Source organism: Delphinus delphis, chromosome 12 (assembly GCF_949987515.2).
Source record: "Delphinus delphis chromosome 12, mDelDel1.2, whole genome shotgun sequence".
Lineage (NCBI taxonomy): Eukaryota > Metazoa > Chordata > Mammalia > Artiodactyla > Delphinidae > Delphinus > Delphinus delphis.
The window spans coordinates 74471608-74543411 of NC_082694.2; the positions used below are offsets into that span (position 1 = coordinate 74471608).

At 46.6% G+C, this 71804-nt stretch overlaps 1 protein-coding gene across 1 annotated transcript; it reads left to right on the plus strand.

The window, feature by feature from the left end:
• The first annotated feature begins 9696 nt into the window (after positions 1-9696).
• On the plus strand, positions 9697-49266 carry APOB (apolipoprotein B). Its single transcript, XM_060027042.1, has 29 exons — positions 9697-9908; positions 10220-10258; positions 11273-11388; positions 12441-12586; positions 14852-15005; positions 15859-16014; positions 16463-16587; positions 17577-17662; positions 19164-19383; positions 20140-20367; positions 20589-20706; positions 20798-20944; positions 21643-21854; positions 22110-22347; positions 22914-23090; positions 24530-24721; positions 26246-26413; positions 26870-27081; positions 29598-29780; positions 30521-30642; positions 33531-33741; positions 34304-34479; positions 34606-34793; positions 35263-35408; positions 37193-37566; positions 38082-45641; positions 46022-46136; positions 46235-46418; positions 47323-49266. The coding sequence occupies exons 1-29, from the start codon at positions 9836-9838 to the stop codon at positions 48961-48963; spliced, it is 13707 nt and encodes a 4568-aa protein (XP_059883025.1). The 5' UTR covers positions 9697-9835; the 3' UTR covers positions 48964-49266.
• The last annotated feature ends 22538 nt before the right edge of the window (positions 49267-71804 follow it).

Here is a 71804-nt window from a genome sequence, read left to right on the forward strand (position 1 = left end):
TGTGCCCAGGGTCACTGAGATGAACCTTATGTTGCTCATTTGATCCTCTTATACGTTCATAGTTACCTCTTCTAGGGATCACAAGGAAGACATTGCATAACTTATGTAGACTTTAGCCCTTGCTTCCTTATTTGTAGGAACGAGGGTTAAAAATACCTATTTTGCAGGTTTTAGCTTTTGAATATTAAATCAGATAATTTATGAAAGTGAACTGTAACAATGATTAGTACATTTTGAGTTCTTGATAAATGTTAATGTTTTTTAACATTTATAATGATAGGACTGTTGTTCTGTTACCACTCAGGAGGAGACATGACTATCCCCCCTCCTCAGCATCTGGTACACTGGTACAGGTCTGCAAGGGCCCTCCGTCTCAGTTTGTTGGTTTATTTGTTTATTTTCCATCCTAACTCCCCATCCCCGCCCTCCAACTCCTGATCTTCTCCCCTTCCTCCCCAAAGCAACCATTCCAATGTGTTTGATGTCACTTTATTCTATTTATTTATTTGTTTGTTTGTTTCTAGTTCTGTATATTTCCTTGTACAACATGTGAGCTGTTTTGGGTGCAGAAAAGCCTCATTTCTTTAACCACTGGATACTTTCTGAAGGAAAAAGGAAGCATGGTTATCAGAGGATCATGGACTTGAAAAGGAGCTTGGGATTTTAGCTTCAGAGACCAAAAACATCATTTTTCTTTCTGAGAAGACAAGGGCTCAGGGCCTGTGCCCTCGCTGACTGTGGCTCTCAGTCACTGGTGACTGGTCACTGCCTGGAAAGCACCAGGGAGGAGCAGCACCCAATAAGGGACGGATCAGTTCACTGAGCAAAGGGGACTGACATCATTGTCAGGAACAGGTCACTCCCTATTAGCAGAGAGGTGGGAGAGGTTACTCAGAGTCAGGTACAGGCTCACAGAACCTAGAAATGTCCAAAAGCAAGGCTTAGAAGGTAACTTCTATGTACAAAATTTAACTCTAAATAGATCAGAGACATAAATATAGCACCTAATACTATACACCTCCTTGAAGAAAATATAGAAGTAAATTTTCTTGACCTTGTTTTAGGCAGTGTCTCTTAGATATGACACCAAAAGAACACGTAACAAAAATAAATAAACAAAGCGGACTTTATCAAAGGAGATGTGGGGATATATGTATATGTATAGCTGATTCACTTTTTAATAAAGCAGAAACTAACACACCATTGTAAAGCAATTATACTCCAATAAAGATGTTAAAAAAATAAATAATGAGGAAAAAAATTAAAAATGTACTTCAAAGGACATCATCAAAAAAGTGAAAAGCCAACCCACAGAATGAGAGAAAATATTTGCAAATCCTATATCTAATAAAAGGCTTGTATCTAGAATATGTGAAGAACTCTTACAACTTAATAATAAAAAGTCCAAATAACTCAATTAAAAACCCAAGGATTTGAATAGACATTTCTCCAAAGGAGATATACAAATTTCCAGTAAGAGCACAAAAATATGCTCGATATCCTAGCCGTCATGGAAGTGCCGATCAAAACCACAGTGAGATACTGCTTCACACCCACTAGGATGGCTGTAATCAAAAAAACATACAATAACAAGTGTTGGCCAGGATACAGGGAGAGTGCACTACTGATGGGAACATAAGATGGTGCAGGCACTTTGGAAAAGTCTAGCTGTTCCCCAAATGATTAAACATAGAATTACCATATGACCCAGCAATTTCACTCTTAGGGCATATACTTAGGAGAAATGAAAACATATGTCCTCACAAGAACTTGTACTCAAATGTTCATAGCAGCATTATGTATAATAGCCACTAAGTGGAAGCAACACAAATGTCCGTCAGTTGATGAACAGATAAAATAAGCTGGTAAATCCAAACAATGGAATATTATTTGGCAATAAAAAAGAATGAAATGCTACAGCCTGGGTGACCCTTGAAAATGTTATGCTAGGTAAAAAAACCTGTCACAAAAGACCACACATTGTATGATCCCGTTATATGAAATGTCTAGAACAGGCAGTTTGTGGCTGCCTAGGGATGAGGGAATGGGGAATTTAGGGCGTGCTGGCTAATCGGCACAGAATTTCTTTTTGAGGTGTTAAAATTTTTCTAAAAATCAGTTGTGGTAATGGTTGTACAAGTCTCTGAATACACGAAAAAACATTGAATTATATACTTGAAATGGGTGTATTTTATGGTATGAATTTTATCTCAGTAAAGCTGATAAAAAAGAAGTCCTTTTCCAAGGTAGGTCTCAAAACAGCTGAACGTGGCCATTATTTTTTAAAATAACTATTAAAAGCTAAGTGCCACTATTAAAAAGAAGACAGAGATACTAAACAGCACGTTTCTACCCACTTTCTGCTTCGAATACCAAGACACCAAACCAGATTGGGTTCTGGGGATGGCCTGACTCCTCCCCCCATGCTAATAGGAAAGAAAGGATGTACAGATGAAAATAACATCAGCCAATCGGGCAGTTATTTGTTCTTGACTTCAAAATACAGATAAAGACAGAATCAGAACCTTCCGTCCCCAAACTGGCACCTTTCTTAGCTTTCACTGTGATGGATGGTCTGACCTGGACAGAGGACAGAAATAGAATAAACCTGAGATACGACCACAAGGCATTGCTGTCCATACACAGGATCCATCTGGTCCTCTGCAGATAAACAGCCTGGAGGAATGTCCCTTTTAGGGACTTTTAATTGCTGTGCTGACTAGAGCATCATGTAATTTCACAAAATTCCACCATTTAGGCAGTTTGCTAATGGATGCCCAGCTATTCTCAGTCTGATGAGATCCCCGTATTAGGAGATGAGTTGGATGCAGTGACTTTAATGGCCCTTTGAAACCCTGAATCTCTGTGATTCTATGTAATTAGTAACATAACAATGTTTATTCTGAATACAAACCCACAAAAAAATCAATTAAGTTTTTCACTTTTAATGAGCAGTAGATTATAAGGAAATACACTGATATCAAAGATTCATTTTCAGTAAAGCAATCTCCAAGCAATTTTATGTAGTCAACATAGATTTAGTGCAATTGGAGTATAATGAATATTCTAAATTATAAACTAGGGGACCCAAGTTCTTGCCCTGCATTTGCCCTTGTTTGGGAAAAACAACAAGAACAAGAAAGAACCTCAGGCTGTCGAGACCTCAGTTTCTCTGTCTATAAAGTAAGAATATTGTCTAGAGTCTGCCTCTAAGACCTTCAATATGGGACTTCCCTGGTAGCACAGTGGTTGAGAATCCACCTGCCAATGCATGGGATATGGGTTCGATCCCTGGTCCGGGAAGATCCCACATGCCGCGGAACAACTAAGCCCGTGAGCCACAACTACTGAGGCTGCACTCTAGAGCTTGTGCTCTGCAACAAGAAAGGCTACCGAGAAAGCCTGCGTGCAGCAACAAAGACCCAATGCAGCCAATTAATTAATTTGTGTGTGTGTGTGTGTGTGTGTGGTACACGGGCCTCTCACTGTTGTGGCCTCTCCCGTTGCGGAGCACAGGCTCCAGACGCGCAGGCTCAGCGGCCATGGCTCACGGGCCCAGCCACTCCGTGGCATGTGGGATCTTCCCGGACCGGGGCACGAACCCGTGTCCCCTGCATTGGCAGGCGGACTCTCAGCCACTGCGCCACCAGGGAAGCCCTAATTAATTATTTTTTAAAAGACCTTCTGTTTGTCTGACACTCTGGGAATCCCTGTTCCTCCATTTCCCTTCACAGCTCTGGACAAGGAGAATCCAGCCCAATAATCATAGCCTTCTCTACTAGCTAGAGTTTCAGTGCCATATGTTCCATATTTAATGCCAAATGTCTAATGTGCAGTTTACACAGTAGCTCACAGTTAAATCAAAGACTGAATTAACCAGCACGCTCTCTGTCCTGAGCACAGCAAGGTGTGCTCCCTGCCGATCCCCATCCTGCTTTTCCCCAGCCTCGTCCACGGACTCAGCTGGCTGGCTAGGTTACAGACTGTCAGGCGTGTCAAACAGTGTCAGCTCCCTGCCGTTGCCCTTTCAGTGGTGCCACCCAGTCCAGTTACCCAAATCCTGCCCATCACCCACCCAAGATCCACTCAAGTCCCACCTCCTCCAGGACCTCTGAGACCCACATCAGATCACTGAAGTCTGGCTGTGCAGACCCCACTCTGGACGCTTTATCTTTTCATTTTTTTATTAGCTGTGATGTGTATTCAGGCCCTTCTCCTCCCCTGTAAGTTCTCAGGAGACAAAATGCTCAGAGGCTTCCTAAATACCTGAAGAGAATCAGTAGTCACGTGGGGATGGCGAGGCTCATCTAGCCAGCCAGCCGTCTGTGTATCATCAGCGCCAGTCAGCCCTTCGAGGCTAGCGCATTCTGAGCCTCAGTCCATGAGAAGACAAAGGAAACTTAGAAAAACAAAAATCAGCAAAGAGCAGCCGACCAAAACCAGCAAAAAGTCTTTCAAAGGAAAAGCTAAGGTATACCTAAGGAAGGCAAGGCAAGGATGACGCCTGAAGTTAGACATGAGGAAGAACTTCCCGAGAGTCCCCAGTATCCCCAGGAGGGCATGGCCTCTCTTTATTTGGAAATCTGTTTAAAATGGGTGAAGGGTTATATTCCTTGCACAGTACTATGAGTGCAGGTCTATGAGCTAGGTGGCCTTCTAGAAATCCATCCCGCTCAGTGATTCCAAATCCTTAGCCACAGCTCCTCATCACATTGAGGTCCCAGCACAGGATAATTTATGTACTGTTTTATTTAAGCTCCAAAGTCTTCACAGAATCAAAGTAGTCAGAGCTGCAATGGGTTTAAAAGGTCACGTAGGGCTTCCCTGGTGGCGCAGTGGTTGGGAGTCCGCCTGCCGATGCAGGGGACACGGGTTCATGCCCCGGTCCGGGAAGATCCCACGTGCCGCGGAGTGGCTGGGCCCGTGAGCCATGGCCGCTGAGCCTGCGCGTCCGGAGCCTGTGCTCCGCAACGGGAGAGGCCACAACAGTGAGAGGCCCGCGTACCGCAAAAAAAAAAAAAAAAAGGTCACCTAGTCCTGTCCACTCATCACACAGGTGAGGGACCATACTCAGAGTCTGAGACTGTCCCGTGATCCCGGCTCCGAGATCCTGCCTCTCTCGTGCTGATTCAGATTCACCATGCAGTCTAAATTAAGATATAAGCATACACAGCGGCACCTGAGAGTAAAACTGAGCTGCAGGTATGAAAAACACCTGTCTCACAAGGACCATCTCACATTATAATCACAGCGTTTACTCCTTTGCTACCATCTGCCTTGCCTAGTGCGAGGTGCTGGTGAGGGAGAGGGAAGGCGAATACAAAGGTGAAAACGACGCTCAGTTCTCATCCTCCAAGCTTATCTCTCTGGTTGGCAAGTTAACATGTAAACACATGAAAAGTTAGATAATATCACCCGAGACAAATGTAAGTTCAGGGCGACAGCAGGTCTGTATGAAGGCCCTTCACTTGCCCTGTGAAGAAACTGCCTGATAAGAGACCAGGGTCAGACGCCATGAGGTCTTACTGGACTGGAGCCAGAGGAAGGCTCCTGGAAGGAGGTGGGGCTGGAGCAGGCCCCGGCAGGGTGGAGGGATGAGACCTTCATGGTCAAGGAAGCGATAGCTGCACACACATAGAACCTGACTGCACGCTAAACGGTGCTGACTTCGGACTTTTCTCGCCAGTAAGAACCGCTGCTCAACATTCTGAGCTTATCTCTTGGACAGCAGAACAACAAAGTAAGAAAGTTTCTTTCTGCTTCCTCACCGGAGGTTAATCATCCATCAGTAATGTCTTCATCTGGTCGACACTGGGCCCATCCCACCATCTTTCACTTGTACCACTCACCTCAATGCACTTTTTTTCCCTGACGTTTATCATTTGTGTCTGTGTTTGTATATGTGTGTGTGTGCACTTGTTATTAGCATGCCCAGACCACGCTGGGCATGGCTCCATCTACGATTCTTGAAGTTTACTTTCCAGCTTCTGGGCATCATGTGCAATTATAATGCTGTCAGAGGCAGAAAAGAGATAGGCTAATTAGTCATTGTCAGCACTGGTCCCTATTTGCCAGATGAGTTATTTGAACAGTACAGCTGGGAATAATTTGCATCAGATTGTATCTCCTTGTTTTATGTCACTGTAAAGATTTATTTAGCGTCATGGTCACTGTACATAAATATCCTGGAAGCCGTGGGGTGTAACTGAATGGCGTAGATTCGTTTGTATTCGGCAAATATATACTGAACACCTATTTCAGTATATGAACTACACTAACTCAGGTTATTGGGCTGCTGAGGGGCTTTTAATAGTCTCCATAGGTCCCTGAACTTGACCAGGGCCCTTCTGGTCACCTGCACATAAACAATGCGTAGTTTCGCTTCTAGAGGCTGTTAACTGGAATCCTTGGCATTATCTAATTCCTTGAAGTTCCATTAATCAGGTGACTTTCTGATGGGTACGCAGAGCTTTGTGATTACTCAGACTGATGGTTCACCTTATGGAACTTTGCATTCACAGACTGTCAGGTCATAGCCACTAGCTGAGATTAATCTTTGTGATATCAGAACGTGTCTCTGCTAGAGTCACTAGTCTGCTTGCTGTAGGAAGGCCTCCATTCACCCCCAGAAAGGACAGTGATTTCACATCCCCAGAAAAGTTAGGAATCATCAGAGACAAATGGATGTTCTGTCTCCCCTACGCGCAGCCCTCAAGGATGCCCTGTCTTGTTTCTGCTCTCTTTCCCTAATGCGATTTCCTGTTTTTGTTCTGTCAATCTCTGTCTCTATATCCATTGTGGTTAGCTAGCTCAATAGCTACCCTCTAAATATACTTCCACGCCAACACACACACATAATAAATGATAATTTATCATTCATTGTCTTTTTTGCCAGGCATCGTGCTATCAATGCAATTATTTACATAATTGTTTCACTTAATTCTCACAAAAATTCCTATGAGGAAGGTTGCTATTTTTAATCCGGTTTTAGGGATGGCTAAACAGAGGTTTAGGAAAGTGAAGTCACCCAAGGTTACAAGCCACACAAGAAACCCAGCTAGGACACAATCCCAGGTCTTCTTGAGTCTAACACTCATACTGCTTTCCTTTACATCAGCTGACCTCGCTCGACCTGGGTTTTCTCTGTTCAATGAATACCTTATACTAGTAGATTTCCTGACTCCTGACACCATTTGATGTCTCTGTGAAGACAGGTCACTGTCCTTTGAAACTTTGAATGTGTTTAGTAGAGGGAACTGAGAAATGTTCTTCTTAAAGGCAAAGAGATGAAGGGTGATATCTGTGTTCACAAATAATGCTATATTTTAAAATAGCTTTTGACCAAAGATCTAAGTGGATTTAGTAATGTAAGAATAGTCTACGCACTAATCCTTACAGTATTTCTGTAAGTGTACCCAAGTCAACTCAACGATCCAACACTTCCTCTGTGGTGCTTCTGTACCTGACCTTGTCAGAGGATGAGTACTGCTGGCTGCTACCCAGCACTAGGGTGACCTTTCAGAGGAAATCAGGGGAAGAAAGAGAAGCTGAGCCCAATGCTTCCAAGTCTCCATTTAGAGATGGTGACAGTCACCTCAGGGGCATCTAAGCAACCCACAAGTTTTCCCTGCATCCAAGTTAGCAGATTCATTTTCTGATTCCCAAATCATAAAAATGATGTCCTCTACTTTTTTACATCATCATAATTCAGTATTTGTGTATGTTGTGAAATGATCACAATGCCAACATCTGACACTATACATGCCCCCGCACAATTTTTTCTTTTCTTGTGATAAAGACTTCTACGATCTACTCTCTTAGCAACTTGCAAATACACAAAATAGTGCTATGAACTATGTTCATCATGCTGTACATTACATCCCCAAGTCTTATGTAATGTTCTCTGCTGACAGACTATAGGACAGTGGCTTCATTTGTCATCCAACAGAGAAATCCTGGCCTTGTGCTTATAAATTGAAGTTAACCATCTCATTTCAGTTTCTTTATACCTAAATATTTTTACCCACGTGCATGGGAGCATGACCGTTTCCTGATCTACTAACAGCAGCTCCTCCTGTGGAAAGACAATCCACGGAAAATAGTTCAAATAAAGTGTTCAGAGAAATGGGGTTCGGGGGCAGTTACTTCTTCCAGAACTTTCTGAATTCAGTGGTGTGGGTGTGAGCAGCCTTGGGTTGAAACCTCTGTAATATCCACTTTTAACAATATTAATATACCCTGGATGCAAAGCAGCTCATCACTGAAGGGAGTTTAGCTGCCCACAGGGAGCTCCTGGCTAAGGAAAATACATGAATTGAGGAGAATTGTGGCAACCCAAGTGCCAGTAACAAGACAAACATCCTCCTGCAAGTCTCGGCTAAGGTAATGGGGGGTTTATACACTGTTACTATCTCAGAACTGACCCTTCTGACCATCATGTTTGGCACCAGAAGATTTAAATGACTTCACAGTTAGTTTGTTACATCTGGATACATCTCATAAATAACAAATCGTAACAACAAATACTGACTTCTGCCTCCGGTGCTTCATGTCCCCGTCAGTCCACAGCCCCTCTTCATTGCTCCAGGACCCCCGTCTCCCACGCCTCCCTTTGCTCTCCTCCAGCAGTTATACCCCACACAGTTCAGCATTGCTTTCAGCCTGCCTTCACTGCTCACCAGCAGTTTCCCGTCTACACACTTTGTCTCCCCAACCGGATTGGAGGTGCCTTGTGGACATGGCCAGTCCCAGACATTTGTCCATCCCATCACAGCACCATCCCATCATTCACCCTTTATCATCGCTTCTGGGTCAGTAAGTCAGTGTTGCTGAAATATCTATACTGTGCCTTGGCACAAGTTTCCTGTGCGGAATGGACAGTACCTAGAAAAGGAGGGAAGGATTCATGGAGACGTTTCCGGGATGTTTAGGAGGAACATTATGCATCCACCCGCTACTCTACTTCTCCTCGCTGGCCTCCCCCATCTGTGAGGAAACCCAGAAGCAGTTCATGTAGGGAAAAGCCTCCTCTCCTCAATTTCTGAAGAAGAAATTGGGCTGCTGGGGGGAAGACGGGGGAGGCTGGTCTTTTCCAAAGGCCCCACCTTACTGGGGTTTCTAGAAGATTTAGGCTGCTGGATTTCTGCTTTGACTGAGACGTGGTCCCTCAGGTCGAGTGGGGGTCAGTCCCTCACCAGACCTCCCTCCTTCCCCTTGCTGTTTGCTCCCTCCAGATGGGCTGAATCCAGGGCATGTGACCCAGAGCCACGGGTACTGACCTGGGTTACAGGCCCCCATGCAAACTCAGAGTCCACTAAAGGGGGAGGAAGGGGTAGGAAAATGTCTCCACCAAGACGCTGTGAAGGACTGGCTCCCCAGTGGTTACAAAGCTCAGGGAGCAGGGGCGAGATTGGCTCCTGTGCTTGCATCTCCCGGAGGCACCCCTAGCTCAGGGCAGGCGCTTCGGGTGCTGAGCCCACTGGCCCGGGGCCCTGAGACCCCGGGGACAGGAGAGGCGAGAGGCAAGGCCCCAGTGGCCCTGGCTGAGTCCAGACTGAGCCCCCTCCTCGGGTCTCAGAGCAGGGCCTGGGGCGGAAAAGCAAACAGGCCCGGGACGCTGACCTTTGGACCTTTTGCAATTTGCCCAGCGCTCTTTCAGCTGCAGCCCTGCGCGGGCGGCCTCGTATAAATCGGGCACGGGCGTCGGCCCCGCATTCCCAAGGCGGGTGCGGGTGCGGAGCTGCTGCCTGTGGGCGCCGGTCCCTAAGGAGCCAGCGAGCAGCGCGGAGGCCAGGCCCAGCCAGCGGACGGGAGGGAGCCGCCGGTCAGGTCGGCCATGGGCCCCCCGAGGCCTGCGCTGCTGCCGCCGCTGCTGCTGCTGCTGCTGCTTGCCGCCAGCGCCCCGGCCCGTGAGTGAGGCCCCCCGGCCGCTGGGGCGCCAGGCCGGGGGTGGGGGGCGGAAGCCAGGGCACGGGCGGGGGCTGGGGCAGCTTGGGCCTGGGTCAGAGGGAGGACGGCCACAGGTCGGGGGGCAGGGGCACAGGACCATCTGGATGGCTCCTCCAGACTCAGGTAATGGGTGGGGCTGGGGACTGGGTTCCTCAAAACCTGCTTCCCTCCAAGACACTGAAAGTCCTCTGCAGTTGTCGTCCCCGTCAGACGCTAGGACCCATCTGGAAGGACGGGAACACCCACAGTTGTCGTTCTCCCTTTCTTACAGGAGACACCGTGCTGGAAAATGTCAGCCCGAGCTGCCCAAGTAAGGCATTTCCCGCAGGGGCAAGGAAGGGCCCCCCCACCCCTCCCCCACCCATCCCCCTGCACCTCAGGCCACTCAAGTGCTGTGATGCTGTGATTGGCGTACCCTGCTCTGAGCCCAAGAAGCCAGTTCCTTGAGCCTCTGGCCCCCTCCAAGGGGTCTCCGCTCTCTTCTACCCACCCTCCCCATCGGTCCTAAAAGTTCAGCCTGGGAGTAGGGTGGGGAAGGGACCGCCAACTGTTGGTCCATAGACAATTTAAAGAGACATCTGTCCTGTTTGTCAGGGGCTAATCATTAATTTGAAGCGCAGGAAGGTGAGGAAGTGCTGACTTTAACCTTTGTGCAGAAATCCAGATGCCCACCCCTTTGTATTTACCTGACCCCTAGGGGTCAAAGGAGCTGGCCTTGCAGTGGTAACCTGTGTTCTCCCAAGAGCCGGAGGCTGCCCTCTGATGGAGCAGCACTGCCATCTCGTGGACCTCTGGCATCACTGCATCTGGGCTCAGAACCCAAATGTTCTTTTTCTCAAATTGTTCAGAAAATGCCTCTCACGCCCTGTGGAAACCTCCGGAAATTCCTTCTTGGGGGTTTCTTAAATCAGCCGGATACCCTTAACGCTTAGTGAACTTAGCCTCAGATGTTTGGTAGAATCAAAAAAGAGCCACAGAATTACGGTATTTTCAAGCTGAAAAGGCAATGAGAGAGATTTGCTTTTATGCTATCAACTCTTAATTTTCCAGGGAGTCTTTCCTATGGACTTTCTGAGCCTCATTACTTGACACTCCCTGCCTTGTGTCTCAGATTATATATTCAAGGATTACCCGCTAATTTAAATATTAGCCTCAGCAAAATCATAATGCAGAAGCTAAATCTATAAAGGAAAATTAATAAAAAATAATTTGAGTTTAGTTACCATTTTTTATTATCTTTGCCACTATTCCTCTTTGCCCAGGATTGACTGTCCTCGGGCGAGTTATTTCTGCTATGTAGCTGACTGACTTCTCCTCATTGCAGAAGATGCAACGCGATTCAAGCACCTCAGGAAATATGTGTACAACTATGAGGCTGAGAGTTCCAGTGGAGTCCCCGGGACTGCTGATTCAAGGAGTTCCACCAAGATCAACTGCAAGGTATGAGGGGAGATGCAGGGCCACTGGAGGGCCCTGGAGCCCGGGGCTGAGCAAACCAGCTTGTGCCAGGACTGTCGTAATCTCCAAGTGCTGGACTGGCCCTCAGTTTGAAAGTCAGCCACTTTGCTGAGAAGTTGTCTGCCACAGAAAAAATAATTTTACCCACCAGGTTTATTTTCCCATTAGCTTCCAAGATGTAATTAGAATATGTGATCTAGAATATCAGGATTGCAGACCAGAAGATTTAATATGTTGAGAGATGTCCAGAGGGTGAGCCAAGGGAGGTGAGCATCCCAGGAAGGCATTCTGGAGAGCGGTTTTTATCATCTAAATCAAATAGTATCTGCTACTACTTATTGTTGAGAATGACTGTACTCCTATCCATGTTCCTGTGGAACAGATCTAAGGGCCACTATTGGGGTTCGTGTGGGAAAGAGAAGTCAGGCTGGGCCACCCTCTTCTTTCTAGGGTCCCAGCGTCTGTGCTGTTAGATAAGGTAGCCATTAGCCACGTGTGGCTATTTAAATTGAATGAAAGTAAAAATTCAGATTCTTAGTCACACTAGCCACATTTCACATACCCAATAGGCACCTATACCAAGCAGCCCCCATGTTGGATAGTGAGAATATAGAACATTTCCAGCACTGCAGAAAGTTCTTTAAACAGTGCTGGATAACAACTAGGGATCTGTTTAAACTACAGCTGCATGCAAAGCTCTGAATAGGCCCTGATAGGTACAGTGGTCTTGGATTTTTGGTTTTTCTATTTATGTTAAGGAAACATTTGCTGTTGAAAGCAATGATAGCCCTCCTCCTGCCTCCTGGTTTTCTTCCAAACCCTCACTCCTAGGCTGCCTTTCTTCTAGCCAGTTGTACATCTTTAAAGGGCGTACATTTAGAACCAATAAAAAGATATCATCCTTTGCATGCATAGGGGAAAACTTCAGAAGCATGGTACCCTAGGACATGGAAAAGGCCAGAAAGCCCTGGGCTGAGGGGGGATCTGGTGTTCTTGGTGGAGAGTCTTAATGTGCTGTTCCCCTCTGTTGTCAGGTTGAGCTGGAGGTCCCCCAACTCTGCAACTTCATCCTGAAGACGAGCCTCTGCACCCTGAAAGAGGTGTATGGCTTCAACCCTGAGGGCAAGGCCTTGCTGAAGAAGGCCAAGAACTCTGAGGAGTTTACTGCCGCCATGTCCAAGTAAGACGTGGGCCTGTGCAGTTACACTTCTGAGCTGAGTGCCGCTGCGCGGGTCGCACATGAGCGTGTGGGTGTGTGTCCACTGAGGCATGAATGTGTGTGCTTATGTTGGGCACGTATGTGAGTGTAAGTATTGGTATTCTCTGTTCACCATGGATCAGGGAATTGCTGAGCTTTCACAACAATTCAAAAGAGGGAAGCAGTATTTACCCTCCCCTACTGAAGTTCCCCTAATTATCATTTAAATGTGGTTCTAAAAGATCTCACGTTTTAAAACTCCTTGAGACAGTAAAGCTGAGATGGTTTGTTTAAACAAGTGAACTCACGGTTAAAGAATGAAACAAGACTACGCCTCGTAGTCTTCAGACAGGGTCCCGGCAGGACTTGCTGTGGCCAAACATGGCAGTGCAGGGCCTGCTCAGCAGAGGACACCAGCTTCAAGGGGTCCAGGGAGAGCTGAGGCCTGAGCTGATCTCCCTCCAGGGCTGGCATTTTGCCAGTGCACACTGACCAGGCCGTTCCTCTTGTTTATGACTGGCATCACTTCTGACTGATCCGTGTTCACGTTGTACTGGTTGTTAGATTTTTTTGTGTGTGTGTGGTACGCGGGCCTCTCACTGTTGTAGCCTCTCCCGTTGCGGAGCACAGGCTCCGGACGCGCAGGCTCAGTGGCCATGGCTCTCGGGCCCAGCCGCTCCGCGGCATGTGGGATCTTCCCGGACCGGGGCACGAACCCGTGTCCCCTGCATCGGCAGGCGGACTCTCAACCACTGCGCCACCGGGGAAGCCCTGTTAGATTTTCTGATCATCCCTGCCTCATCTCCAGATCACAGTTTGTAGTGTCCTGAGTGTGTGCAAATACAGACAGTCATGGATTTGTTGATTTGGTAACATCGGAAACTCCCCCCCCCGCCCCGCTCCGTGCCCTTCTTTCAGTTTGTTAAACATCACACTCGGAAGCCAGAGTGGGCCTTGATACTTCTGTCTCTTACCAATACATCTTATTTTATCCAAAACTAAGATGTATCTGAGGGAGTGGGGTGCAGTGACAGAAGGGAGTCACAGTTCCTTTTTGGTCCTTACCCTCCTGCAAAAAAGGACTCCTGCTTTTGGCCACCTCAGGGCTTTCCTGTGAGCCTGCATCAGTGTCTGCAATTTTCTGAGAGGATGGACAGCTGTGGGAAACATGCCTGGTCTTCTTTTCTTTACTCTGACTTAACTAGAGCAGGTGCTGCCAGGCCATGTGAAACCCCCTAAGGAAGTCCCCAAAGAAAGGTCCCTTAGATCAGAGTTGACCCAGGCTTTAGACATAGCCTGAGATCATATAAAAGAGTGAATGAATGTCCAACAAATGTATGGAAAGAAGCTCCAGTTGCCCAGTGGTCGGGAAATGCAATTAATGTAACAATGAGATATTTATCACCTTATACCCATTAAGACTACAGAAATTGAAAACAGCTATAGCACTTGTTGCTAACAAGCCTATGAGGAAAAGTGTACCCTCGTGCACTGATGGTGAGAATGAGTGCCATTAGTCAATATCTACTATAATTAAAAATACTTGTAGCATTTGACACAGGAATTTCAAATGCTGGAACTCTAGCCCATGAAAAGAAAAGTAGTAATGTGTGACAATAGATGCATAAAAATGTTTATTTCAGTGTCGTTCATGTGGGAAAAAACTAAAAAATCTAGGAAGAGAAAGTGAATGCCCTCAAACAGGGGACTGTGAATAAAGTATATATAACCACAGAATGGAATGTTATACAGCTTTTTAAAAAGAATCTGTTAGAGCGCTACCAAATGACTCAGAAGGCTTTTCATGGAGTATAATTAAATGAGAAAAGCAAGATAAAGACAAGCATGCATAATACCATCCCATTTGGATAAAACAAGGAACGACAAACTCTTTCTATGCAGGTGTTTTCACTCCCACGCTTCTATACGGGATTGTCTGAGTGTGGAGATACAAATGGGGGATGCCCAGTAGGTTGTTCTGTGGGGGAGTGTGACCACAGAGACCCGATGTGGGTAGAAAAGAGAGAGAGGATGAGTGAGCCAATCAAAGAAGGAAAAGAAATGAAAGAATACCAAAAGCATACACATATTTGTATGCTCTTGAAAAAAAATATATGTGTTGATATGTATGAAGAAAAAATGTAAAAAGAAAATAAGTAAAAAGGAGGCTACAAAGCCACCCAGCTTATGCCCATCAGGTTCATGGTGGAGAAAGGACACTGAGTGACCACACTCTCTCTGGGACAGGTACGATCTCAGGCTGGCTGTTCCTGAAGGGAAGCAAGTTTTACTTTACCCAGAGAAAGAAGAGCCTAAACACATCCTGAACATCAAGAGGGGCATCATCTCTGCCCTCCTGCTTCCCCCGGATACAGAAGAGGCTAAACAAGTGTTGTTTCTGGTGAGAATTTAGAAAGCTGATAACAGTGGCCCTTTGAACGCATCTTCACATATTGGAGCCGGGTCCCACTTATACATCAGGTGGATCATTGACTCAGCTGCATGGCTAGTTACATGGGAGGCCCGATATTGGTGTGAAGCACAGTGCCCAGGGCTTGCCCCAGCCTCTGGGCTCACTGAGGGCTCAGCCCACGCAGCCTGAGCAGGTTGGGTCTAATTTTATAGCAGTTTCTGGGGAGTCCCAACCACCCTACTCCTTTGTTTGATTTTGTTCTGTTTCCACAAGGTATAGCCTCTGTGTGTTTTAAACACAGAAAATAATTGAATCTACTTGCCAGCCTCTTTTAAGAATTTCAGGTTTTGATCGGAGAGAGAATTCAATTTACTTCAGTCCCACTAACACTTTTGAGCCCTTACTATGTTCTGAGTTCCATCCTGTGCTACTCGCAGAGAACTCACTGCTGCATCCTGCAGAGGCCTCTCCTCAGGGAGTTCTCAGGACCTGGGATGAGAACCAAGACACATATAACACAAGGCAGATTGGAATACGAGCCATAAATGAACAGCAGAGAAAATGCTCTGCGAGCACAGAATATAAAACCAGCACTGGCTAGGTCCTAGGAGGGCAGGCAGGTATGCCTCAGAACCAGGATCACCTGTAAGTGGTTTTCTCACTCCAGCTCTGGCCGCCCTTGGAACCAGCAATGCCCACGCTCTGTCAAAGAGGATGAAGCTTTCTCCCAAAGCCACGTTGCATCCGCCTTTTTTCCCTGGCTCCTTTCCCAGCCCCACCCCAAGAACCTAAAGATGTTTCCCCATGTTGAATACACCAATTGTATCTTTTGCTCCCATAGGACACCGTGTATGGAAACTGCTCCAGTGACGTCACCGTTAAAACAAGGAAGGGAAATGTGGCAACAGAAATATCCATTGAAAGGAACCTGGAGAATTGTGATCACTTCCAGCCCATTAGCACAGCAGTTAGCCCCCTTGCTTTGATCAAAGGCTTGGTGAGTTTCACACCAGCATTGCTATTCACACTGGCAGCAGCCTCTTTATTACTAAAATGATGGAATGTTAGCGCTATAAGGGATCTCAAAGAAAAACTTCTAGGCAAAGAAAACATAAGGAGCAGTAGCAGCTGTGAAGTGTTTATGTTTGGTGGGATGGACAGGCGTGTGTAGGATACCAGGTTATATGTACTTTGTGCAGGATCGTAGGTCCCCTGGGGTAGAATAAGAAGAGTCTGTAGCTTGACTCAGCTTTGGATCTGCCAGGTTGTTGCATCCCCTTGTCAAAATGTCAAGTACCAAGCTCTCTTCTCTAACTGAATTTATCTAGTGGTACAGAACCCCCATTCCCCCACCTTCTTCCCTGAAGGTAAATACCTATGGCAGGAGACTCAGGTTCAAGCCCCAGGGACTGATGAAAATGCTTCTCCCCTGATCTCATTCACAGACCCGCCCCTTGTCAACGCTGATTGGCAGCAGCCAGTCCTGCCACTACACCCTGGACCCTAAGAGGAAGCACGTGTCAGAAGCCATCTGCAAGGAGCAACACCTGTTCCTGCCTTTCTCCTATAAGTAGGTCACCCTCTGCAGCCTTGATTCATTACTTATGGAGCCAGTAGGAGCTGAATGCTTCTCAGGTGCCCTCTTGCAAGCTAGGCTGTGCCTGGGAGGGGGTTGTGAAGAGGTACAAAGCAGAGCCCATCCCTGTCCTCCTGTCTCAAGCTAACAGGCAATTTGGTAGGAAAGTCTTAGGCATGCAAAATAATTTGGAACCAACAAAAGATAGCTGAGACCCAGACTTTAAGGGCTATAGCTCAGGAAAAACTGGGGATCATTACAGCCTGCCCTGGTTATAAAGGCTTTGCAGAAGATTTGGTAATTGGCATAGAGACTTGTGTATCCAAATCCATTCTGAAAACTGATCAGTCAACTAATGTATATTGAGTAACTGCTATAGTCTTGGCACTGTGCTGTGGGAGGTGCAAAGGAATTTCAAAGCACAATGTTAGTCCATTCCCTCTGGGCGCTCCAGAATGGTGGAGGGTGTAAGGTACATATGTCCTTCTGGTGGAAGGACAGCCAACATGACCAGAAGGAGGTGGTACTGTTCACCAGGGGGATCAAGGACAGTTGGCTTTTTTTTTTTTAACTGGAGTATAGTTGCTTTACAATGTTGTGTTAGTTTCTGCCGTACAGCAAAGTCAATCAGCTATGCATATACATATATCCCCTCTTTTTCGGATTTCCTTTCCATTTAGGTCACCACAGGGCACTGAGTAGAGTTCCCTGTGCTATACAGTAGGTTCTCATTAGTTATCTATTTTATACATAGTAGTGTATATATGTCAATCCCAATGCCCCCGTTCATCCCACCCCCCTCCCCCCTTGGTATCTATCTGTTTGTTCTCTACACCTGTGAAGGACAGTTGGCTATAACTATGGGTTGAAAGGTGAGCAGAATTTGGGTAGAAGCAGAGGTGGGGGAAACATTCAACGTGAAAAGAACAGAATGGTCTGGGGAGCCGGCCATTGACGACATGATGTGCCTCCTTTGTTACCAGGAATAAGTATGGGATGACGGCACAGGTTACACAGACTTTGAAGCTTGAAGACACACCTAAGATCAACAGCCGCTTCTTTGATGAAGGTAAGACTTTATGTGCACCTGATTGCCAGGGCTGGGAAATCTGCCCACGATGTACCAGCCATGGCTTAGCTCCTTGCTGGGCCCAGTGAAATGTCTGCTGGTGATGAGGTCATGGGCTCCAGTGTTCTGGCTGTGGGCCGTTCTGCTGAGAAAGCATATTCGCCTCAGAATGTCAGGTGGCAATGGGATAAAGGAAAGGGAGTTCCCCAAAGCTACCTGGGTTTTTGTAAGTAGGAAACTGGTTTCCTAAGTCAACCTTTGGTAGATCTGACAACCTCATACACCCCATGATAAGGCCTGGGGCCTGGACAGGGTGGGGCAAGTGAGAGAGACCCTCAGGGTCAGGGATCAGTCTTTAGAGCTGACAGGAACTATAGAGACCTGTAGTCCAACCCCAGCCCTGCATGTCTTGTACGTGAAGCTGTCGTATGTCTTACCTCGTTGTTCTCAGCAACCTGTGATGTCAGGTGGTAGCAACGTGTGCTTTTATACCCATCAGAGGGGAGAGGGACCCAGAGAGAGGCTTAGTGATGTGTTCACAGTCACAGACTATTAGAGGTGGTGAAAAATAGGCCTCCAGGTCTACTCTAACCTAAGTGGACTCCTTCCACTGCACCGTATTTCCGTGCTGATTCACCTGCCTCCCTGGCACAGGTGAGAGCAGGGTGATGGAGGGGACACAAAAGCGTCTTCCCCTTCCCCACAAACTGCCATTAGATCCCCCTGGAAGAAAGGGTGGGCGAGCAGCAGTGAGTCAGCTTCAGCTGTTGCCACATCAGCAGCAGCGCCTCCTCACCAGGTCTTTTAGGCAGAAGGGTTATCCAATACCAGAGTCACAAAAGCCTGGATTCAGTTCCAGCTCTGCCTCTCACACCCAGAAAGGTCTTGGGCAAGGTGAGTGGCTCGCTTCTGGGTCTTAGTTCCCTTATCTTTATTTTTTTATTTTTTATAAGTTTATTTATTCTATTTATTTATTTTTGGCTGCACTGGGTCTTCGTTGTGGTGCGCGGGCTTCTCACTGAGGTGGCTGCTTCTCTTGTTGTGGAGCTCGGGCTGTAGGCGCACGGGCTTCAGTGGTTGCAGCACGCAGGCTCAGTAGTTGTGGCTCGCGGGCTCTAGGTGCGCGGGCTTCAGTAGTTGTGGCGCACGGGCTTAGTTGCTCTGCGGCACGTGGGATCTTCCCGGACCAGGGCTCGAACCCCTGCCCCCTGCACTGGCGGGTGGATTCTTAACCACTGCGCCACCAGGGAAGTCCCCCCTTATCTTTAAATTGAGGAATACTAATACCCTCAGGGAGAGTGTGATGAGTCAATGAAAACACTGAAGTCAGACCCCTAGCACAGAGCCAGATAGATACGTAATGGGCATCAAGTACAGTACTGGATAGTTTTCTTTTCTTTTCCCCTTTGCTGACCCCTCCTTGATCTCCAGTTTCCAGTACAAAGATGAGGGTGAGAAGCAGAGGTACGCAAGAATTCCTCTGACACATTCCTCCTTCCAGGTGCCGAGGCGGTGGGTCTTGCCTTTGAGAGCACCAAGTCCACATCACCTCCAAAGCAGGCCGAGGCCATCGTGAAGACCCTCCAGGAGCTGCAGAAACTGGATGTCTCCGAGCAGAACGCCCAGAGAGCTAACCTCTTCCATAAACTGGTGACTGAGCTGCGAGCCCTCAGCAACGAGGCAGTCACATCCCTCTTGCCAAAGCTGATCGAGGTGTCCAGGTATTTCTTGAATGGTCGCAGCTCAATCTTTCATAGATTATACACCTGTGGTAGCTGGCTGAGACCTCGGCCAAACAGAGAATCTCGGGGACCACTGAAATTTCAACCCAGTTAATCAATTAGTCAGTCAGTTAACGTTTACTGGATAGAGAAGTATCGGCTAAGGTGTCTAGAGTTCCATGGGCAAAACACACATACACACATTGCATCCAAGGTAGATACATATTTGTGTATTAAGACAGGAGGAAAATATTTCCCACATTTTGATGTGTATCTTCTAATTCCTAGTTCTATAATGGGTACCCTGGAGTGTTTGAGAGAAAAAGAAGTCTGTGCTCTCTGGAAGCCTATAGGCTAGAGGAGAGAGAACTCAGGCAAACCAAATAATACCGTGCCTTCTCTTTACTCCAATGCACTCACTGTTAGTGCCATGAAGACCAGAGAAGGGACTGAAGGCGGGATGAGTGTTTGCCTGGCATGTTCTGTGTTCTGACCAAAGGATGACAGACCTTTCTGGATGTTGAATCCAGGGGGTCCTTCTTCAGGCTTTGCTCCGTGGTGCTTCTCCGGTGGATAATGCTTATAGGGAAGCCTTTCTGGTTCTAGGGATCTGAGTTAGATTTTGGAAGATGGTTGGATTTGGATTGTGAATAAGGGGAATAAGGGCATTCCTGACAGAGGGAACACCACGGGCCAAGGATATTTTAGCTGCCTAGAAGGTGATGTTTATAACTCTCTCTGCCCTTTTCTTCTCAGCCCCATCACTTTACAAGCCTTGATTCAATGCGGACAGCCCCAGTGTTACACTCACATCCTCCAGTGGCTGAAAAGTGAGAAAGCCAACCCCCTTCTGATAGATGTTGTGACCTACCTGGTGGCCTTGATCCCAAAGCCCTCTGCCGAGAGGCTGCAAACAATCTTTAACATGGCAAAGGAGCAGCAGAGCCGGGCCACATTTTATGCTCTGAGTCACGTGATCAACAAGTGAGTTCTACACTGGTTCTCCTCGTAGGAGCTAAGGAAGACCCTGCTTCTCTGTATTAAGTTTGTACCCTCCCTCCACTTTCAAATTATGATGCTTACTCTTTTGTTTTTCTACTGCTCATTTTGAGAGTAATGATTTGAAATAAGAAATCAGCAAATATAAGTGTATATTTTAAGATAAATCTGGCTATGCTCGCTGAATCCTACCTCTTATTCTGTAGCTATCATAAGACAAACCCTACGGGGACACAGGACCTGCTGGAAATTGCTGATTACCTGTCGGAACAGATTCGCAATGACTGCACTGGGAACGAAGATCACATCTACTTGATTCTGAGGGTATTTTCAGTTTTTTGTATGAAATGCAGTTTTCCTGTACACCCCTCACTTCTTCTGTGCCCTGATTCCCTCTTGTTTCTTTTCAATGCAGGTCATTGGAAATATTGGTAGAACCATGGAGCAACTAACCCCAAAACTCCAATCTTCAGTCCTGAAATGCATCAAAAGTAGACAGCCATCACTGCTGATTCAGAAGGCTGCCATCCAGGCCCTGCGGAAAATGGAGCTTAGAGACGAGGTAAAGTCCACAGAAGAGGACTGAAAGTGAAAAGTTTATTCAGACTGACAAGGATTTGGAATGAGATTCTAAATCTCATCATTCTAGTGACTTTATTCTACTGCTTTTTAATTGCAACTTTCAACACACCTGGTGACTGCCTAGCAGTAAGGTGGACGTGAGAGAAATGTTTGAGCTTGTTGCTACTCCAGCAGGCGGAGTGTGAGCTATTCACTATATGCTGTCCTCCCACCAGATTGACCATCGTTCCCATCTTGGGAAAACATGTCTGATTTTTCCCCAGTTTCCCTAGACTAGGATAGTCAAACTGGCCCCAGAAAGTGGCAGTGGCTCCAGAGCTTTGCAGACAACCTGACTTATTAGTACCAAATTCTCACTGTCCCTTCCCGCCTTTATCCTCATATTAATTTATGTTAAAACAACTTTATCTTCAGTTAGTGGCAGATCTCCGACAAGTTGTAACTTGGCCATAACTTGTGTATTTTAATGCCGTTGAATTCAACATGCATCTGATAGGTGTCTTCTGAGAACACTTCCTTCAGCTGGTTGCTCTGGGGGGAACACAGGCAAGAAGGTTCAGTACCAGCGTTTGAAGGATTCTTAGAGAGAAATTCAACTTGCGCATAATAAGACCAGGCACGTCTGCCAGGCATGTTCTGTGTTCTGACAGTGATAACAGTCTCCTCTTTTGGCTGCAGGTCCGGGAAGTCCTACTTCAGACTTTCCTCGATGACACCTCTCCGGGGGATAAGCGACTGGCTGCCTATCTCATGCTGATGGGCGGCCCTTCCCAGTCAGATATTAACAAAATCACCCAACTCCTCACACGGGAAAAGAATGAGCAAGTGAAGAACTTTGTGGCTTCCCACATCGCCAACATCTTAAACTCAGAAGAGCTGTATGTCCAGGAGTGAGTGAAGTTGTCCCCATCTGCCACAGGGGCCTGAAGTTCCAAACCTCAATTCTGATTTAGCCGCTGCCCGCCCTTCATACATTGTTCTTTCTTCTGGAACAAACATCTGGGTGAAAGGGTGGCAGATCTGAGCCAAGCTCTTGGGGCAAATGAAACCCAAATAGCTTGGTAGCGATTGGAAATCCATATTTACTTGGGGGTGGAAGAGTAACGTGATGTGTGTCGCCTCACAATATCCTCCTCTTCATCTAGGTTGAAAAAGTTAGTGGAAGAAGCTCTGAAAACATCTCAACTTCCGACTGTCATGGACTTCAAAAAGTTTTCCCGGAACTATCACCTTTCCAAATCGATTTCTCTTCCATCACTTGACCCAGTCTCAGGCAGAATCGAAGGGAATCTTATATTTGATCCAAGTAATTACCTTCCTAAAGAAAGCATGCTGAAAATGACCCTCTCAGTCTTTGGATTTGCTCCAGCTGACCTCTTTGAGGTATGTGTGAGATTGAAGCAGAGTCTTATGTTTTCTAGGCCATTCTGTTCTACATAATAAACATAAAGTCAAATCAAGGGAGCCGTGAGCCAGCTACAGAGGAACAGGAATCATCAGGCAGTGGTACCATCACTTCTTTCCCTCCTCCCTTGCCTTCCTGCCTCCCCACTAGGGACCATGTGAAGCATGACTCCTTATATGAATGGAAATGCAGATGTCTCAGAGAAGCCCTTAGACCCCAAATCCAAGGAAGTGCATGGGCTGCACAGTCAGACGGCTCTGGTTCAAACCCCAAGTCCACTCCCAACTCTGAATCTTTGGTTTAACTATTTATGCTCTCTGAACCTTAGCTGCCTCTTCCAGAAAACAGGCAAGTGATAAGTTCTGCCTGTCAAGATTCTGCTGAGATTTAAATAAGACAACTCACGTGGAGTGCTAAGCTCAGCTCCTGCCCTGTAGTTGTCACCGAATACTTGTTTAATGAATTGGGCATAAAGAGGGGAATGGAAGGCTGACAGACAACAGAGAAACATGATGGCATTTTCTTGCCTGATTTTCTTTCTCAGATTGGTCTGCAAGGAAAAGGCTTTGAGCCAACACTGGAAGCTCTTTTTGGGAAGCAAGGATTTTTCCCAGACAGTGTCAACAAGGCTTTGTACTGGGTTGATGGTCAAGTTCCTGATCATGTCTCCAAGGTCTTGGTGGATCACTTTGGCTACAACAAAGAGGATAAACGTGAGCAGGTATGTTTCTGTTAAGTATCCTCTCAATGAAAGCTTTGGGTTTCAATGCGAAAACATTCTTGTCTAAGCCTGGAAGTCACCAAGGTACTATCTAACTGAAGTGACAACTATGGCTATTATTAACCAGTCAAGTGAGGATAAGAGCCAGTATCCTCTGTAGGTGTGGCCTCCTGGAGATTCAGTCTACCCACATCCAGACTCATTAGAGGCCTAACATAATTAGAGGCTCTCTAACATTAGAGGCTCTCTAACATAGAGTTCATAATAGTATGAACTCTGGGGCATGCCTTTGAAATCTAACCTCACTCTCTTCAAGCTCTGCATACCTGGACAAGTTGCTTGATGTTATGTCTGTTTCCACATCCCCAGATTGCTAATAATAATCCGTACCCTTCATGAGGATATTTAAAGACTAAATGAACTGAAGTATGTAAAAAGCGAAGCCAAGTGCCTGACTCTTAACTAGGTTACTCAAGAAGCAGACAGTATCATACTCGTTACTTTCATATTTTCATTATTACTAACTACTTTCTTTGGCTCTCACCCACACCAGTGCACTAGCTTATGGGAGCACGATCCTCTTTGAAGGTAGCATGAGCCTCCACTTAAGGAGTAGAAAATAGATTGTATGATCTGGAGCTTCTCATGCTTTAGCTTTTTGCTACCCGAAGTGTGGTCATCCTTGGCATCACATCAGAGCTTGTTAGAAATGCAGGTTCTCAGGCCCTACTGGGCTCTGCTGAATCAGAACCTGCACTCTAACGAGACCCCCAAGGAACTGGTGTGCACATTTCAGTTTGAGAAGCAGGGCCATAAGTTACTCCTCCATGCTCGCAAATGGTCCCACCTCTGTCTTCTAATTTACTTACCTCCGCTTGAGGCTGAGGGTCTTTGATCTGTTTGGAGCCTTTCAGTCAATCACTCTTTTCTTCCTCAATGCCCAAGCATCAGTCTATGGAATCCTTATCTCTAAGAACTTACCTAGATAAGAACTTACCTAGACCAGGTGTTTTTCAAGCTTTTGGCCAATGTATGTAGCAGCTATGCTTTCCCAAGAAACCCCTAGTGTTTTTGCCTCGTCAAAGGAGAGAGGGAGTAAGCAGGGGAGGGGTTGGCAGACAGAGGGTCTTCTAATCTTGGGGAGCCGTTGGGATCCTGGCATCCTGGAAAGCATCCCTTACCATGGCTACATCATTCAAGTTAAGAACAGAGTGGAAGCACCGTTGTCCCTGAGCGTCTTCGTCTCAGTCTGGAGGAGCTAGTATCTACCTTCTGATAAAAGGTGGGAGCCTGATTTCAGTGTCTGCCCTGTGCCCCCGCCTTGAGCATTTGTGTTTAGGCCCATCCCGGCTGCAGCAGGTAGGTCCCACATCTAAATCTACGGGTGTTTGTTTGACATCACTCACACCTCACTAGACGTTTTGTTGTTAAAATCCCAGGACATGGTCAACGGAATTATGCTCAACGCTGAAAAGCTGATCAAAGATTTGAAATCCAAAGACTTCCCAGAAGCCAGAGCCTACCTCCACATCTTGGGCGAAGAGCTTGGCTTTGTCAAGCTCCAGGACCTCCAGCTCCTGGGAAGGCTGCTGCTGAGCGGTGCCCGTACCCTGCAGGGGGTCCCTCAGATGGTAAGTGGGTGATGGGATTAGCCTGGGCTCCTTTTAGGTCTCCCAGGCTCCCTTAAGACCCCAGCCACACAAACCAGAGAAAGTGCTTGTACTTCCTTCAGAGAGGCAGGTTTGTCTTGAATTTCAGTGAAGAAGATTCTTGGATCCTAAGGAATTGATAACATTTAGAAATTAAGCTATTCATCATGTTAGATGTATCTTTCAACAGCGTTCATTTGTTCATCTGGAAAACAATGTTAAGTGTGTCTCCCTCTACCTATGCTACAGGTTCCTTTTAATATTGAAATGATGCAGTGATTATGAAACAACATATGTGGAAAACTGTAATCCACTATCTAAATATGAACTATAGGTTTTTGTTTTTTTTTAAGGTTTTTTTTTTTTTTTGGCTACGTCAGGTCTTAGTTGTGGCACGCGGGCTCTTCGTTGCTGTGCGGGCTTCTCTCTTCATTGTGGCACATGGGCTTCTCTCTAGTTGTGGCGTGTAGGCTCCAGAGCACGTGGGCTCTGTAGTTGTGGCGTGTGGGTCCCAGAGCGCATGGGCTCTGTAGTTTGCGGCACGCAGGCTCTCTAGTTGAGGTGCGTGAGCTCAGTAGTTGTGGTGCGCGAGCTCAGTAGTTGTGGTGCGTGGGTTTAGTTGCCCCGCAGCATATGGGATCTTAGTTCCCTGACCAGGGATTGAACCCACATCCCCTGCATTGTAAGGTAGATTCTCTACCACTGGACCACCAGGGAAGTCCCTATAGTGTTTTATAATTATTAATTTATTAAAAAGGGAGAAAATATCCAAGTATACTCCCTAGGATATAATGAATAATAATGTGGCTTTAATAAAAGAGATCTCAAGTTATTTTGCAGGTGTGTTATAAAGAACAAATAACAATACATACTTATATGTACATCATCTAAATAGCTCATCAGTTTTGTTTGTTTTTATTATTTTTTAAAATATTTATTTATTTATTTGGCTGTGCTGGGTCTTAGTTGCGGCCTGTGGGATCTGCATTGTGGTGTGCAGGATCTTTTAGTTGCAGCATGTGGATCTAGTTCCCTGACCAGGGATCGAACCCAGGCCCCCTGCATTGGGAGCACGGAGTCTTAGCCACTGGACCACCAGGGAAGTCCCAGCTCATCAGTTTTTAAAAATCGGTTTTACCATAATATATTGTGCTGCAAGTTAAACCCTCATTTACATTTAGACTCCAGAAAATCAGAATTAAGCCATGCTATGCAGTGATATTTAAAGTTCATAAATCTCAGAGGCCCAGAAATATTCTGAAATGCCTTCTAAATCACCAGCTGAAAACAACGTGATATTTACACAGGGCAATTTTTTGTATCCCAATTTGTTGAAATCAATCATCATTCATCTTTGCTTATTAAACTATTCAGTTAATTAAAATATGCTGGTCCCTTCCTTTCTGGATAAAGAAGAATAACCATTGTCTAATGGGGGGGGAGGTCGCATTTCACAAAGCCCACTTTGATGAGGCGTACTTTTCGTCTCCCCTGTCGGATCTACAGATTAAAGAGCTCGTAAGGAAAGGCTCAAAGGGTGACTTGTTTCTTCACTACATCTTCATGGACAATGCCTTTGAACTCCCCACTGGACTTGGATTACAACTGCAGGTGTCCTCCTCTGGAGTCATCACTCCTGGGATCAAGGCTGGAGTGAAACTGGAAGTATCCAGTGTAAGACTCTGTCCACTTTTTCCTTCCGTAGGTTGTTCTTTTCCTCCAGGGTGGGTGTCTTGTGCAAGTTAAAAAATGTGTTTCCAGTTCAAGACGAAGTGCGTCACCATTGGAATCACCTCGTTAACTGTTACGACAAACGTCAGGCTTCCACTAGGATGCCCCACCTTGCTAGTCCTGCTGGGGCACGGCAGTAGCATGAGAACTCAGCTGTTTCTGTCGTCCTTGTGTCTTGTTATGCTTCAAGTTAACTTGGGCACTTGCTATTCCTGGGTATCAGTCTGGCCCTGGACGACTGAGAACTTGGCTTTTCCTCCTACAAACAAATCTCAGTAACATTTCCTCTGGTGTGAGCCATCCAGAGATATTTGCCCAGGGGTGGGAAGGATGGTTCATCTGACTGCAGGGGACTGAGGTAATTTAACAAAGCTGAATAGGTTGTTTTGTGACTTACAGATACAGGCAGAACTGGTGACAAAGCCGTCTGTGTCTGTGGAGTTTGTGACAAGTATGGGCATCATCATGCCGGACTTTGCTAGGAGTGGGGTCCAGATGAACACCAACTTCTTCCATGAGACAGGCCTGGAGGCGAGAGTAGCCCTGAAAGCTGGGCAGCTGGAGTTCATCGTTCCTTCTCCTAAGAGGCCAGTCAGGCTGTTCAGTGGCAGGTAATTCTTTCAGTTAGATCTGATGAGCCAGTCTGAAAGAAGGAATTATGACTACAGGGTTTGGCCAGGCTAGACAGCTGATTGAGATAATTCAGGCCCCAGTGGATCTGGGGGCGGTGGTGGCTGGAGAGAGAGAAGGTACTGGATTACCTATTTTTAACCTGGCCTAGACTCAGTATGTAATTACAGTTTCCTCGACTTTTCACATTTTACTAAGATGAGACTTAAGACCTACTGATTAATTAGTTGCTGTTAGGTTGTGTTTTCTTGTTTCTTGTTTTGAGAATGAAGAAGCACTAGCTATAGAGAAGTCATCTTTGGGAAATGGGTATTTTTCCCAGGAAAACCACCAAAGGACATACTGATTTGCAGTGGCTAGTTCAGTGCATAAGGCATGGAAGTCCTACTCTCCTGATTATGGGATGCTGCCTCCTATCGAGAGCTCCATTTTCAATGAAATCTTCAAACATTGATTTACCTTAGTTTCCATATTTTGGACACGTTAATTTGTCCATTCAAATATAGTGAGGCAGCAGTGACTATCAAGTGAGGGCTCGGTTAGAGGAAGCAGGAGAGGACCATGAAATGACATATCACGGAGCCTGTGGCAGTTAGGGAAAACCTTCTGAAGAAAGCCGCACTTGAGCTGATCCCTGGAAGCTGTGTCGGAGTTATGCAGACAGAAGAGAAAGGAATGACTGTTCCCAGGCAAAGAGAAAAGCACATGAAATGGCCTGAAGGAAAAATGATACAGTTTGGGAACTACAAGAAATTCCATGAGGTCACGTACACGGGGAGCATGGTGAGAGAGGAAGTGAGAGGCTGGCAAGGGCCAGCCTGTGAGCCGTCTTAGGGAGATTGTGCTCTTCTGAAGGCAAAAGGGTTTCAAGTGGGAGCATAAGTAAAATAAGGTCGGTGCTTTAGAAAACTCTGACTCCAGAGCGGGAAATGGGTGGAAAGGAGGCGTGACTGGCAACAGGGAGACCAGTCAGGAGCCTGTTCCAATCACATACAGGAGGGAGACGATAGTGGCCACACCCGACAAGGGCCAGGTTGACAGATGAGTGAGCCAACCCCAGAAATCCTTAGGAGGTAGAAACACAAGTACTTGGTGATTGACTGACTGAATATGGTGGCCGTGGGGCGGGGCGGAGAAAGAGGCAAGAGGAGTCAGGGGTGCCCTTCTTTGAAATAGGGACTAAAGAGGAAGAGCAGCTGGTGGGGGGGACAATGACGAAGTCTATTTTCAACACGCTGCACTGGAAGTCCTGTGAGCCAGCCGACGAGAACACCCAGGTGTCAGCGGACCAGTGGGTCTGAGCTCAGTGAAAAGGTCTGAGCTCTGAATACAGATCTGGGCATCACTGGCACATAGCGGCGGTTGAAGTCCAACAGTGATTAGTATAGAGTAAGGCATGAGGGACTAGGGCAGAAACAGGCAGAACAGACACACGAGAAGGGGAGAGGAATAAGCAGCAACGAGTGAGAAGGGGTGACCAAAGCCGTAAAGGGGCCCAGAAGCCCAGGAGTGGCCACGGGGTGGATCACCCCATACACAGGCCAACGCTGGCACGTAGGGTCCCAGCCCACCAGCAAACGTTGGTCTTAGGGCACCCCCTAAGATGAGGAAACAATACTGAGAAAAGAACACGATATATCAAAGATCCTTTCATCCTTGGATGAAATCAGGACATTGTTGAACTTTCTGGCACTTACTAATTTTTTAAGTACGTACTTGGGAGGAGGATACTATAATCTTTTCAGGGGGTTCGGACTCAAAAGTCTTAATCTGGCCATAAGTGAGCAACTCTACTGAATGCTTCCAAGAGATCAAGGAAGACAAAGCCTCAAAATGTCCTTTGGAGCTGATTGGAGCTGCTGATGAAAGCAATTCCAGAGGCACCATGGGGGTGAAAGTCAGATCCCTGTTCAGTGAGATGGGTGTTGAAAGAAAGTGGAGACTGCAAAGGCAGACAAATTTCTTGACTGTGAGGGAGACAATAGGGGGCTAGAAGGCAAGGAAAGGGGTGTGTGTGTGTGTGTACACACACAGTGGGAGAAGAAACTTGAGCATGTTTAATGCTGGTGGAAAGAAGCTAGTAGAGAGAGATTTCAGAGGAAAGAGAAGCAGGACACCTCTTATCCACACTTCAGGGAGGAAGGGGCAGCCCTGAGGTCAGATCCCAGCGATGATTACTGACCCCTCTGAGCCTCTTTCCTCTGTAAAAGGAGACTCTTAATGCCCACTGTTGTGGAAATTACAGATAACAAATGTGATGAACTTAGTGCAATATCTTAGTGCAAGTTGTTTCAGGAAACATAAGAGTCACCGTGATTGTTAGCCTTGTTAATGTTCTTACTTTCCTTTGTTTCTGAGTAAATCAAAGAATCTGAGGTGGGTGTGGACAGAGGGAAGACAGAGGGCAGGATAAGGGGGCGTTTGTGCTGCGAGAATCAGTGATGTTCATTTTGGTCCGTGACTTGAAGATAACTCAGATTTTTTCTTCCTTCACCAGTAACACATTGCATCTGGTGTCTACCACCAAAACGGAAGTGATCCCACCTCTCGTTGAGAACAGGCAGTCCTGGTCAACTTGCAAGCCTTTCTTTATTGGCCTGAACTACTGCACCACGGTTGCTTATTCCAACGCCAGCTCCACCGACTCTTCTTCCTACTACCCGCTGACTGGGGACAGCAGGTCAGAGATGTCTCAGTGTCCCCACCTAGCACATGCTTACCTCCTACCTTATGGCAACCGAGCAGGGCCAAGAAAAAACGCTGTGTGTTGTAGATGTCATGTCACCAGCCTCAGGAATTTGCACCGTCCTTTGATTATTTAGAACAGTTGTCCTTTGCCCAACACACCTGAAGGGTACCTACCTAACCTTTGAGTCTAGGGTGGGCGTCTTCATAGGTGGGTAGGAGTGGGGCGGTGCTGGAAGGTGAGGCGTCATGACCCCTAAGGGAGGTCTTTGCTCAAAAAATAAACAACAAGGGCCTTCCCTGGTGGTCCAGTGGTTAAGACTCCACGCTTCCACTGCAGGGGTCACAGGTTCGATCCCTGTGTTCGATCCCTAAGTTCCTCGACTTAGTTCCTTAGTCGAGGAACTAAGATCCCACATGCAGCACAGTGCAGCCAAAATATAAAATAAAATAAAATAAGAGTTACAGGACAAGTCTTATCCTTGTTCTCAGCTTTGCTGACACAACCAACCAACTCCTGCTTGTCCAAAACCCCAGGCACCCTGGGATCTGCCCTTGCCTTGGGCTTTCAGAGGGACTGAAAGGGATCGTAAAGATCATCATTAGTTAAGGACAAGAGACAATGTTAAATAAGGACCAGATTTTTGTTGCAGTTGAGGCTGACTTGTTTTGGGGACGTTGTCACCATCATGAAAGCTCTAACATTATGCATCACACGCATTGTAACATCTATAGATTTGAACTGGAACTGAAGCCAACAGGAGAAGTAGAGCAGTATTCTGCCAGGGCGTTCTACGAACTCCAGAGAGACGGTGAAGCTTTGGTGGACATGCTGAAGTTTGTAACTCAGGCAAAAGGCAAGTGCCCAGAAAAGGGTCCCTCTATCTCTCTGCCCTCGATCTCAGGTCCAGGACTCACAAGCAGAATATATTTAATTTAATGTATTTAACAAATATTTACTGAGTGCCAGATAAGCGTCAGGCCTGTTCTGAGAGCTGAGGCTAGAATAGTAAACAATGGAGATAAAGTCCCCATCCTTGTGGAGTTATAGTAAACAACCAAACAAGTAAATATTTAGAAAGTCAGATTAGTGCTGGGGAGAAGAATAGAGCACAGAGGGGTCTAGGGAATGTCAGGAGTGGCAGCAAGGAGGAAGGATGGGGGAAGCCAGTGCCATTTGGAATGATAAGGGAAACCCTCACTGGTAAAGGGAGCATAAAAAAAAGACGTGAAGGAGGGAAGGGGATAAGCCATGTGGAAAGAGCGTTACAGGCTGAGGGGCGAGCTGGTGCAGAGGCCCTGAGGCAGGTGCATGGCTACTGTGTTTGAGGAAAAGGAAGGAAGCCAGTGTGGCTGAAGCAGGGAGATCAGGGAGGAAAATGGTAGATGAAGTCAGAGAGGTAGGGGGTTGTGAGGGAAGGATAGTCTTCTAGGCTGTGTACGGATGTTAGTTTTTACGATGAGTGAAGTAAGAAGCTACTATTTTTTTTTAATTGAAGTATGCTTATTTAAAATGGTGTGTTACTTTCAGGTATACAGCAAAGTGATTCAGTTGTACATATATTCTTTTTCAGATTCTTTTCCATTATAGATTATTACAAGATACTGACTATAGTTTCCTGTGCTATACAGTAGATCCTTGTTTATCTCTTTTATATATAGTACTGTGTATCTGTCCATCTCAAACTTCTAGTATACCCATCCACCCCCTTTCCCCTTTAGTAACCATAAGTTTGTTTTCTATGTCTGTGAGTCTGTCTTGTAAATAAGTTCATTTGTATCATTTTTTTTTTAGATTCCACATGTAAGTGATAGCATATGATATTTGTCTTTCTCTGACTTACTTCACTTAGTACAATAATCTCTAGGTCCATCCATGTTGCTACAAATAGCAGTGTTTCATTCTTTTTTTATGGCTGAGTAGTATTTCGTTGTATGTATATACCAGGTCTTCTTTACCCATTCATCTGTTGATGGACACTTAACGTTTCTTCCATGTCTTGACTATTACAGATAGTGTTGCTGTGAACATTAGGGTTCATGTATCTTTTCAAATTAGAGTTTTTGTCTAATTTGGATATGTGCCCAGGAGTGGGATTGCTACATCGTATGGTAATTCTCTTTTTAGTTTTTTAGGAAACCTCCATACTGTTCTCCATAGTGGCTGCACCAATTTACATTCCCACCAACAGTGCAGGAGGGTTCCCTTTTCTCCACACCCTCTCCAGCATTTGTTACTTTTAGACTTTTTGAGCACAGCCATTCTGACTGGTGTGAGGTGACACCTCATTGTAGTTTTGATTCGTGTTTCTCTAATAATTAGCGATGCTGAGCATCTTTTCACGTGCTTGTTTGCCATCTGTATGTCTGTTTAGTTTTTCTGCCCATTTTTTGATTGGGTTGTTTTTTTTGATATTGAGCCGTATAAAGCTGTTTGTATGTTTGGAAATTAATTAAGCCATCGTTGGCCGCATCGTTTGCAAATATTTTCTCCCAGTCTGTAGGTTTTCTTTCCATTTTGTTCATGGTTTCCTTTGCTGTGGTTATAAGTTTGATTATGTCCTATTTGTTTATTTTTGAAGAAGCTACTGTTTGATTTATGTTTATGTTGAAGAAAGACTTGAGGGGGACAAGAGCAGAGAAACTAGTATGTAGGCCGTCAGAGTAATCCAGGCCAGAGACAGTGGTGCTTTGGGTTGGAGTGGTGATGGCAAAGGCGGTTGGACTCGGCCATGTTTTAAAGACTGGGCAGACAACAATCTGCTGATACAGTAGGTGTTCAGGGTGAGAGAAAAAAGGCAATCAGGACGACTCGAAGTTTTTGGCCTGAACAGCTGAAGAACAGGGCTGCCACATCCTGAGATGGGGGCACAGGTTTTAAATGTTCACTTTGGAAGATTTTTTATGTAGGAATAATATGTCACAAAATTCAACAAGGAAAACAAAACCCGCAGGAAAGGGGTGGGGCACGCAGGGGGCACGTACTGAAAAAAAGTGTCAAGTAACGATTTTACAAGAGATGTAAAATGGGTATTGACCTGTGAATTCAAGGAAGCCTGGAAATCTTGTGGCAAAGAAAGGAGGAGCCGGGGAGAGGGGAAGGCAGGGCAGGGTGGCAGCGAACCAGGAAGGGTGTCGTAGGCAGACGATCATACAGAGATGTCACGTGTGCCTGACACAGAAGGACCCCGAGCCCTTACTGGTCCCTGAACACGCTGAGTTTTTCTCATGTCCGAACGTTTGCCTTTCTGATTCCCTCTGCCTGGAAGGCTCTCCCTGCAGAATGCAGCACAGCCCAGCCTCTCTCTTCATTCAGGTCTCTGCCCACATATCCTCTTGTCAGAACTTCTCTGACCACCACACGTGAAATAGCACCTGTTCTATCCCTTTCTCTCCTGTATCACCTTATCCGGTTTTACTTTTCTTCTGAACAAACACGTATTGCCACCTGACATAAATAATGCACTTGCTTATTGTCTGTACCCCTCCCATTAGAATGTCAGTTCCATGAGGGCAGGGGCTTCCAGTGCCAAGAGCAGTGCCTAGCACGTGATAAGCAATCAGTAAATACTTACAGATTGAACAAATGTGCAAGTACCGCTGAGTTAAAAATTTAAGGTAAAATCCTGAACTGTGTCCTCATTTGAGCACATTAAGTACTTGAGGTTTCTCTGCCTTTTTCTCTCTTTCCTTCCTAAACATATCTTCTGAATAGACATCTTGATTCTCTTGTACACTCTTCCAGGTGTGAAGCAGACCGAGGCTACTATGATGTTCACATATAACCGGCAGAGTAAGACTTTGTCCAGTGAAATCCAGATTCCAGATTTTGATGTTGACCTTGGGACAGTCCTCAGAGTTCGTGATGAATCTGCTGAGGAAGAAAAGTCTTACAAGCTCACCCTTGACATTCAGAATAAGAAAATCACTGAGGTCACCCTCACCGGCCATATGAGGTAAGGAAGGCTCCAGGCGGGGTCTGACCTGAGCTGTGGGCCTTCGTGGCTCTTTCCTTTCTTCCTTTTCAGCTTGAAAGCTGACCAAGGGGTCTGAACTTTAAGGGGCAGACAGAGCCCTCAACACTGTGACCCTCTGCACGTGTCCAGTTGGATCTGCCTACCGTTCATTGGGTACTATTCATCAGGCACTATACTGGGTACTTTAAAGAAATTATCTCAGCCCTCATAATAAACTGCAGATAGGTATGAGTTTCCCTGTTTTATAGATAAGGAAATGGTAGCTCGGAGGGGTTAAATAATTCGGCCAAGGCAGTAGAGCTAGTAAATGGTAGAGCAGGATTCAAACAGTTTTCGAAAACCTTCTCTCTCCCATACCTCCCTGGAGTGTCCTGAATTTGTAGTGAGTTAGCTTTAGAAGTTAAGGAGTTCAATCTCTGGTCATTTCTCTGAGCCATTCATGTATCTTGTTTTCATCGCCACAAGTGGAACTTGCATTGAACCCTGCCTATCTCTTTGGAATGAATGGAGTCACTGATGTCAACTTTTTCTTTTTCAATAGTTATGACAGGAAGGAAGAAGGCAAAATCAAAGGTGTTATCTCCATACCCCGTTTGCAAGCAGAAGCCAGAAGTGAGATCCTCACCCAGTGGTCTCCCTCAAAACTGCTCCTGCAGATGGACTCATCTGCTACAGCTTACGGCTCAACAGTTTCCAAGAAGGTGGCATGGCGTTATGGTAAGCACGTCTTCCCCACGTGAGCACTTCCAAGAGCACGGTGTACTCGACGGCAGTGCGTGTTGACAGCCACAGGTGGGAGCTGACCTGGCACTACTGACAACTATTTCACGTGTGTGTTTTCAGATGAAGAGAAGATTGAATTTGAATGGAACACAGGCACCAACGTGGATACCAAAAAAGCAGCTTCCAGTTTCCCTGTGGATCTCTCTGATTATCCTAAAAGTTTGCAAATGTATGCCAGTAGTCTCCTGGATCACAGAGTTCCTCAAACAAACATGACTTTCCGGCACATGGGTTCCAAATTAGCAGTTGTAAGTACACATCAGCCAGTCAATAAATACACGGTTATAAGTGCTAATTACATAGTCAGCTCTGAGTTAGGTGAAAGAGTATCCAGAGATGGATAAGGCATGCTTCCTACCCCCAGGGAATTCCTGGGGAGAAAAAGAAGCACTCACGTATGCATAGTTACCCAGTTACACAAGGCTATGTTTTTAAACACCAGATGAATACTACTAAGCAGAAGAGTTACCTAAGATATCACAGGGAGCTTCAGGACACTGACTAGGGGTTTGACTATGCTACGTATTCCTTTTATAAAATACAGGAAGAGATTAATTACTGACAACCAAAATTCATAATTTTTATGATTTATTTTTTAACTTTGAGTATACCGTCCTGCTTAGTGATCGAGCTGCCAAATACGGATTCTCACCTGATGTTAACTGTGTTTGATGCCCACCCATGCCCATTGCTTTCAAAACTTCTATTATTTTGTAGGCAACAAGTACATGGCTTCAGGAGGCATCGAGGAATCTTCCTTATGCCCAGAATTTACAAGATCATCTCAGTGGCCTACAAGAGTTGTACCTCCAGAAAATGGAATTGCCAGACTTCCACATCCCAGAAAACCTCTTCTTAAAAAGGTAAAAAGAGGAACCAGAAAAATTTCTTGAACCATGAAAAGTAAATGGAAGATTTTACTTAGCATGATCTAGACTTCTTTTAAATTTACATTTTTAAGGGAAACAAGGTAAGCATTTTAAGGAGATTAGTAACTGTCACATAAACATTGTGGCATTTTCGCATTTTTAAATATGAGGTCAGAATGTGAATGCCAACCCAGTCGGAAAAAAGAGAAAAAAAACCTAAGAAAGTAATTAGGAGATGCTGGTACTTCCACCCTAAGATGTTTTATTCACTTAGTTTTAAAACTGAATTTGAAAGCCATTCACTTTTCCTCTACTGTAAGTGAACTCGCCTTATGCTCAGGATCAGGATATACTCATAATCGTGAAGAATTCAGGAGTGGCTGGCAGACTTGTTGGCTACAGGCTTGCTGTTGAGCTCACAGGGTCAGAACAGCCATTGGGCATGGAATGAAGGCACATTCTGAGAGCATATGTCACTTTAGCAAAATAGCATCATCCTTATGGGGAATCAGATTGGAAAATGCTCGGTCCCCTTCTGTACTTACAGAAATACATGTGATGCTTTGATTTCTGTCATGAAAATTTAAAACTCAGAGCATGAGCTGAAAAGACTACAGTCTGTTCTGGATTGGCTGTTCTCTGTGTTATCCTCAGGGTTTAGAAAACAAGTGGCCTGTGTCACATGGGCCTTTCCATAGTCTGTGTCTGGGCAGCAAAGTGTAATAGGCCAGATAAGTGTGTGAAAGGGCTGAAATCCACCAAAACAGTCATATGGACAAAATATGAAGATAAGAGAAAAAAAGTGGCAGCTTCAGAGGACCCAGGAACCTCTTCCTTCACTCCTAGTGTTTCCAACCAACAGTCTTGTCTGTGCTGTGCTGAAAAGGCAGGACCACAGGACCTTAGAAGTGGATGGGGCCTTATCAAGCATGGGATCTCATCATGAATGTTGGGATCTGGATAGGCAGCATCCAGTCCTTGACGGAGTAATGCAATGAATAGTTGTTTGTTTACTACACTTACACTCTGCCATCCTACTTTCCTCTTGTGAGTTGTCAAAATAGTCCATTGTATGTGCATAGTACGGAAAAGATTGGTATTTTAGGTATTTTTTTCTCATTTCATATCCAAGACCAGCTCTGTGAGATCAGCAGAAACAGTACTGTCATCCTCACCACACAGATAACATCACTGAGACTCAGAAAGGCGAATTCACTAGCACAGCTCCCACTGATTGCTGATACTAACGTTATAACTCAAGATTACTGATGCCCATGCCTGTGCTCTTTCCACATGTCAAGATGCCTCAATTCAGTTGAGCAGATACGTATCAAGTATCCTGTGTGCAGTACTAGATTAGACTAGGTGCAGTGAGAAAATAAAAACTGGATAAGGTGTAATCCTTCCCCCCACAGGAAGACACTGTGTAGACACTGACAACTGAACAAATAAGTCCTAGTTATATAAGCAGATTATGAAAAGATCTTTGAGATAGGTGGAAGCGACCGTGTCACTATAAGAACAAGAGAAATTGACTGTGACTTAGATGGGATGGTAGAAATAAGGACACAGCTCTTGGGAGGGATTTGAACGAATGTGAGTGTTTGTAGGTAGAGGTTAAAGCCAAGGGACGCCAGGCCCGGGGAGCAGCAGGAGGAACAGTGCAGTGCAGGATTGGAAATGAGACACATGCACTATCGCTCAGAAGCTCAGGTGGCAGAGAACTTCGAGGGCTTGCTGTCTTACTGTGGGGACATTGTCTTTGCTCTTCATTTCAGTGACGGTCGGATCAAATACACCCTGAACAAGAACAGTGTGAACATTGAGATCCCTTTGCCTTTTGGTGGCAAATCCTCCAGAGATCTAAAGATGTTAGAGACTATTCGGACACCAGCCCTCAACTTCCAGCCTGTGGGATTCCACCTGCCATCTCAAGAGTTCCAAGTCCCCACTTTTACAATCCCCAAGTTGTATCAACTGCGGGTGCCTCTCTTGGGTGTTCTAGACCTCTCCACAAATACCTACAGTAACTTGTATAACTGGTCCGCCTCCTATACTGGCGGCAACACCAGCACAGACTCCTTGAGCCTCCAGGCTCAGTGCCATGTGAAGGCAGACGCCGTGGTCGACCTGCTCTCCTACCATGTGCAAGGTGAGCCCTGCCCAAGGGGAGGTTCACAGAGCGAATTTGCTGCAGGTTCCAATGGGCTAGCCTCCTCTGGGAAGGGAAAAACTTGGGCTTTCTTGCAGACATTGTTCTTGCTACTTGGAACCCTATTCTTTTTCCTTCCTCCCTTCCTTCCTCCCTCCCTTCCTTCCTTCGGAAATATGTATTAAACACCTATGTATCAAGCATTCTACTAGGCAGTAACAGAGAAAACAGATAAACTGGCAATTAGAATTCAGTGTGAGAGGTGCTGTGATAGGGTATAGTATGTAAGGTACAGTGGAGGACAAGGGAACCCAGCAAGGTCTGTGGTGGTCAGGGAAGGCCTCCAGGAGGAATGCCTTTTGCTATCAGATTTTGTGCTCATGTTATAAATGGAGGAGACTGTTGCACAACTGACCAAGACCAATGGGACTTCCTTATTGAAAGACTTTCAACATAGAAATTGTTGTGGAAGTGCATGACTTCATTTAACCAATGTGTTTTGATTTTTATGCTAGGATCTGCAAAAACAACGTATGACCACAGGAATACACTCACGTTTTCGGGTGATGGGTCTCTACACCACAAATTCCTGGATTCACACGTCAAATTCAGTCACGTGGAGAAAACTGGAAACAATCCAGCCTCAAAAGGTTTTCTGACATTTGATGCATCGAGTGCCTGGGGACCACAGATATCTGCTTCAGTCCATTTAGACTCAAAAAAGAAACAGCATTTGTATGTCAAAGAGGTCACGATTGATGGGCAGCTCAGAGCCTCTTCGTTCTACGCTAAAGGTGTATATGGCCTGTCTTATCAGAGGGATCCTACCACTGGCCAGCTAAGTGGAGAATCCAACATGAGGTTTAACTCCTCCTACCTCCAGGGCACCAACCAGATAACAGGAAGATATGAAGATGGAACAGTCTCTGTTACCTCCACCTTGGATCTGCAAGGTGGCCTCATGAAAAATACCGCTTCCCTGAAGTACGAGAACTACGAGCTGACTCTGAAATCTGACACCAATGGGAAGTATGAGGACTTTGCCACTTCGAACAAGATGGATCTGACCTTCTCTAAGCAAAGTGCATTGCTACGTTCTGAGTATCAGGCTGATTACAAGTCACTGAAGTTCTTCACCCTGCTTTCCGGATCACTAAACTCCCGTGGTCTTGAGTTAAATGCTGACATCTTGGGCACTGACAGAATTAATAGTGGTGCTCACAAGGCAACACTAAGGATTGCCCAAGATGGAATGTCTACCAGTGCAACGACCAACTTGAAGTATAGTCCCCTAATGCTGGAGAATGAACTCAATGCCGCGCTTGGCCTCTCTGGGGCATCCCTGAAATTAACAACAAATGGCCGCTTCCGGGAACACCATGCAAAATTCAGTCTAGATGGAAGAGCTACCCTCACAGAGGTGTCACTGGGAAGTGCTTATCAGGCCATGATTCTGGGGGTCGACAGCAAAAACATTTTCAACTTCAGAATCAACCAGGAAGGACTCAAGCTTTCAAATGACATGATGGGCTCATACGCTGAAATGAAACTTGACTACACAAACAATCTGAACATTGCAGGGTTATCACTGGACTTCTCTTCCAAACTTGACAACATTTATAGCTCTGACAAGTTTTATAAGCAAAATTTTAATCTACAGTTACAGCCCTATTCCCTGGTAACTACTTTAAACAACGACTTGAAATTCAGTGCTCTGGATATGACCAACAATGGAAAATTACGGCTTGAACCTCTGAAGCTGAATGTGGGTGGGACCATAAAAGGAGCCTACCAAAATAATGAACTAAAACACATCTACACTCTTTCTTATGCTGACTTATCAGCAAGTTATAAAGCAGACACTGTAGCTAAGGTGCAGGGGGTAGAGTTTAGCCATCGGCTCAACACTAACATCGCTGGGCTCGCTTCAACCGTTGACATCAGTACAAACTACAATTCAGACTCCCTGCATTTCAACAATGTTTTCCACTCTGCAGTGGCCCCATTTACAATGACCGTCGACACGCATACAAATGGCAATGGGAAACTGGTTCTCTGGGGACAACACACTGGGCAGCTGTATAGCAAATTCCTGTTGAAAGCAGAACCTCTGGCCTTTACTTTTTCTCATGATTACAGAGGATCCACAAGTCACCATCTCGTGTCCAGGAGGAGCATCAGGACTGCTCTTGATCACAAAATCAGTGCCCTGCTCACTCTGGCCGAGCAGACAGGCACCTGGAAACTCAAGACCCAATTGAACCAAAATGAATACAGCCAGGACTTCAGTGCTTACAACACTAAAGAAAAAGTTGGTGTTGAGCTCAGTGGACGAGCCCTGGCTGACCTCACTGTGCTGGACTCCCCTATTACAGTGCCACTTTTACTCAGTGAGCCCATCAGTGTAATTGACGCTTTAGAGCTGAGGGATGCTGTTGACCAGCCCCAAGAATTCACTCTTGTTGCTTCTGTAAAATATGATAAGAACCAAGAGGTTCACACCATCAACCTCCCATTCTTTAAAATCCTGCCAGAATATTTTGAGAAGACTCGAGAGGTAGTTATAGGTGCACTGGAAGCTACACAGAAAGAATTGAAACACATCAATATTGATGAACGCATGAGGAAATACACAGCAGCCTTGGACAAACTCCCACAGCAAGTTAATGATTATCTGAATGCATTCAACTGGGAGAAACAAGTTTTGAGTGCCAAGGAGAAACTAACTGCTTTCACAGAAAATTATAGAATTACAGAAAATGATCTGCAGATCGTATTAGACAATGCCAAAATCAACCTTAATGGAAAACTATCTCAGCTACAAACATATGTGATACAATTTGATCAGTATATTAAAGATAATTATGATTTACATGATTTTAAGGCAGCTATTGCTAAGATTATTGATCGAATCATTGAAAAATTGAAAACTCTTGATGAACGTTATCATATCCGTGTAACTGTACTAAAAGAAATCCGTGATCTGTGTTTTTTGATTGAAAATATTGATTTTAACAAAATTGGAAGTAGTACTGCATCTTGGATTCAAAATATGGATACTAAGTATCAAATCAGAATCCAGATACAAGAAAAATTGCAGCAGCTCCATGCGCAGATTCAGAATGTAGACATCCAGCACCTTGCGGACAAGGTCAGACAACAGGTTGAAGCTGTTGATGTCAGAGTGCTCTTAGATCAGTTGAGAACTACAATCTCATTTCAAAGAATAAAGGAAATTATTGAGCATGTCAAATACTGTGTTACACATCTTTTTGAAGATTTTGAAGTAATTGAGGAAATCAATGCTTTCAGAGTCATGGTCCATGAGTTCATTGAGACATATAAAATAGACCACCACATCCAGGTTTTAATGGATAAGTCAGTGCAGTTGGCCCACCAATACAAGCTGCAGGAGACTGTTCAGAAACTAAGCAGTGTCCTACAGCAAGTCAAGATGGCAGATCTTGTTGAGGAATTGATTGGGTTTACCGACCATGCTCTCAGGCAGCTTGAAGCATTGTCTTTTAAACAATTCATTGAGGAAATAAACAGATTCCTTGACATGCTGGTAAAGAAGTTAAGGTCATTTGATTACCACCAGTTTGTAGGTGAAACCAATAATAAAATTCGTGAGGTGACTCAGAGAATCAATGGTGAAATTCGGGCTCTGGGACTTCCACAGAAAGCTAAAGCACTACAGCTGTTCACAGAGGACGTCAAGGCCACAGTCTCAGTCCATCTGGAAAACCTAAAGGCCACCAAAGTAACCTGGTTCCTTGATTGGTTACGGGTTTCTGTAGTTCACATGAAAGCCAAATTCCAAGACACCCTAGAAGATATACGAGACCGAGTGTATCAAATGGATATGCAGCAGGAAGTCCAGCGATACCTGTTCCTAGTTGGCCAGGTTTACAGCACACTTGTCACCTACATTTCCGATTGGTGGAATCTTGCTGCTAAGAACCTTACTGACTTTGCAGAACAGTATTCTCTCCAAGACTGGGCCAAAAACCTGAAAACATTAGTAGAACAAGGGTTCACTGTTCCCAAAATCCAGACCACCTTTGGGACCATACCTGCCTTTGAAGTCAGTCTCCGTGCCCTTCAGGAGGCTACATATCAGACTCCTGACTTCATTGTCCCCCTGACAGATCTGAAGATTCCATCCGTTCAGATCAACTTCAAAAAGTTGAAAGATATAAAAATCCCATCCAGGTTTTCCACGCCAGAATTTACTGTCCTCAATACCTTCCACATCCCTTCCTTTACAGTTGACTTGGTAGAAATAAAAACAAAGATCATCAGAACCATTGACCAAATGCTGAACAGTGAGCTGCAGTGGCCAGTCCCAGAAGTGTACCTGAGGGATCTGAGCGGGGTGGACACGGTTCTTGCTAGAATCCCTGTGCCAGACTTCCATTTACCAGAAATCACAATTCCAGAATTTGTCATACCACATCTCAATGTTACAGATTTTCAAGTTTCTGACCTTCACATACCAGAATTCCAGCTTCCCCACATCTCACACACAACTGAAGTACCTACTTTTGGCAAGCTGTATGGCATTTTGAAAATCCAATCTCCCCTTCTCATATTAGATGCAAATGCTGACATTCAGAATGTAACTGCTTCTGCAAACCAGGCAGAGATTGAGGCTTCTGTCACTGCCAAAGGAGAATCCAAATTAGAAGTTCTCAATTTTGATTTTCAAGCAAACGCACAACTCTCAGACCCTAAGATTAATCCACTGGTTCTGAAGGAATCTATGAGGTTCTCCAGCAAGTACCTGAAAATGGAGCATGAGAGTGAAGTGCTATTTGTTGGAAATGCTATTGAGGGAAAATCAAACACAGTGGCAGGTTTACACACAGAAAAAAATACACTGGAGCTTAGCAACGGTGTGCTTGTCAAGATAAATCATCAGCTTACCCTGGACAGCAACACAAAGTACTTCCACAAATTGAACATCCCCAAACTGGACTTCTCCAGCCAGGCTGACCTGCGCAGTGAAATCAAGACCCTGTTGGAAGCTGGACACCTAGCGTGGACTTCTTCTGGAACAGGGTCCTGGAAATTGGCCTGCCACAAATTCTCAGATGAGGGAACACAGGAATCCCAAAGTAACTTTACTGTGGAAGGACCCATCACGTCCTTTGGATTATCTAATAAGATCAATAGCAAACACCTAAGAGTAAACCAAAATATAGTTTATGAATCTCGCTTCCTCAACTTTTCTAAATTTGAAATCCAGTCACAAGCTGAATGCCAGTACTTGGGCCGCAGTGTTCTAACTGCTAAAGGTATGGCGCTGCTTAGAGAAGGGAAGGCAGAGATAACTGGCAACCATGATGCGCATTTAAATGGAAAGGTTATTGGAACTCTGAAAAATTCTCTTTTCTTTTCAGCACAGCCACATGCGCTTACCGCATCCACAAACAATGAAGGGAACTTGAGAGTTAGTTTTCCATTAAAATTGACAGGGAAGATAGACTTTTTGAATAATTATGCACTGTTTCTGAGTCCTGGTGCCCAGCAAGCAAGTTGGCAATCAAGTGCCAGGTTCAATCAGTATAAGTACAATCAGAATTTCTCTGCTGGAAACAATGAGAAAAGCATCGAGGCCCACATAGGGATAAATGGAGAAGCCAACCTGGATTTTTTAAACATTCCTTTAACAATCCCTGAAATGACTCTACCTTATACAAACCTCACAACACCCCAGGTGAAAGATATCTCCTTATGGGAAAAGACAGGCTTGAAGGAATTCTTGAAAACAACAAAGCAATCATTCGATTTAAGTGTAAAGGCTCAGTATAAGAAAAACAAAGACAAGCATTCCATCCCAGTTCCTCTGGCTGGATTTTATGCATTTATCAATCGTAACATCAATTCCTTCAACAGGCATTTCGAGACAGTCAGAAACAAGGCATTAGATTTTTTTATCAAATCCTACAATGAAGCAAAAATTACATTTGATAAGTACAAGGTTGAAAAATCCCTCAACCAGCAACCCAGGTTCTATAAAATTCCTGGATACACTATTCCAGTTACCAACATTGAAGTGTCTCCATTCACAGTGAAGATGTTGACATTCGGGTATGTGATCCCCAAAGAGATCAGTACCCCCAGCATCACCATCCCGGGTTCTGGCGCCTACGTGCCCTCATACACATTAGTCCTGCCATTCCTAGAGCTGCCAACCCTTCATGTCCCTAGGAATCTTCTTGAGCTTTCTCTTCCAGAGTTCAAGGTATTGAGTACCACAAACAAAATTTTAATTCCAGCCATGGGCAATATTACCTATGATTTTTCCTTTAAATCAAGTGTCATCACACTGAATACCAATGTTGGTCTTTATAACCAATCAGATATTGTGGCTCATTTTCTTACTTCCTCTTCTTCTGTCATTGATGCACTGCAGTACAAATTAGAGGGCACCTCAAGTTTGACAAGGAAAAGAGGGTTGAAGCTAGCCACAGCTTTGTCTCTGAGTAACAAACTCGTGGAGGGCAATCATGACAATACTATTAGCTTCACCAAGAAAAACATGGATGCATCCATGACAACAACTGCAAGAGTCCAAATTCCACTTTTGAGAATGAATTTCAAGCAAGAACTTAATGGAAATACCAAGTCAAAACCTACTGTCTCTTCATCCATTGAATTGAAGTATGATTTCAGTTGGCCCCATGTGTACACTACTGCTACAGGGGCGTTTGACCACAAGCTCAGCTTAGAATGTCTCACCTCTTACTTTTCCATTGAGTCATCTACCAAAGGAGGTGTCAAGGCTTTTATCCTTTCAAGGGAATATTCAGGAACTCTTGCCAGTGAGGCCAGCACTTACTTGAATTCCAAGGGTACTCGATCTTCTGTGAAGCTGCTAGGAGCTTCCAAAGTAGATGGTATCTGGAACCTTGAAGTAAAAGAAAATTTTGCTGGAGAAACCACTCTCCAACGCATATATGCCATCTGGGAACAAAATACGAAAAACCATTTACAGCTAGGGGGCCTCTTTTTAACATCTGGAGAGCATACAAGCAAAGCCACCCTGGAACTTTCCCTGTGGGAAATATCAGCCCTTGTTCAGGTCCGTGCACGTCAGCCCAATTCCCTCCTTAATATCAATTACCTTGGCCAGGAAGTGTCCCTGAATGCTAACACTGAGAACCAGAAAATGAGCTGGAAAAGTCAGGTCCAGGTTCATTCTGGGTCTCTCCAGAACAACATACAGCTTTCCAATGGCCAAGAAGAGGCACGCCTTGACATGGCAGGCTCCTTAGAAGGGTACCTATGGTTCCTCAAAGATGCTGTCTTACCAGTTTATGACAAGAGCATGTGGGACCTCCTAAAGCTGGATGTAACCACCACCAACGATAGGAAACAGTATCTCCGTGCTTCAACTGCCCTTGTATATACCAAAAACCCCAATGGCTATCCTGTTTCTATCCCCGTGCAAGAATTGGCTGATAAATTCATTATTCCTGGACTGAAACTAAATAACCTAAATTCCGTTCATGTCACACCTACATTCCACGTCCCCTTTACAGATCTTCAGGTTCCATCCTACATACTTGACTTCAGTGAAATAAAAATCTACAAGAAGCTAAGTACTGTGCCATTTGCCCTCAACATACCAACACTACCCAAAGTGAAATTCCCCAAAGTTGATGTGTTAGCACAATATTCTGAACCAGAAGTCTCCTCAGTTCCCTTTTTTGAGATAACTGTGCCTGCATCCCAGTTGACTGTGTCCCACTTCACCCTTCCAAAAAGTATTTCAGTTGGCAGTGCTGTTTCGGATCTAAATGTGGTGGCCAGCAACACTGCAGACTCCGAGTTGCCAACAGTCACCATGCCTGAGCAGACTATTGAGATTCCTTCCATGAAGTTCTCTGTACCTGCTGGAATTTTCATTCCTTCCTTTGGAACACTGACTGCACGTTTCGAGGTGGCCTCTCCCTTGTATAATGCCACTTGGAGTGCTGGTTTGAAAAATAAAGGGGATCACGTTGAAACATTCCTGGATTCCACATGCAGCTCCACCATTCAGTTCCTGGAATATGACCTAAACGGTAAGGAAATTTCCTGCCTCCCCTACACGCTTTATTTCTTCAGTGCGAGTTGTGAATAAATAATTATGTATTTAGATATAACTCCAAGCAAAATTGCTCTCTATAGCAAAATTGAAAAGAGGCGGGAAGGAGACACATGTATACCCCACATGTGAAAACCATCCTGTTGAAAACCTACTGACACTGCTGAAGGATAGGTTCAGAGAAAATAGATTTTTCTGTAATCATTTTAGGACTAAAAAGGTCTCCTGTTTTTTTAAGTGAGGACCGCATGTTTCAAACATATAAGACAGTTAAGATAGAATTCTCTGCTTTCACAATGAAAATGCTTATATCCTGCAGTTACTAATCTAATGAAATATAAAATCTTTCCCATACAGTCGTGGGAACACACAAAATTGAAGGTGGCATGTTAGTTTGTAAAACTAACGGATCATTTGCACACCGTGACTTCAGTGCAGAGTATGAAGAAGTTGGCAGATATCAAGGACTTGGGTATGGAACTTCTATTTTCATCTCTTTTCCAGTCATTGTGATGTTTGCCATCTCCACATCCCTTTCGTGACAGCCCATGTGCTTTCTTTTGCTTTCAGGTACTGGAATGGAAAGGTCGACCTTAACATCACCAGCCCGACATTAACTGATGTCCGTCTGCGCTACCAGGAAAGCGAGAACCACTCCTTCTCAGTAGCCTCCCCAGCCATAGGCACTGTGGTCATCGACCTGAAGAACAGTAACGATACCTTATTGAGATGGAACCTCTACTACCGCCCTCAGGTGAGTCCCATCTAGTGGGTTACACACCCCAAGAGCAAACAGAGAATATGGGCAGGTAATACAAAGTATTACCTAGGGGCTTTCCCAAAGTAGGTGCAACACAAGCAATGAGCAGGTTGAACGTCTCTTCTGAGCTATTCTCCAGAACGTATTAGGAGTCTTTTATTGATTGTATTACATGCACACGTGACCTCGTATGACCACTATTATTTTATTACATTTGGGCAGTTCTAGAAAGATGAGAGTTTTGCCTCATCACCTAAATCATGGAAAAACCCTGCCATATGCTGAGTACATTTTTCAGACTGGGGCTTCTTGGAGTATTTGAGGCTTCAAAATTCTTCCCCACAGTAGGATTGTTAGATGTGCCAGGTTTCTCTCATGTACTTTACAAGCTCTGCCAGGGCCCAGTCAAAGATGCCATCAGTAGAGGAGAGAAAATAATCGGGTTCTGTCACTAAAGTTTATCACAGGCTTAGAGGATGGATGGCCCCTGATATTGGGCTTCTAGGTCTCTGCTCGGTGGGCCCTGGACTTTTTTCTTTTTTGTTACTTCTCCTTTCTCTGAATTAGTCTCTCCCTGTGTTTTTCTCCCCGTTCTTTTCCTCCTCGTCCTCTTCTGATCTTCAGGCCTAGAAAGGCCTGAATGTTAAATGTTACTGTGTAAATGCCTTACATAATTTTGTCCTTTCTGGGGCATGTGTTAAAGAGGAATTAACAAGAGTGTATTTGTTTAACCGTAAGACAAACACATGAACTGACATATGAAAGATAAATCCCCATCAGAATATGAAAGATCCTCTGATCTTTACTTTTAACTGCTAATGAAGTTTTAGTGTAGTATATTATGTGAAATCAAGATAATTGAAAACATGTTCTTTTCATCCTTTTTTGCTGGTTTTAGTCCTCTCCAGATAAAACACTCAACATAGTCAAAATTGAGATGAGGGCCCCGGAATCGGATGATGAAGTTCAGATTAAAGCTAACTGGGAAGAAGAAGCAGTGTCTGAATTGCTAAGCTCTCTCAAAGACAATATGCCCAAGGCCATGGGGGCCTCTTATGACTATGTCAACAAGTACCACCAGGAGTACACGGGACTCGATCTGAGAGATGCTTCTTTAAAACTGAGAAGAGGTTTGCAGAACAGCGCTGAGCAGGTGTATCAAGGGGCCGTGAGGCAGATTGATGAGGTGGACGTGGGGCTCCGAAGGATAGCCAGAGGCACCACTAATACCTACCAGCAGTGGAAGGACACGGCCAAGAGTCTGTACCAGGAACTGTTGGCTCAGGAGGACCACAGTGGTTTCCAGAGACTCCAGAAGAAGGTGTTTGACAGCTTAATAGGAGTTACTCAGGAATACAATGTGACAGTCAACCGTGTGATTGACTCGTTCATTGATTTCCTAAAGTCCACCAGATTCCAGCTCCCAGGAAGAGCCGGGAACTACACTGAAGACGAACTCTACACTATGGTCCTGAAGAAAGTAGGTAAGCTACTGTCCCAGGTACATTCAAAGATCCATAGTGGGTTAGAAATACTGTTTTCCTATTTCCAAGACCTGATGGAGAAATCTGAATTAATCAAGGACCTAAAGAATAAATTTCCCTTTGATTCAGTGTACTATCAACTAATAGGTATAGGCTCAGAGTATGGAAAACTGTTGAAATCTTTATCACAAGAGATCCAAAAGGCACTTAGTGACCTCCAGTCTGTCAAGACTACAGAGATGCTAAGTAATCTTAAGAGGTTTCTACAAAGCATTTTCCAGGAGATAGAAGAAGACCTTAAACGCTTGAAGGAGAAGAAATTTACTGATCTCATTAATGATGTCCAACACGACATCAGCATAACCTTCGACACATTCATTTCATTTGTTTTTAGACTCCTGAAAGAAAACCTAGGTCCTAAATTTGGTGAGTTTAATGAACTTGTTCAAAACAAACTTCAGGAAGCCTCTCAAGAGTTACAGCAGCTCCATCAGTATGTGCAGGCTCTTCGCAAAGAATATTTTGATCCAAGTATGGTTGGCTGGACAGTGAAATATTATGAACTTGAAGAAAAGTTCATCAACCTGATCAAGAAGCTAGTAGATGTCCTTAAGGACTTCCATTCCAAATACACTGTCAGTGCTGCTGGCTTTGCTTCCCAACTCTCAAGTCAGGTTGAGCAACTGGTGCAGAAAGATTTCCAGGAATATCTGAGCATCCTTGCCGATGCAGATGGAAAAGGGAAAGAGAAGATTGCAGAGCTTTCTACCAGTGCTCAGGAAATAATTAAAAGCTGGGCTGTTGCAGTGAAGGAAATCATCTCTGATTACCGCCAGCAGTTCACATATAAACTACAGGATTTTGCAGACCAACTCTCTGATTACTATGAAAAATTCATTGCTGAGTCCAAAAGATTGATTAACCTGTCCATTCAAAACTACCACATGTTTCTGAGATACATCATGGAGTTACTGAAAGAGCTACAATTGGCCACAGTCAATGGCATGAGCCCCTACATAAAGGTTGCTCCAGGAGAGTTTACTATCACCTTCTAATTTTTTATAGCAATTCTCATTTATTCTTCTGCTCCAATTAAACTTCCACATAGTAGGGAAAAAATTCAAACTGTATGTATTAATATAATCATCCACCAGCCAGCCCTGTAGCAGGGAGCTGACTACAAGCAGAAACACATATGAACTGGACCTGCATCGAAGCAGGCATCAGATCTCTGAGGGTCTCTGAACTCTGGGAAATGACATTTTTTGCAAGTTAAAGAAAACCAGGATCTGAGTTATTTTGCTAAACTTTGGGAGAGCGAGAACAAATAAATAAATTCTTTACTGTGTCTCATACCACTCAATGTGACTCATTCATATTGAAAGATAGAGAAATGAGGTAATTTATTCAAATGTCTGGCATTTCAAAACCTCTAGAACACACACTGTTTTGAGTGATAGGGGAAAAGGAGAATTTAGGGAGGGAAACACTTTGCCACCTTGAAGAAAGTAACTGATCTCAGAGACTGTATTTGCCAAGTGAGAATGAACAACTTTTTGCAAAGGCTTTCACATAATTTGACCCACAGGAGCATCTCAGTATGTGCCACACAACCTTCCTCACCAACCCGTCTGCTTTTGCCAGGTAAGGCTCTCTGCTAGGCTCTGAAATGAACCATCAGGCCCTTTATTTGACTCACCTGCCAGCAGTGGACAAGGAGTGGCTAAGAAAGAAGTCCTAACGGCAAGGGCTTCATGGCAGTAGGGATCCCAGAAGGCTCCCTGCGGCTCGGCCAGGATCCATTCGTGGCAGAGGAAGTAAGGGTGGGAGAGGAGACTTGGGACATGGGTTCCTAACATTTCTGGGGCCAAGCATACATTAATGCTCTTGAATTTCTTTATTTCTCCAAGCTTAATATCCAGTAATCCTAAGTGTAATCAAAACCCAAGCGTTTCCCCTACTACATCCACTCACCTCAAACTCTGATTTTAAACACTGGCAACATCCAGTCAGAGCATCCAGGATGAGCTCTGGTGAGGGAAGGCTGCAGAGAAGCCGTGCAGCCCAGCTGTCCCTAATGTCATCGGGAAGGTCAGCGGTAACTTGCATTTCAGCGGCACTGGAGGACAAAGGAAGGGTGTGACCTTTGGGGAATAGGAAATTGGAGACCACCCCAAGTCCTACATGAGACCTGTTTGGAAAAGGCCCTTTTTATCCCCAGATACCTTCAAGCTGCAGTATTCTTTCATAAAGCCTTCAAATTCCCTTGGTAAAGGCCACTCTTACAACGCACAAGCGTTACCTGGAAAAGAAAACACATTAGCCTCTTGGTACCTTAGCAGGATTCTTCTGTCTAGAACCGAGGAGCCAGAAAGAGTCATAGGGAGGTGGGATATGTATGGATCTGGTGCTCAAAGAAAGTCTTTTGGCTAATGAATCAATAGATGGATGGATGGATGGATGAGTGGATGGGTAGATGGATGGACAGATAGTTGAGTGAATGAATGAGAGGGTAGATAAGGGGTCAGTTCCAAGCGCGAGATAAGGGGAGAAATTAGGCCCAGGTCCCACAGCAGCACGTGAGCGGTTCCAGACATAACCCTGAGACTTTCCCTGACGAGCTGTGAGCAGCAAGGATCTACTGAGTGTTCAAACTGAAAGGAGGCCTGGGATTATGGCTTAATTTGGAGGGAAAGGAGGAGTCCAAGCTTTCTGGTGCTCACGTGGCCATATCTGTGTCTGGGGCATGAGAGGAGGAAAAAATAGACACAAATTCAAAATGATCATAGAATCACACAGTGCCACCTGTTCAGTTCCCTGACTGGCATCCCTTATACGAGGTGCCCCTGGCTGGCTTAGAGTATCTTTATCATGCTCAGTAAAGTTGGAAGAAGGGATCTTTGGCAGGGCTTGGACTTTGCTTGTCCTCTACCTTGGTCTTCCACTACATATCAGGATACTTCTCTGGGTTCAGTTAGTGGCTACATTCCTTACTTGTTTGGAGCTTTGAGCATCTTATTTCCCCTCTGTGAGCTTCAGTTTTCTTATCTACAAAATGAGGATAATATCTATCCTACCTGCCTTGAAAGGCTGTCCCATGAAAATCAGTTGAAATAATAATGTGAAAGCGTTTTGTAACCTTTAATGTTGTGTAGAAACGAAGTGTTATTATTATTAGATGATTATTTAAACAAGTTTATGGCAAGGAGAGAGAATGGAGACAAGGAGAACTGGCCAGTTTAGTGAACATTTATTAAATGCTTCTATGTCCTAAGCACAAAAGCTCTACAGAGGAGACAAAAATCAGCAAGACACAGTTCCTGGATGTCTGTCTGTCCATCTGTTTATCAAAGGTGGAATGTGTTGTCGCGTGATGGGTATAAACAAAGTACTATGAAGGCTTTATAACAGGAAAGGATAAGAATCAAGAAGTTTTCATGGAGACCATTGAAATGGATCTTGAAGTTACATAGACTTTAATAAGAGATAAGGGAGAAATGACATTCTAGAAGAAGAAAATAGCAAATAAAGATAGATGGGTGTGTTTGAAGGTGGCCAAAGCACAGAAAAGTCAAGGGGAGACAGGACTGGAAAGGCAGCAGAGGTCTTGAAAGCTGGAGTGAAAGGTGGTACTCTGTTGGCTGGAGAGGACATCCAATGAAAGTATTTGAACAGGAGGGTGTTATGGGTTGTGACTTAAGAAAACTGATAATGGCAGCTCTTGCAGGATGAATTGTAATGAGATGAATCTGGGTATAAGGCTGTTCCAAGGTCCAAGTAAAAGATGCTGAGCATCTGAGCCACGTCATAGGTGCTGCAGATGGTGAGGACCGGTTGGATACAAGAAGCATCATGAGGACATAAGACAGAGCCAGGGGGCTGACTGTTTAGGACAGAAGGGATGGGTACAAAAGCTATTAGAACTGAGCTGCCTTGAAAACTCACTGGAACCAAAAATTGGAGGGGTTGCTGGAGTGACCTGAAAACAAGGAAGAACGACTAAAGCAGACTTCAGAGTTACGAAATTTTGAACCTGCGTAACTTGAAGACCTATGGGGCATCACTAGAAATAGGAGAAACGTGTTGAGGGTAGACTATTAATGTAAGGCATGGACTCACAGATGATCAGTGACAGCTGGAAAGGGAGTGTGGGATCGCATGGTGAGTTTCAAGTTGCAGTGGTATGTCCAAGCAGAAGTATCTCCAATATTAAATTGGAAATGGGGGCTAGAGGAACAACATCCAAAGGAATGGGGACTAAGGGGAATTTTAACCAATTGTATTGATTTTATGTCTTTATACGTACCTTTAGAAACATAACAAGAAAACAAAGTTTGTCCTCTTGTACAATTAATTGGCCTATTGACCTGAGAGTGAGCCAACATGTGCGTGTCCTGAGAACATACTGTGAGATGACTCGGAAAGCACTACTATAAACACAGCTATTCCTCCCGTAAAACAAATATCCAAAGTTTAAAACCAAAGGAGAAATAAGATAATGGCGCCCAGCCCAGGTCCCTGGAACTCTGGAAGCGTGATCAAGCTGTGTGCTTTGGTTTGACTCCCAGGTCCTGCCTTCGACAGTGGTGCTGTCCCCAGAAGAAACCTTGTGATCGTTGGGTCCACTGAGAGTGGGCACCACCAGGTGCATTTGGAGCCCTCTCAGTTCTCTTTGCTTTTCACCTGGCGGCTGGTCAGTTGGGGAACCCAATTGCACTTTATTGGTGAGATGAGCAAAACCCCCTCTGACTTCTCATTCTAGGTCCCTCTTCTGGCTCTAATTTATGACTTAGTCCCCATTCAGTCAGAGAAGGGGCCAAGCTGGCCCTCAAATGGGGCCTGTAACATGGGAGCCAGAGTGGACAAACAGATGTTCCCTCTAAAAGTGTCTAATAACCAGAGATAAATGTGCAGAAACAGACCCTACCTCTTAGCTCATCTCCTTGTCTTGCTGTTTCACATTAAGAGGTCAGCTGCACTCCCTTCAAGCACTCCATTTTTTGGTGCGATGGGTGGTCACTAACAAATAACATTCCAGGGCCTCGTAAAAGCTGGTGGAGTAGGAGGTACACACGTTTTAGGAGGAGAGGGCCCTGCCCTTCTCCTGTACAGACTGGCTCACGCCTCCTCCGAGTCTGAGCAGTGCTTTGGGTCAGTGATACCCAGGCACTAGGCACTGAGCTCTGACCTTTGTGTCAACTTTACCCCTCCACTGGCACCACCGAGGCCCAGTTTTAAGTGAGAGACACAACGCAGGCCTTGGAGGTAGCCTGGTCCGTGAGCTGTAGACCTGTGTCCCCACCCTTGCTTCTAAGCTGTGTCTGGGCCATAGCTGTGCAGCATGAGTACCACACAGAGAGCAGAGGCATCCACAGTTCAGACTGTAAGCTACAGAGTAGCCTGAGGAAAGGGCAGTTCAGTCAGCAGCCCAGCTCCCCAGTTCTCCCTGGCCCCTCAGGTGGACTCTCCACTCCTTCTCTTCCCTTCCATCAAGCAGGTCCCACTCAGACCGGCACCTAGGCCCCTATAGAGCAGTGAGGTCCAGGACAGCTCCAGGAGCCTTGTACCTGGGCTGGGCTAGAGGGATCGGAGCTGAGGTCATTAGAACACTCCTGGAATTACATGATGCCTGGGAAGTTCACGGAGAGAACAGTAGAAAGATGGCAGAGTCCTGCCTGTAATTTTGCTGAGCTGGGGCAGCCACTACTTCCCTCTTCTCAAAAGAAGGCTAAGCTCTGGAGCCAAATTCAGGCTTCACCATTCATGAGTTATATAACCTCAGGAAAGTTACTTGATTTTTCTAGTTTCACCTTTCAAATGGGAATAATGAAAGAACAGGTTGAAGCACTCTGAGCAGGAATAGAGGGTGGTTCCCTCTTACATTATAGGCTTGTAATGAAGGTGAAATGAAATAATGTATCTGAAGTACCTGGCACACAGAAAGTGGATTAATTGAATGTATCGTATTGACAGAAGTTAAAGCGAATGAAGTATAATTACAATTACACACAACCATGTAGAGGAATTTTACCAACATAAATGGAGCAAGAAGGTAAGTCCCAGAAGACTAAACACAGCATGATACCCTTTTAATAAAGTTAAAATCAACTAAAACCAAACAATTTATTTTCTGGAATTATAGTTTTAAAGGAAAGGAATGGTAGACTCAAGATTCAAAATAGGTTACATATGGTGGAGAGAGACAGGGGAAAGGATGGGTGTATTAGTCAGACTTCTCCAGAGAAACAGAATTAATTGTGTGTGTGTGTGTGTGTATACATACACACACACACACACACACACACACACACAAACAGATTTAACAGGAAATTTATTATAGGAATTGTCTAGAAAATGGAGGCCAAGAAGTCCCATGATCTACCATCTGCAACCTGGAGAACCAGGCAAGCCAGCAGTGTCTGGGTTTGAAGGCCTGAGAATCTGGGGGCCAATTGTGTGAGCCCTGGTCAGAGTCCAAAGGCCCAAGAACCAGGAGCAGTAATGTCCGAGAGCAGGAGGAGATGGACGTCCCAGCTCAGGAAAGAGCAAATTCACCCTTCCTCTGCCTTTTGTTCTATCCAGGCCTCAACAGATTGGTTGGTGCTCACCAGTATTGTGACTGCTATCTGTTTTACTCAGTCTACCAATTCAAGGGCTAATCTCTTCTGGAAGCGACCTTACAGACACACCCAGAAATAATGTTTACCAGCTACTGGGCATCCCTTGGCTCAGTCAAGGTGACACATAAAATTAACTGTCACAATGGGTGAGGACACAAAGGTAGGTGTGAGTTATGTCATGCTTTCACTCTCATGCTGGATGAGTTTGGGGGCATTTATTATGTTATTAATTAATTTAAATATATTATTATTTTTTACTTTATTCAAAAATGTAAAGAGAGAAAAGAAAACCTGCAAGGGCCTGACAAATATTAAGTACTTAATTTAATTTGTGGTTCCCTTTCTTTATGGCATCAACCTGGGATTTTTGGATGGACAAACTCCTCTTTGAAAAGAAAATTATTTCATATCTTCAGCAGCTGTTCATTAAGCCCCTTCCCTAGGCCAGGCACTGTCCTAAGCATTCAGGACACAGAAATGCACAAGGCTCTGCAGTGGGAGGCTGGGGGAGGCCCAGATGGGAAGGACTCACAGGAACCCTAGGGTCCCAGGGGACAGTGGGGGCAGGGAGGGAGAGAGGGAAACTAGTTGTGGGGTCCTGGGAGAGTCACTCTGCCTCTCAGTCCTCAGTTTCTACATCTGCGAAATGGGAACACAAAAGTCATGCACTCCAGATAAAGTGAATTAGTCTTGGTCCTCTTCACTATCTAAACTTTATTTCTTATCTCCATGACTGATCCTTTTTAATTCTCCCTAGGAAAATCCTTCAAGCCTCAGCAAAAAATGGCTCTTACATAAAGGTGGCCAGTAGGCACATGAAAAGATGCTCAACATCGCTAATTATTAGAGAAAAGCAAAGCAAAACCACAACGAGCTACACCTCGCACCGGTCAGAATGGCCATCATTAAAAAGTCTACAAATAACAAATGCTGGAGAGGGTGTGGAGAAAAGGGAACCCTCCTACACTGTTGGTTTGCCATGTAAATTGGTGCAGCCACTATGGAGAACAGTATGGAGGTTCCTCAAAAAACTAAAAACAGAGTTACCATATGATCCAGCAATCCCACTCCTGGGCATATATCCAGAATATAATTCAAAAAGATACATGCACTTCTGTGTTCACAGCAGCACTATATACAATAGCTAAGACATTGAAACAACTTAAAAGTCCATTGACAGATGAACAGATAAAGAAAATGTGGTATGTATATATATATATATATATATATATATATATATACACACACAATGTACAATGTATATATATATTGTATATATACTATATATATATGTATATATATATACAATGGAATATTACTCAGCCATAAAAAGGAATGAAATAATGCCATTTGCAGCAACATGGATGGACCTAGAGATTATCACACTAAGCAAAGTAAGTCAGACAGAGAAAGACAAATACCATATGATATCACCTTTATGTGGAGTCTAAAATATGACACAAATGAACTTGTCCATGAAGCAGAAACAGACTCACAGATGTAAAGAACAGACCTGTGGTTGTCAAGGGGGAAGGGGGACAGGGGAAGGATGGATTAGGAGGTTGGGACTAGCAGATGCAAACTATTATATATAGAATGGATAAACAACAAAGTCCTATTATATAGAACAGGGAACTATATTCCATATCCTGTAATAAACCACAATGGAAAAGAATATGAAAAAGGATATATATGTGTGTGTATGTGTATATATATATATCTGAATCACTTTGCTGTATACCAGAAACTAATACAACAATACAACATTGTAAATTAACTATACTTGATTTAAAATATATATATATATATGTGAAAATAATAGGTCTTAGTCCTTGAAACCTCTGGTCACCTATGATGCACACCCAGGCCACATGCTGGCATTGACCCATGTTCTTTGCTGCCCCAGACCAAATTCTGAAATCAACCAGGCTATTGCAATGGGCTTCCACTAAGACTTTGTCAGTTTTCTTCTACGTTCCACCTTGTGGCTGGGTGCTTGAAGGTCCCAGCCTCTTTTGAGGATCCCCTGAGTTTGGTGAAACAACGATTCCCTTCTGTGAACTCCTCTGAGACAACCCACTCAGCCCTGCTGTGGGCTGTTTGTTGACTGCCTGAGTGACCATTGCACTGAAGTCGTACTTGTAGACTTTTTCTCTCACGAAAGGGTTTGAATGGAAGAAGGAGGGGGCTGAAAACCCACAAGGCTGATGTTGGCTCTTTGGGGAGAGACCATCCATGTCTTCCAAGGAGGCTGAGCTGCCAGGGGCTGCTCAGGGTGGTGGGAAGCTGAAGTGTCTCTTCTTTCCTCCACACCCGCCCTGGAACTGCCCCTCCACACACCCACTCCCCCCAGTAAAAACTGGCCTCCTCCTAACTCCAACCCCCTTCCAACCTACCTGCTGCCTTCCCAGCCTCCACACAGCCACCACTGCTTCCTCTGCTCCAAGATGACTGGGTGTGCATTTTAATTAATCAGGCCAGTTCATTTGGTCCATTTTTAGTGGCATTTCCCATTGTACGTCGTTTCTCTGATGTCTTAGATCACTTCGTCTGCCTGCTTTATTACCTTGACCTCTGGTCAGGGCTCTTAATGCCCCGGGTGATGGATAACAGAAGGCCACCTTCACTGACTGCAGCCTGATACTCTGGACTGCCTTCTTCCCTTCCCTCTGGGTGCTTGCTCCCAGGCCAGATTCTGTGTTTTTACCTCAGCTTTATCCTCCCCGGCCCTGGCACCCCACCTCCCCATTCACAGGTCTCCTAGGCCATGCAGGACTGAGTCTTATTCTGTATCAGGTACAGATGCAAACTCTCCTCAGGTCTGTGTATGGGGCAAAGCCATGGGGCTAGGACAGAAGGCACGTAAAGCCTCAACTCCCCAGTGACACCGGAGGCGGGGATAATCCAAACATGGGACACACCAACCCCAACTCCTCACTCCTCCTCTGACGGCCGCTTAGCTTCTCCATGCTCCCCACAGGGCCACCGTGTCCTGGGAAACCCCAGTGGAAATCTGGCCTCCCGGGAGTCCTCCATCTGGCCAGTGGGGCAGTCTCCATCTGCAAGCAGAGCCTCTACTTGGAGGAGTCCCTCCACGGCAGTCAGGAGGCCTGGCTCCATCTCTGCTGCAGACCTGGCTGGCTCTGTGACGCTGCACAGGTCACCCTGCCTCCTATGGTCCTCCCAGGACTGACAGCCTGTGGGTCCAGTATGACCACGGCGTGCCCCACTTTGAGCAAATCCATATACACAGAGCACAAACCTAAAACTCATTATGCAACCAAGTGCTGGCTGCCTGGATGTGCCCACATTATGCAGCCTCCAAGGTCTCCCTCCTCCTTAACATCGGAATCAACCCACTGAGCTCCAGCCCACATACGACCCCTCCCCGAGGTCCCCTAACCCATGGCTGTCCTGTGAGCCAACTGCTCCCATCTCTCTAGGGCTCTCTTCTCCTCCCCCTTCAACTCTCCCCAGGTCCCCAAACCCTGCCTGCCCACCCAACAGAGGAAGACTCCAGTCACTGTGGACGGCAGGAGGATTTGACTCTTCCCGGGGAGGCAGTGGGGCCTCCCGTTTTCCAACAAACGCCCATCGACCTATTTTCCTTTAAGACAAAACAAGCAGCCTTCTTACCAGGAAACATTTTGCCTTCCTCTTAGGCCAACAGGCTCCAACTGCAGCTGGCTTTAAAATACTTTTTTCCTACCTTTCACAAATAAAATGGGGCAGTGATTCATCCTACCATGTTTTTAAAAGAATCTGTTTATCGAAAATTCTTCACGCAGTTTTCCTGGGACAAGGTAGATAGGTAACGAGAGGCCCCCACGTGTTTGTGCCTTCTCCCGGGAGGGTGAGATGAAAACCTTGCACGGGGAAACTTAGTCAAGGCGTTGGTTTTGTTGTGAGGGGTAGGTCCTGTGGATGCAGGTTCCTGATAGAATATTCTCTGCGGGGGCTTCCCAGGTTGTGTAGTGGGTAACAATCCGCCTGCCAATGCAGGGGACACAGGTTCGAGCCCGGGTCCGGGAAGATCCCACATGCCGCGGAGCCGCTAAGCCTGTGCGCCACAACTACTGAGCCTGCACTCTACAGTCCGTGAGCCACAACTACTGAGCCTGCGTGCCACAAATACTGAGCCTGCATGCCGCAACTACTGAAGCCCACGCACCTGGAGCCCGTGCTCCGCAACGAGAGGTCACTGCAGTGAGAGGCCCACGCACTGCAATGAAGAGTAGCCCCCACTCACCACAACTAGAGAACGCCCGCGTGCAGAAATGAAGACCCAGCGCAGCCAAAATTAATAAATAAAAAATAAATAATTTTTTTAAAATTCTAAAAAAAAAAAAAAGAATATTCTCTGCATTCCCTTTTGGTGTCTAAGGGAAGGAAACAGGTAGGAGAGAGCGGAGGATAGAATTTGCAGGCGATTTTTCTGCTGCAAAATAGTCACTTACATTGGAAGGTGATTTCTAAGCCAATCACATCCCTGACTCACTTTACACATTTACTAGGTCCAAGAAAATGTGAGCGTTCACTTTGATAAATCAAAGAATATCTGAGGGACTTCCCTGGCGATCCAGTGGTTAAGACTCTGCATTTCCACTTCAGGAGGCACAGGTTCGATCCCACACGCCGCATGGCGCGGCCACATAAATAAATAAATTAAATAATGAAGGGAAAATAAAGGGAAATAAGTGTCTTTAAAATAACATTTCAGTAGCTGATGTTGCCAAAGAATGTTTGAAATGTACAATATAAGAGAATCTGATGGGAAGATTCTCGTAAAGCAGTTTCCTCTTATCCTATGAAACATTCTCCCTAAAATGAATGTTCTTCGCAGTTTTCAGAGTTTTATGGAGTTTTCTTCAGTCAGGGTGGTACCCAGCCACGTCCTACTGAGGCCACTGGAAGGCACTGGAAGACAGTGTGCAGTAAATATACCAGGTTACATCAGGGAGGATTTGTTTCTACTGTTACAGAAATACTTCTATTCTAGGAAAAATCCAATTGAGAAATCAGGCCGGTCACTTGGTTTGTACATATGGTGCATTTTCCTCACAGAGGTCCCAGTCTGACACGGAGGCAGGAGGTGTTTCCTGCCACGTCATCATCACCGGCACATACATGAGGGCAAGGTTACCCTGGGGAGTCCGTCAACGGATCCAGCCTCCTCTCTCACCTAGAGCGCGGGCTCCGCCGGCCCCCTCTCCTGAGTTCCCTAAGTCTTGACTACCTGTCTGCCCACAATGCAGCCCCACTGTCTCCATCGTATGATGCGTCCTCTGGGCCTGACACAGGCTGGTCTCGCTGTGACACCTCAGCAGTACCGGCCTGGGGCCCTCTTCTCAGAGTACGGACGAGGTTCCCTACTCCCCTCAGCTCACTGAGGGCACAGAGCTTGGTTGTACTCCCCCAAGAGAAGGAATGACGACACACCCCAGCCCTGGAAGCGGCCCTGCTTCCGGCCAGCCAGCAATTTCTTTGTGGTGGAAAGGGCAGGTCAGGTGGAAAGCAGACTGGACTTGGGAGTCAAGTGGTCTGGGTTCTGGTCCCAGCTCATCCTCACTCGCACCTCTGACCTAAGTCTCGGAGGTCACGTAACTTCCCTGAGCCTCCATTTCTGCATCTTATAAAAATCCCTCTCACAGGAGCACGGAAACACCGGTGCCCGCTGAAGGCATGGCACACTCAGCCTGCCCACGGCCTGGCACACAAGGAGATGCTGAGTAACGTGTGTTGATGGGGTGAAGGATGGTGCAGGCTCTCCCGGAGGGCTGAGCCCTCCCCTGCCGGCTCTGACCCAGGAACGGGTCTGGCTCACCGGCCCGCCCAGCAAGGCTGCTTCTCTGCACCATCTTGATTCCCGCAGAAACTTTCTCTTGTCGGACAGAACACACGCTTCCCGTCATCTTTTATTTCTGTGAGGGCTTGCTTACGAGCAGGGCATTCTGTTCTTGGAATTTCTTGTTAAAATATTTCATTTAATTAAGTTTTTACAACCAGCTCTGCTTTGTGTCTGTCAGAAGGTAGGGGCCATGGCCGCCCTCTCCCCAGCTCCCTGGGAGGCCAGGTCACAGAGCCTCTGGGGAGGGACAAGCCCAGGCCTAGGGGCTGTGGCCTAGGTCTCCAGGCATGCAGCCACCAAAGCTGAAATTGTCAACAGGTGGACGCCCTCGACGGGCCCCACTGGAGAACTCAGTGCCACCAGAAAGGTTGCCGAGGACTCCACATGGGTATCTCTCTCTGCCCAGGAACTGCCCTGTCTCTGAGCCGGAAACACAGTCCAGGGCAAGCACACCGTAGATGATCACAGCCACCTCTCAGAACCTCCGAAACTCCAACCAAGACCAACACCTTGTGGCCTTCCTTCCCAGGCCCCCACCTTGCCCACTCCTCTGCCTGTACAAGCCTTGCTCAATTCCTTCTCTGCGGGCCCCGTGGTCAGATCTGCCTCCCCACTCCAGCCACATCATGAAATGCAGACCGTACCCACTGCCCGACTGGTTGTTCATCCATCCTCTCCTCCGGACCGACAGACCGTTGCCTCCACCACACCAGGCCACGGCGGGGTCACCACGTCCACGTGGGCCCCAGTTCATGGCCTTGCTAGGGAACCTCAGGAGACGCTGAACTCACCATGCCCTTTCTCCCCCAGGGCCCGGCTGCCACTGGGCAGGAATCTGTGGTCAGAGAGGAGGCAGGAGGTGCTGTGCCCCCCACACTCGGGTTTTGGAAGGATACAGACCAGGGACACCTAACAGGTAGAACATGAGGTCACTTAGATGGGGGCGGGAGACGCAGGTGAGCAGATGGGTTTGTGCAGGGACGTGGCTGCGCCCAGCACCCAGCACGGAGCCTTAGGAAACTCTCTTACACAGCAAACCAACCGGCGCTCCCCTGCTAGTCTCCCGTGGTCCCTGGCAGAGCTCCCCCAGTGCTTCTGGAAAGCAGGACCCAGGGTGAGGGAGCTTAGGAGGGGTCCGTCCTGTGCCCCAGGCTAAGGCCGCACCCTGGTCTGTCTCAGGAGCACTGGAGGCCAAGGTTCCCCCTTCCTTTCTCTGGACCCGGCCTGTACCTGCCCTAAGGGAAGCACCGTGGCCCCTGGATAATTCCAGGCTCCTGGTGGCGTTGCTAAGAGCCCGGCTGCCACCTGTCAGGAATTTGCAGTCAGGGATGTGGCAGAATGCACTGTTTTCCCACACTCATATTTTAAAAGGTTACAGACCATGTGTGCGTAACAGGCAGAACATTAGGTCACTTGTCTCACTTAGAACAATAATCCGTTTTGCTAGGGGTCAGGTTGACACAAAGAATCTGTCCAGACCAGGTCTCTGGATGGGACTTAGCCCTCCCCTCAAACTAATGAAATTTTCAACTCGTGGGTACTTGAGTTAATAAAGTGTGCCACACATCTGCTCGGGCCGCTGGCAGAAGAAAGCCCTGGGGTTCAGTTTTGAGATCACTGACATAATGTTTGAGTGGCCTCCCGCTGCTGCCCGGCGGGACACCAAATTAAGGAAAGCCGCACAATGAATGTGTGAGAAAAAACATTAGTGTCTAAACACAGAGGCCAAGGCTCCCCGAGGAGAGGGTGAGCGAGGGGAGGCCAAGGAATTACAGAGAGAGGGTCAGTGGGTGCTACCGCTGGGATTTCACACCAGCGGCCTACAGGTAATGAATTATTTTAAAGGAAATTGGCACCAACATGATCTTAGGTCAAAAAGATGAAAAAAGTAAAAAGAGCGTATTTTCTGTGGCTGTTGAATTAAGTGCTAAAGTATAATGGGAACAGTTCTGAACGAAACATAAAGCTGGAGGTGAGAATATAAAACGGCCCCGGGAGAGGTTACGTTTCAAGGCCCACCGACCCCTGAGAACCAAGCCACTGCTCCCCATGCCACCAGCCTGGCAGGGGCGGGGTCATTGGGCTTGACTGAGACCTACTCAGGGCGGGGAGGAAGGAGCCTGTCGCCCGTGGGCACACTCTCCACAGGCTTTCCCAGCTGCCCACAGACAGAAAATCAAACTTAAAGGTCTTCAGGGTATGTAATTCCTGATGACCCCTCTGCTAGAGATGTGGAGAGGATGGCAAGAGGCCGGCCCTGAATTTTCCGTGGTGTTCCCTTGGCAATGAGGGAGAAGCCTTCTTACTTCCGTGGCCTGGCTCCCAAGAAACGCCACTGCGTTTGCTTTGAGGTCAGTCTAAACCAAGGTAGGGCCAAGGGTGTTCCCCGCCCCCCAAAACCAATGAGTAAGGGGAACTGATCAGGGCTGAGGCCCCCTGCTGACACTGCCCGGCATCTCCCCCAGTCCTGCCTGGTGACAGGGTGTAAGGGGGAAGGGCGCTGACGGCTCCCCAGGGCCCCCGGCCAGGTGCCTGGGCTGAGGGTGGTACCCTGGAGGAGAACGCAGCACCCTCAGGGGCAGCTGCCCCATACACGAATCCTGGGCTCAGGCGGGCCGGAGAGGCACACAGCTAAGGTGAAGGAAGACCATGCTTATGTCCTCCAGGCTTGGCCCGGGCTTCTGCTGCAGGCAGGCTCTGCTGGGGAATCAACCGGTTACTTGTCCTTAGTTCCTTTGTTCCTCTAAGTGCTGCCCATGTGCTCTGGGCCCTGCCCCGTGGGGCGCACAGAGGGGTGAGGCCAGTACACAGGGGTGAATACCGGAGCCTGCATGATGGGGCCCTGTGGCCCAGCACCACGAGGGGTCTCAGCCCTCCTGACCCGGGAGGAAAAGGGCTCAACAAACGTGGCCCCAAGGGCTTTGCCAGCAGCCCCTGTCACTCCCACCCTTTTCCCAGTAGCAGGCCACACCTGTCTGCTCACCCCTTTGCCACAAAGCTCCCAGATTCCCCCTCCTCTGGGAAGCCTTCTCTGACCCAGTGCCCCAACCCTCAGGGCCCCTGGTGCTCCCGTGAGCCTGCCCTCTTGGCTCCTGGCCGTGTGGCCTGTGCGTGCCCTGGGCCAGGCCTGGGTTTCATACATCTCATCCCATCCATAGCCCACGACTGGGCCTCGTGGACCCAAGCCCCTGGCAGGGACACAGAAAAACCTTAAAGATCAACTTTAGGGCAGAGTTGGTTCCAACTACACACCCGTGGGAGGCCAGGAGCCCACCCTTCAAGGGAAGGCCACTCTCCCTTTCTCAGTGAGAATTCGGCAAGTGAGCGAGGAGGGGCAGGGCGGGTGGGGCCAGTCCCCACGAGGGGCCACGCCGTGATTAATGATGTTCCCCAGAGGCTCTCCAGGCAACCGCGCGTGGCCGCCGTGGAATGCAGAGTAAGCCGCTTCTCAAGCCGCCCAGCCCCGCGCGGAGCTCCAGGGCTTCCTGTGCCGAAGAAATGCCCATGCTTTCAGTTTCCCAACATGCGGCCCAGATCTCACTCTGGGGAAGGAAGGGGCCTTGTCCTTCGAGCCGATCCTCCAACAGAGGACGCAGAGCAGACTCCAGGGCCTGGTCACCTGGATCTAATTCCAGTTCCCTCGTGTGCCCGGGCTGTGGGCTTCTGAGATCCCTGGGCTATTCTGTATCTGCGTTTCCTCAAATGTAAAATGGGGATTATAATAGTACCTACCTCAGAGGTTCTTGGGAAAATTATAGGCATTAACACATGTCAGTTGCTTAGAGTGGTGACTGACACAATGTGAAGGCCATAGAAGTACCTGCTATCTTTAGTATCTCATGATCTGACTTCTGAAACCCACTATTCTCTGAGAACCACCTGAACACCTTGTGGGCCATCAGCCTCCACCTCCTTCACCAGCCCCAAAAGGAGCAATAAGTTCCTGTAACCTTGGTACCTGGGGAACTAGGAGGCCTTGTCTTGACTCAGTTTCTGCCTCTAACTTTAAGGCAGCGTCTACACAGACCTCACAACATGGAGAGGATGTTTCTCAGGTGACGGGGCCAGGGCAGCCCTGACCTGGGTAAGCCAGCCAGGCTACTGCTGTGTCCAGCAGAGAAGAGGCTCCACGATGCCCTCCCCGCTCCTCCCCTTGCTCCAAAGTTACTAGGAGCCCAGGTTTCAGGGAGGCTGCTGACACAACACACATACGAAGAATGGGAGTTGTCAGCGATGAGCAACAATTGACAAGCTGATCAAAAGTCATGAAAGGCGTGTGTGGCACCAACGTCTTGCAAAGTCCCAAGGTCAGCTGCGGTCACACAGGTCACAAGGTCACTAAGTCCCAGGACTCAGCAAAGTGAAGAAAGCCATCCCAGCTGAAGGCCCATTGGCCTTCTCATGCCTCAGTGGGCCCCTCAGGAGGTCAGTCCCATGTCACATTTCTCCAGACCACAGCAGAACCAGGTAATGTCTAAAGGCCTTCAGGTTCTGATAGACTGTGTCTCTTCTGTTACCATCATCATCATCAGAAATAACATTAATGGACTCATCTATAGATTACTTCCTATGTGTGAGACAGTGTTCACAGTATTACAACAAACCCATTGCAGCACACTGTGGTCTTTATTTTACAGACAGGGAAACTGAGGCTCACAGAGGTTGAGTAGCTTCAATTTTACAACTTATACACAGAAAACTGGCCTTAAAATTCAGATCTGTGTGATCTCCAAAACCATCCCTGGAAGCATATACTGTGCCATTTGTATAATACAAATGATAACACCAATAATTTTAACAACTTTCCCGCCCATGCACACTGCATGGGTTTATCTCATTTCATCTTTACCTCATCCTTACGTAAAGGTGGGTACGGTCATCCCAGTTTTACAGGAGGATTGACAGAGCGCCCTTTCTAACATGTAAATCCGATCCTATGGGCTCCCTTTGTTGAAAACCTAACAGAGCTGAAATATATTTTCCTAGTTACTCACCCAAGTTTATTTTTTGTGACAGCAGAACTGATGCACTAGGAAGGCCATGCCAGCTATTAAAATACTGAAATATATCTGAACCAGTCAGTACCTCTGCACATGCCTGCCTCCTGCCCCGCCCCCGTCACCCTAGCCCCTCCTACGGGATCCGCTGGGCCACCCTACCCCTACTCCAGCCGCTGCCCTGTTACTGACAGCGTCATTCTGATTGGTCAGTGCCTGTGCTAGTCTGAGTGTGGGCCCTTGGTGACAGTAACCTAAGCACACACACAGGCATGTGAGCACACACGTCACATCGACCAGGGCCGTATGCATTTGTGCACGTGGGACACAGGATCGCAGAAACAGAAATACCTGTTAAAAATTAAACATACTGAGGTGGTTCTAATGCCTCAGCAGCCTATGTAAGCAAATCAAAATGGAAACCTAAGAACCACCAGTCACAAGCAGCCAACTAGGCGCTCCCAAATAAAGCAACCCCTTCAGCTGTAGCCTATCAAATAATAGGTGCTCCCAAATAGGCAACCCCTTCAGCTGTAGCCAATCGAGTAATGTCCTGGCTTTGCTTCTGCCCCTTCTCCACAAAAGTCTTGCCCCATCTCCTCTTGCACTGCCCAGTTCAAATCGACTTTGCTCCCATAAACTCTTAAGGTGTTTAGTATGCCTCAATTTATCTTTTAACACCTGTATATAGACACCAGGCACGCACACACGTGGCTACACACATCTGCATGACCGTACACACGTACCCGTACACACGTACCCATACACACACAAATGAACAGATGCACCCCGCACTTACATACCCCCCAGTGCATCCTCCCTCTTGGTGCCTCCCTGTAGCTGCTAGAGACGTACCATCCCAGGTCCGCTGCCCACCTCTGCTTCTGAAATTCTCCCTTTCCTGTTCCACGGTACGTTCAGCTGCTCCCTTGAAAGCCAGGGTTATGCCATCTGGTACCTGGAAGCAGAGAGGGGCTCCACAGCCATGGTCAGATGGCTGGTCCTTGAGAAAGGGGGCTGAGAGCAAGGTCTCCATCAACCCAGCCTGGCGTCCCCGGCACACACCAGTGCTCTGCTTGTTAGACACCAGCTCAACTAGGAGAGAAACAGCCCAATCACAGGCAGGCAGGTTTGATTGCCTGATTGCCCACAGCCGCCGAGCTCCCGGTAAGTCCACAGCCAGCTCTGGGTGAGCCCCAGCTGGGCACCGGCCACGAGGCAGGGGCAGGAGAGTTCCTCGCTTGGACTGTTACTCCCCATGGGGTACAGCTCCTGGAGCTGTTGTAGAAATCCCCAGAGTACGTCGCAGCACTTTGCTCTCAAATGAGCTCCTGTGCAGGTCAGCCCACACCCCCTGCCTGAGCACAAGTCTGGGACCCCTCACCTCCCTGCCTCCTACTCCAGCCAGCATCGAAGGGTGGGGAGAAGGGCGCAGAAGTGGAGATGGGCTGTGCTCTTTCATTCAACAGTTACTGAGCACCTGCCGTGTGCCTGCCACTTTCCTAGGAGACAGCAAACAAACGCAAATCTCTCCACTCTGCCTGGGTAGCTCTGCCTGCAAAGCCGTCCCCTATCCTGCAGTAACATGTCACTTGTTGGCCTCTGACTCTTTCTCTTGGGGCCACAAACTCCCTTTCTGTTCTGAGTTGTTTGGGTCTCAGAACCTCCCAGCTCGGACTTTTATCAGGGTAGCTCCCAGAGACGTCTAATCTCTCATGGCCAGGAGAGCAGCTGAGCTTCCAAGGAAAGGCCTGGAGTGTCTGAGCAGGCAGGCATCTCTGCTGCAGAAAGCGCTCCCTCCCAGCACCAGCCCCAGGCTTGCGTTTCTCCGGGGAGTGTCTCTCATTTGAGTAAGATGTCCCAGAAATAAGCCCCCTCCTGCCTCAAGAACTGCATCCAAGAGCTGCCTGGGGCCCTGACTGCTGCGGAAACGCACTTCCAGCTGCACACGTGCGGTCTCTGTTTCACTCCATGTAGAGGGGCCCCTGGGAATTTCAGAGGTGACACTGATGAATAGAACGCACACAGCCTGACTGCCAAGACCAACAGGACTGTTTGGAGGGACTTTCCGCCAAATTTCTGTGCTTGAGGAGTCGCTCACCAGAGCTGCTGCCACTGGACCAAGCCACTCTCCATTGGGACCACCCCCCAGCCTATAGCCTGGAAGAGCCCTGCACCCCTCCCTGCATGCAAGGAGCACACCCATAGCATCTTTACCACCAGCACAAGACCAGACACAGAGCAATGACCCCCTAAACACACTGCTTGTGTTTGCCTTCCGCAGAATCAGCTCAACGAAGGCAAGGTCTCTGTTTCAAACCCCTTCCTGGATGCCCATGTGTCCTCCCCCACCACCATCACCTCTTGTGCCATCTGGCTCCAGGTCAACACCAGCTGAAGGGGTCAGGGGAGGGAGCCAGTTTTCTGCACAGCTCCTGCCTCCAAGGAGTTGGCTTGAATCATCCCCACTGCTCGCCTCCATCCTCCCCGTGTACCTGTGCCCCTCCGGACAGAGGAGGTCACATCAGCACACCGGCTGTCCCTCACCCAAGGAGACTGATATTTCACACACAGCCTCGAGGTTCAGGGTAAGTCCCACTGTTGGCTCCAAGCCAACTTTCAAAATTAACTTAAAGCTCAAAATGTGCCGTAAATGCTCAGCCCAGGACCGGGATTTACAGAGAGCTGCCCGGGCCGTGGGTGTTAAGCTGACTGTGCATATTCCTCACTGGATGCAGGACGAGAGTGGACCAGACCTGGAACTACTCTCAGACCCCCCAAATCCTCCCCGAGTGGGGGTCTTCTACCCTGGCCTCGCCACCCAACCTTGCCCGAGAGCGCCTCAGGCACGACCAGCAGGAGGAAGCCTCACTGCAAGCTTCCGGAGCAGAACAAGGATAGAAAAGACAAGAACAAAATGTTGCTTTGACTCACCTTGGTAATAATATTTCCCATTCCCTAGATGACCTTCCAACCCCAGAAAACCCATATAAAAACCTTCAGCCCGCTCAATAACATCAAGAGTTTGCAAAGCATGTGCGCCCATTGAAATGACAGCTAGATCGAGGCCTGAACTTCGTACTGTGATCTCAATGCCCAGAACAAGGTGGTCACTGGCTCCTTATTCTCTAATGAGTGACAAGAGCCACGTTGTTACGGTTTGGCTTGGTTTGGTTTTTGTCTGTCTCTTAAGCCTCTCAGCATGTTATGTTCGTGCCACACAAAGAAAGCCTTAGCCATGAAGACAGGCATCATGGGGCCAGTAAGAACGTGGACCCGTAGGAAATCTGCAGGACGAAAGGCAAACCTGGGCTGAGGGCCTCGGGCTCCACAATTTCCTAAGAGCCGTGAGCATCGCTTCCTTTCTCTTCTGAGGCTGTAGGCTCTGGCTCTTTCTGTGGCTTTGGCTGTCTGTATATCAGGTTCTGCCAGCTTCTAGCTTTTTATTCAATTATGCCTTTCAGTGTCTGGGCAATAACTTTTGGGAGGATGAAAAAGTCACGGCACCACCAAATTCATCAGATGTCTGGGGAGCTTAAGAAAAATGCCTGTCTGGCAAATAGAAGGGTATCAGAAAATAATGGAACTGGGAAATGGGCAGGAGTTCTATTTCCAGTCCTATTTCTGCCCCCAACTTCCCATGAAATCTTGGGAAACTCCTTCTAGTCTTCAGTTTCCTTAGTTTCTTCAGAGGGAGGCCAAGAGGCAGAAAATTCCTGAGGGGCCTGGAGAACTGCCTCCCTGGAAGAAGATGCTGAGGCAGCTGGAGCCCAATTAGGGGCTAATTGCCGAGGCTACTGTGCTGGCTGACAGGTGAGGCCAGAACCCTTCTCCTCGGCCCTGGGAACCAAGCAAGCAGTCAGGATCTCAGACTCACACAGAAGATAACAGGGAGATGTGAGGTTGGAGGGTCCCCTCAGGGCCCTCCCTCCCAACTGCGGGGTGCACGGCAGGCTTCCTGAGCCACTGCATGCAGCAGAGTCCCCAGGGCAGCAACCCAAGCTGCACGCGGGCATTGTGCTCCTTAGGAAGGGGCACTGGTTGACGTGGTCCAGCGCACTCAATGCAGGCTTCTACCAGGCAGAGGGCCGGCCAACCAGCCCTGAGGCAGCTCATTCTAATGCGTGAGAGAGTCAAATGGGATTTTAGGCTCAAAAAGACTTTTGACCACCACTGCCTCTTTGAGAGTGAAAATGGATGGTAATCCCCATGTCCCAGAATTCTCATGGTCTGTCTGTGAGATGCCAACACTGTGACAACCCCACACTCTTCCTGGCCTTCCCTCCACCCCGGGATACAAGGCTGGTGATGCAATGGGAACTTGGGCTCCAGAAGGGTGAAGGGCGAGCAGGGCAGCAGGGGAATGCTCACCCATCCTAGACTGGCAAACCAACTAAACCAGCACCTCCCTAACCCTCCCTTTGGTCCCTTTGCCTTGAGTGAAATCCAGGCCATGAGGATTCAAGAATGTGCCTCACAGTGATCCCAGACCCCAGCTCCTTATTAGACGTTTCCATACTCATTTGAGCACAATCAGAATTTTTTAATCATCTTCCTGAACATCCATTTATGGGGACAGATCATTTCCAGATGTGATTCAATATACAAAAAAAAAAAAAAGCGCATTCATTGATTAACAAATGATTTCTAGATGGAGAAATGCAATTAGCAATTAGCAATCCCCAGCTGAAACTTGCATCAAATTCTGTTTGAGTGATACAGAAGCCAGGTATCCCCTAGTGTGGTCTATCTCTTTTCAGCTGAGGTCTCTTCCCTAGGCTGACTCCAGATGTATCTGTTTCTGACCAGAACAAACAGGAGCTGGAGAGAGTGCTTTGGCCTTGACCAGATTCTCTCTCCCACTTCTGTTGGTGATTTCTCACAGCCCCCAAGCTCTGAGCCACAGGCAAAAGCAAATGGTCCACAGAAGAGTTCAGAGCTGCCCATCAGAAGACAGCTTTCTAGTCCACACTCGACAACGAATTGCCTGGGAGCTTTAGGAAGACACCTGCTCTGTCTGTTCTATTCATTCCTCATTTGGCTACTCGCTGTACCAACATTTCTAAATCATGTACTGGGCACTAGTCCCTGATCAGCCTATGCTGTGTGTGCCCTTGTCCACAGCAGACATTGCTAATCGATGATTGTACACTTTCCCAAGATCCTTCCCTTGGTGCACTAGGCACCCACTAAAAACCTACTCCTGCTGCAGAGATTCAAATCTGGGCATGACTCGGTGTCTTCAGCCTGAGCTGGCAAGTCAGCAGAAGAGGCAGATCCAGACACACTTGCCACAGAAAGCGGCAGGAAAGCAAAGCCACAAGTGAGGGGAAACTGGAGATTCCAGAAAGGGCAGAACCGGGGCTTGATGTTTGGGCTCTGATGTAGGAACTTACCAGTTCAAAGAGAGATGTGCCCATCCTAGAAAGAAAATAAGGATAGTGAGAATTTGGGAGATTGCCCCAGTGCCAGTCAAAACCACTAGACTGGCTTTAGTTCTGCCCAGACTTAGCACCAGCAGCTGACTCCTGTCCACCTGGGGCCTGCTTTGCTGCTTTTCTTCTTTGGCCTTTCAGAGCCCCTGCGGTTCCCCTAGATGCCCCACATTCCATCAGTTAATTGGTTTGTTCCTTCTATTCTGTGCATAGCAGATACCACGTGACATTTGCATTATTCCCAGCCCTCTTTCAAATGATATCAATTCCTCCAATGACCGTAAGTGATTCTCAGTTCCTGAATGTTTCGCGGGGCCTCTGGAAGGGCAGATGCGCCTATCAAAAAGGAAAATGTCTGCATCTTGGGCTGCAACCAAGCCACAACTTAATTTCCTCTTCTGGCTGTACTTCTTGAGAAGTAAATATGAAAAATGGGGCTGGGGTGACTTTGTCTCAGATAAATATGCGACACCCTGTAGCTGGACAAACAAGGTGCTTGGCTGGAAATACGATGTTCTTTGGCTGGCATCTCCAAAACGTGACAGATTCTTCCCAGATGCTACTTAAAGCATGCAGTGAGCTTTTCCTGCCTTGATACACTGCCTACACCAGACTTTAAAACTCAGGCAGAACGCAAACATAGCACCAATAAAGCTGATGCTTTTCAAATAAATACTAGGTCGTAGTCACTAACAGAAGCATTTTGCCTGTGTTTTCTCCTTTAATCCTCACTGCAACCCTCTGAAGTTGTTTATTACTATTACTATTAATATTTTCCCATTTTACCAATGAGGGAACTGAGGCTCGGTGGGGTTAAACCAATTGCCTGAAGACACACAGCTAGTAAGTGATGCGGCACGGATTTGAACCAAAACCTAACTCCAAAAACTGTCATCTTAATTGCTACCGTGCGCTAGCTTAATTGCTTTAAGTGTCAGCTTAAAGGCTAGAGGCCACGCCTATGGACTCTGTCTACCTCATGCCCACAGGGTCCCA

What these genes read in the sequence shown, in the direction of transcription:
- APOB (XM_060027042.1), top strand. Translation starts at nt 9,836, where the DNA reads ATGGGCCCCCCGAGGCCTGCGCTGCTGCCGCCGCTGCTGCTGCTGCTG. An exon ending in TGCCGCCAGCGCCCCGGCCC is followed by an intron (nt 9,909 to 10,219) that starts GTGAGTGAGGCC and finishes CCTTTCTTACAG; the next exon opens with GAGACACCGTGCTGGAAAAT. An exon ending in GTTTGTAACTCAGGCAAAAG is followed by an intron (nt 30,643 to 33,530) that starts GCAAGTGCCCAG and finishes ACACTCTTCCAG; the next exon opens with GTGTGAAGCAGACCGAGGCT.